Here is a 68,495-nt window from a genome sequence, read left to right as displayed (position 1 = left end):
ATATATTGCCTACTTCTCTATAATAAATGAGATTAATCGCCAGGTACAGAACTCTGACCTGGTATAAGTGCATGTAACTTTGCTTTCCACGCATTTACACCTGCTGAGAATTTGGATTTTAAAACACGTATGAGTTGCTGCAGTAGCTAGAATTTATGAGGGTTGAGTTTCCCTGTTACCAAATGGTGAAGTCCGGTCGTACCCCCTGGAAATCATTGACAGTAAAAGACCGTGATCGTCTCCTAAGGGTAGGACGGCTGAGATTTCTCCCCTTAACCAAATTTAAATAAGGATCAGATCTTAGGAAGCGTGGGTAACTGTCTTGCTCCATCAGCCTGTAGACTGTGTTTTGTGCTGCATCAAAGGTGGTGATGATGGGCTGTTCAATATTCTGACTTGTGACTTCTTTGGTTTGAAAGTCCAAATTCACCTGGAGAATGAGGAAAATTTTATTTCTTTAATGTACATTCATGCATTTCCTGTGTTATTATCCATAGCAATGATACTGTTCTTTGGCGGAAGTCTTTTCTGGTAAGAGGACTTTGAATCCCTGATACAACAGGATGTTAATACCACAGAATTAGTTAGTATCTTCATGTTCAGTAATTGTTGTCAGAAAGTCTTCACAGATGTGTCATTGGTACAATGGAAAACTGGTAAAATAGAAGATAAAGTTTGATGTTTGACTAAAATAACTTTCTAATAGTGATCTTCATACAGTTGCAGCTGTCAGGCTTTGCAACACCAGACTAATACAGAACTCCCTCCGTTCTCATTTAGGATTCATGTAGAACTTTGTCTCCTTAGACTATGTTAGTGAATATTTAAAATTTCTGGATTCTGTGCAGAGTTTTGGTAGTAGGAAGGTGAAGAAACTCTAATAATTAAAATATAAACATTATTTAAATAGGTTTCTGGAGGCTTTAGATGGGAAAAGCATATCAAAATGATCATTTATTCCATGTGCCATTGCATTAATCCTGGGAAGATTTAATGAGTATGAGAATTTTATTGAAGTGTCAGGCACTGATTTAAGAATGCTGTTTTGAAAAGTAAGACAGAAGATATTAAAAAAAAATTGATGATCCACTCAAAAAGTGACTTCTATAATAGGCTTGTTTTTCCCTCACTGAGATACACGTGTCATTTCCATAAAGCTAGTTAAAACAAATAGTTTAGATCTAAGAACTGAAAAGCAATTAATGATGATAAAATGGTCCACTCATCAAACCTAAGATTTTATGATTTTATCAAACTGTACACTCAGAAATTTGTGTGTAAAAGAGGTCTGCTGGACAAGAAGTTAGTCAGAGAGAAGATGCAAGTTCCAGAGCTGTGTGGTCTGAAATGAGATGCTGTTGGCTGGTCTCAGCTGAACCCAAGGAAAGAAGTCTCACCAAAGCGAACTGCTTAAGGTGAACAATGGCACCCACACTACGCGCACCAAATCAGAAGTGTAACAGATAAAGAAATCATTATGTTAAAGTATGACTTCCACTCCCTGTCCCCTCCCTAGCTTTCCTCCTGCTCATCTTTTCACTTACGTCAATCTCATAGCGTTGACAGTAGCAGCGCTTGATGCCCTACTATAACTGCTCATAGATTGATCAATTGGCAATGACAGGTTCTACCTCAAACAACTGAGGGAGTTTCTTTTTATGTAATGTCCACCCCAAAGACATGCATCAGGGAAAGAAATAAAAAGGGACATAAGTCTTTGAAAGTGGACATTTCCTAGGAAAAGCAGATCTGAATCTTAAATAATGGGAATTACAGGTGGAAATTGCACCATTTTGCAATCCTCCTCTTAAAATGAGAATTACACCTTTTTCACCCTTGTTACAGGGAAATAGCAGTTAGTGTTTAACTTTTGCTACTCCGACAAATAAAAAAAATAATACAGGGAGAAAGGATCATTGGCAGGTGACATATTTGATCTGCTCAAACTTCATAGAATTACAGGAAATTATAAGTCCAAAAACCTATTGAAGAGGCTGATTGTGGTTTCAGTGAGAGGTCATCATCTCACAATCTGTTCATCTCCTTCCTAGAGTAGGCAAAAGCATTCCTTTTGGTCATTTATGAATCCTTTTATAACATGCTTCAGTAACGTGAAGAAGTTGTAAATATGAAAACTTTTTGCACTATTATAGTAATATAAAAAGGCCTTAGTGTTGGTGAGGATTGACATATCAACATGTTTTTGTGTATGTGCTAACAGTAACATACCAAGAATGTGCAAGTAGAGATGGGGGGTGGGTGGGGGTGTGTGTGTCAATCAAGAAAAGTCCATGCTTAAAACATAATTATTATTTTAGAGGGTATGTTCAATTTAATAGTTTCTTCTAGTCTCTCTTAGTCTTTTGGCTTATTTAAAATAAATGCTTCCGAATCTCAGTTATGTAATAATTTAATAGATAATTACTGGTTTAAGAGAAAGGGAGAATAAATGTCTTATTCTGGAGGTAGCTTTAAATAAAGATAGGTAAGACTTTTTCACAAATGCTAGCTGATATGTCTTATTGCAGCTTTAACATTTAATATCACTATTTTTTCTTAAGTATACCCTGTATATGTAGATATATATCTTGGCTTTACAGACCACTAGGAATCTTTGATTCCTATGATATAATATTTAAACCCATGCTCTACACTTAGAAGAGTAACATGGAGGGGGTATTGAAAGGAGTATGGAGGAAAACGAGAATAATCTGTGCAGTTGCTTCCAGATTTCCTTCCAGAGCTCTGACATTTAAGATACAGCCTTCTTACGTCAGTGACTACATGATTAACTGTTGCCCTGCTTCTGGGCATGCACTTCTTAAAAGCAGATTTCATCAGATGCAGTTGTGTCAAACACTGTGTACAATGAAGAACATTTTTACTGTACCTCTTTTGGAGCATCTTTCTGTATGAATGTTTCATAAATGGTCTTAGCTTTTGGCAAAAGCTCACGTGCAGTTTTGCTTTTCTTGTAATCCTCACAAGCTATCCAGAACTCGATGTTCTCCTCACTGAACTCAGTTTTCAGAAACTTCGTAAAGGCATCCAATCCAGCTACAGAAGGGAATGTTGAATTGCATTAAAAAAACGTGTCCGTATCAGACAGTTACTCTTTTCACACAGTCTGTGCAAGGCAACAAAATAGGTTGTGCTCCCTTTGAATTACATCACATTATAGATAATTATTTTAAAATACATAAAGTTTTTAAAATAAGTGTGGTTTTTTTCATTATGATCCTGAGTGCTGTAACTCCCATTACAGAATTCTCAGCATCTGTAAAAATCCACTACCAAGATCTCGTGAATTTAGAAATTGAAGCAATCAAAACATGCAGATGTGTGTGGAAGTAACAGAATCTATTCCAGCTGAGTATCAATTTAGATTGACCAAAACACTATTTGAATCTTTGCTCATAAGTAGACTGTTGTCCAGTAACAATCTAAAATTAATGGCTTTTAGCATCTTTACAATTTGCTTTATCCTATTGTTATTATGCTGAAGATATTTTCTTTCCCAAGTATACTTAATCTGTGGAAGTAATGCAATCGTATTGATGTCAACTCTTCAAGTAACAGATTTGAAATGCACATAGTGTCCAGGACTGTAGCTGGATCATACGTGTGTCTCTCCAAAATGGAAGGAGGGACATATGTGCATTTGAGAATTATGTAAGCAACAGGCCCTTTCAAATGATGGCAAGCTTCGATCCTATCACTGTTTTAGAAACAAACGGTATCAGAAGTGACAAAGTCTTTTCTTGAGTGCATAGTACATGTTTTCATTTTTAAGGTTTGGTCTTGCAGTCAGGAATGTTTGGGCAATATTCAAATGAAATTCTACTGTTTATTGAAGGAACTCCTTGCTGTCTGTTATATTACTTTGTTCAATAAAATAGGAAGCTTAAGTTATTTTCAACTATTTTGAGTGGTTAACAGCATGCTATAGCCTAAGCATAGAAGAGCAGAAACACATGCTACTATAAATGACCTATCATATCTAGTTTAGGTAACTGCCAGGTCTATTTAAGTGCACAACTGGATTTTATAATCTTCCATCATTTTCCATCAATTTTCCATCCTACAGTCTGCACGGAGAGGAAAAAACTACTAACCTTTCTCAGAAAGCAGTCTGTCAAAAGATTCTCCCCATTTCGCTGCTTCTTCAGGAGACACACTGCTTACAGAACAGAAAGTGGTTTTGAAGAATTGTGCATATTGTGTATTTTTGAAGCTGTTGTAACATATGTTATCTGTTACCATTATTGCTCAGGACTGTTTCACAAAGCCTTTGATTAGATCACATTACTAAAGGAGTTCATTCTCTTAGGGACTTCAGAAACATTTCACTTAATTTTTTTCTGACATTTTTCCTGCAGAGTTGTACTTTTTTCCCCTGTTTAAAAAAACCATCAGAGCAGAGATTTTTCTCTTTGGTTTTTGTGTTGCACTACTAATCTTTAAGGGAACTGAGATGACGCAGTATGGTAAAACTCATAAGGGAATCAGGTCAGTCACCTATTTAAACTTAAAAAATACTCTTGCAGAGATGTGGTTTTCAATGCGCTCGATCTGAGGCTGGGTTACCACAGTCTATTTTTAATGAAATACGGGAAATTCTATAGCCTGAAGACAAAGCTGTAGCAATATGGTTTAGGTGATAGTCTTACAGGGTAATAGCACACGTAGCCTGGTTTGTTTACGAACAAACATATTTCAAATGTCATGTTGTTCTGAGCCACTGTGCTCCATTTATAAAACTCCACGTATTCTTCATCAAATATGTCAAGTTGCATATATTTTACTTTGATTTCAAATATTCTGCCCTAGAGAACAATGCAGAAAGGAAAAAAGAACACCCTACTTCATTCACACCAATACAATTTTGGAGAAACCCGTTTTTGGTTTTGCATAGATTAAACCTGAACGCACACCTGGACAGTACTTTGATTTTTAGTAGACCAGAGCTGGAGTAAGCCCGGAGATGAACTGTGTCATGCTAGGACTAGGACTTAATTCTAAGCCTGAAGGTGAAGTCAATTTATATTGGATGCTTTATGAATGTTAATATTTAGAACCATTTTCATTCAAGGGTAAGGCACAGAACACTGAAAGTATCAATAAGCAACTGGCCCAGGGTTAGTTGGTTAGAACAACTTATGGACTGAACACTTCTTAAAAGTGATTCCTCCTTCCTCGTGGAGGCTTGCCGTTCCGTTACCTGATTCACATAGTTTGGGTTCCATTAGCAAAATCCATAGGCACGTGAAGTTCAGATGAAGGGAAATTCCAATCATTTTGAGAAGGAGTTTAAGCCAGTAATGATCTTGGTTTTGCACAAAACTAAAAGGATGATTTTTTGATATTTTTTTTTTAATAGATGTCACATCTCTCCTAGCTGAAGTCATTGCTTATAGGAATTACATTTTTAACTAGGGAGAAACAAACAGTTCTCAAGAGGTACAAATGCTGGAGAACTGAAATTCAAGAAATGAACATAGGCCACTAAAGTAGGGGGATTCTGGAGTCAGGGAAAAGGAGCCCTCACTCCGTTACAGAGGTTTTTTAATTAGGAGAAGTACAAAAAGTGCAGTTCTCTGAACTGTGTGGACTTGTATGTCTGGGAACAGTGGGTTCCTATAGCTACAGAAACTAATTTGGTCATAGTGAAAGATGAGCCCTGATGGCTTCAGGCAACATACGCAGTCCACAACTGCACAGAACGCTGGAGAGGTTCTTCGCTGGGTTTGGAAACTCCTGGTGTGAATTTCTGATTTTCTTTCAGAAACTGCATCAACCCAATAGCCTCACAGATCCCCAAGAGCTGGGTGCAGCAATGAGTTGGTGCAGTAATTGACAGAAACCTAGATTTGTTCAGCTTTGCCGCTTTCTAAAGATGAGAAGAAACTGGTTAACAGGTTGTAGTCATTTCCACTATCACTATGCTGTCCACCTGCAGTGTTTCATTAAGTTCTCCTTCTACTTACGTTAGTTAGCATCTCTGTATGGGGAATGGAAATCATAAAAACTAAGTAAATCACTTAAATCTCAAACTACTATCTCACTTTATTATTTGAAAAAGGGTTAATTCTCCTTTTTCTTTTTTTTTTCATTTTTACCAAAAATAATCTACGTCTCTCTCTCTCTGATCTATATATAGAGAGAAATACCAGCAAAAATTTACCAGTTTCTCTTCTATATAAGAACAGCAGAATCCCTGTTAGCCAGGCACCTGGCTGAGAGTAATGTGGCAAAAGGCAGCTGACTGAGTGAGGAAGTGATAAGTCTTCGCTATCACTTAAGAGGACACATAAGGGGGAAATTCTTCAGAGAATTATTTACTGCTATTGTATCTGCATCTGAAAGTGCCTTTTCACAGATGATAAGAATGCACTGATGGCTCTGTACTTTGTATGAAATACCCAAGGGTAACCAGCCACCCAATGCTGTCTGCATACAGGTGGCATGGAGGCCGAGCTTTCTCTTTTTAGATGCAATCTTAGCATGGGTTTACATGTCTGGAACTGAGACACAGGAAAAGGGTGTTCTCAACTCTGTTTTACCTTTGTTCATCATTGCAATGTCTTGTATTTCTGAATGAACTGTAAAACCATTGAATAAGGCCTCTGCCAGCAGCAAAACAAGGAAGAAAGAGAGAGAAAAAAAAAGAAAGTGATGAACACCCACCGCCACCCCACCCCCCCCAAGAGTGGAGTGGAAAGTCTTCCAGATCATGAGTACGCCCCATCATTTGGATGGGAGTGATATTTGGACATGTGAGCCACAAACATTGCCTAATTATCCAGGTGCATAGGTGCAAGTGTTTAGATAGCCACTTCTTGGTCACTTCTTCATGGTTTCTAGAAACAGAGTTTGGGCCTTAATGCAGTTTCTACCATGTGTTCACAACTAGTAAGGGCTTGTAGAAGCAGTTCTAGTCAAAGCAGCATCTTGGCCCCAAAGATAGTAACTGCTTAAACGAGGTTCATCGAGCTTAACAAGACAAAAGAGTATGGGCAGCACTGAAGTGTTCTGAAGTGATCAGTGATGGAAAGGGGCGGTGGATTTTTTAGGCCATGGAGTTGCAGTACTTTGCACATTCCCTCTTTTCAGTCAAGACCTACAAATGCAATTCTTTGATATATCAGTGAGATCTTGGTACCCCGCTGAAGTCAGGAACTAAGCTCTTATTGAAGTCAACAAAACCAAGATTTCACCCTGCATCTTTATGAGAAATAGTATAACAGGGACAATATTACAACAGTGTTTAAACAGCAGTATCTGAATTTTGGAGACAAGAGCGTTCAAACAATTACCACAATTATTGAGGAACTATGCATTCAGTATTTGACATGTATCTGGCATTTGTACATGGCAGAATTCTTTGGAAAACCTGCTTTCCAAGGAGCTGTATGATTTCCCTGTAAGCAGTAATTTGTCCGCTACATTTCTGAGTTGACGCTTTGTCAATATAGTCAGTGGACTAATGAAAATGCTGTTGGCATGAGTAACAGTTTAAATGTGTCTGCAAGTGTATGGGGATCAGTCTACACTTACCGGTGTGAAAACGCAAGTGGTGAGTTACCTTGACGCATACCAGATAATTCTATAGTGTTTGTATGCTTCAGTTAGATTGCTAACTTTTAAATAGATCTTGAAAGCATTACTCTCTGCCAAGTCTGAATGCACAAGCACAAACGCAGGATATGTTCTCAGTTACAGAGGCACGTCCTGAAAGGAATCCCCATCGCCTCGGTCTTTTATAATGCTTACCTTGCTGCTTTTGTCAAGTTTCCAGGTTTACCAAGATGATCGCCTTCGTGGAATTCAGATTTCTGCAGGAGAAGGCTCAGCCTATTTCTCTTCTGCTTAGCTCTACAACAGAATTAGGGTAGCTTTTCAAGCAACCTTGTTGAAAGTTGGGGTTTTTTTCTCAAGTATTTGCTTTGACTAGTATCTCTGCTTCTGGATCATAGAGTCCCCTATGTTCACTTATAGTAACGTTGATGTTACTTCTACATGTATTATTCACGTTAATGATTTTTTTTCTTTATAGCTTAGCACAAATTTACGTATGAAGCACTGGCAAAGAAAAATGGAAATATTCTCATTTTCCATACCTTTTTCATTTATTTTGAAGATGAGGGTGTGAAATTTCACATTAGAGAACATAAACAGTTGGCTCAGCATCTTCTGCTTTTAAAGTTTCACAAAGAAAAAGGAAGTATTGCTTCCTGTCATTTGAAATTTTTAAAAAGAAACTTTCCCGGATCATATTCAGGCTTTAAAGAAGCATTTCTCAGACCTTCTTGAAACCTCCCTCTCCTGTCTTCCTAGTTTATTATTTGATTTGTTTCTTGTTCTTAAAAAATATTTCCACAGTGAATTAATATTTTATGTATACAATTCCCAAGATTGCAGTTCGTAAGTTTTCATATATGTAAGTCAAAAACAAAACAATCTGTGCCCTAAATTCATACCCACAAGCTATGTTAGAAGAATCCTCTATGTAAACAGAACACTCAGAGTGTGAGCCTGACCTGAACACTTACCCAGGCTTGCTTGCTTGATGTGACTCTTCTTTAATTGTTGATTTCATGACTTTGTAATAGGATTTATCCTTTGAAGCAGAAATGTTTAGCTGGGGGAATAAAAGAAGTGGGTTCTCCATCTTCCTCTAAAAAAGCTTCCCAGTTTCAGAAAATGATTCTCTTACTTCCTTACAGCAGTTGCATCTGGTGTAACTGATGTGCTCAGGAGGGCTCTCACATGCTGTATGGGGCTGGGTTGCCCCAGTTGGCTGTTCAGCAGTTTCCAGAGCAGGTAGTGGGAAGAAGGAGGTTCTCAGCCTTCACTGCCACTGCAGCTGCACGTACACGGGCCTTTAAGTAGACTTCTGGTTTTACAGGCGTCATTTAGGGAAGTGAGATTGCAACTTTGCAAAATGGCTGTTGATATCCAGACAAACACAGCTATCAGCAGAGAGCAACTCCTGGGTTTGTGCTTGTGGAACTTGATATTTTATTAGACTTAGGATGACGCCATCATTTTCCCCCAAACACCTGTGAGAAGTGTACATAGTTTCTCCAAAATGAACACTAATGAGAATAATATTGCATAAAATAATGTACAACATTGTCTTAAGCTCTTAGAAGAACTAACTGACCTTAAACTGCCCTCTACAGCCTCAGGTGCCGTATGCTGGACACAAAATCAGTTCTATCTACAGTATGCTGACTTGAAACTCGGGGTTTCCCAGAGTCTCCGGCAACAGCCAGATGAAGCTGTGGCTGATTCAGATATTTTGTAAGCAGAGATTTTAATTTTTGCACCATTTTTCAGAAAGGATGAGCACTTAGTTCTAATTTCAAGTTTGTCCACTTAAAGCTCCTCCTTTATCTTTTATATCTGTGGCTTTATTTTCATTTACAATCTCCCAACCAGGATAAAGAGTCTTTAGTTCAGCACAAAAACCTGTGATTTTTTTTTTTTATTATTTTGACAGTAAATAACGAAAAATTTCTCATTTCAGTTTGCATAACATAAAAGTGTATTAATTTTTTAGGCTGATCAGCACAAATTACCTCTTCATATACAAGCTTGATGTCAATTAACTTTCTTGTTCTTAAGTACAATTTGCATTGGAGATGTCATAGGAACCATACATCTACCAAAGAAACCTCTTTAGTGTTAGCTGAATGAGGGGCTGGAAAAGATAGTATTATGGTAAATTATGCAGTAGTTAATTGATTAAGAATTAAATAGTCCTCCTTTTTTTTAATGCAAATACCTCGTTTTGATAATTCAGGTAAGACACTGAGCCTTGGGGAGAAGACATGACCTCATCACCTTCCCAGAATTTTGTCTAGTTCTGCACAATTACTGCAACATGGGTAAGTTCTGGTGAGAGTCCCACCATGGCCTTTTCCTTGCGGCTTGCAGAGCTGAGGAGGACAGGAGGTACTAATATTCAAAAGAACTAAAAAAAAAACCCCTCTGCTGGGACTCCAAATTCCTGAAACAAAACAAAACAGTGTTATCTATTGTGATTTTTTTTAAGAGAGAAAACTCATGTATTACATGCGTGATACAAATTTTAAAATCAGACTGAATGGGAAATATTCAGTGCAAAACTGCCTTTTGTGACCCAAGAACCTTTAAGAAGCAGGGTTATGGTTTTAAACTGCATTTTCAGTTTCAGAGTAGGCTTATATATCACATCCTGCTTATTTTAAACTGGCTTTAACCGCAGCTGTCTTTAATAATATATTCTGCTTTTTACCAATAAGTAAATATAGAATGCATTATTTTATTTCACTTTTCTGCAACAGTGGTAGTCACATAAACTTTTTTTTTCTTCCACCTATTATGTGTATATAATACTGTCTGTGTTCATCTGTCATAATTTTATCACCCTGGTGATTTCAGTTCCTGAAAAATGTTACTGGTAGCCTCAATAGTTCATATAAGCTGATTTAAGAAAGATTTGTAGCACGAAATGTCACTCAAAAGTGAATTATGGTGGCCTTGCCACTATACCATGTAATTTACAGATGGAAATGACCTGTTACGTCATCTCTTTCAGCACCCACCAACGATGGGCTCTCCCCCGCATACATCTGAACGGCTTGTCCAATCCATTCTTAAATGACTCTAAAGCAATGGGTGTTATGTCTTAGATGCTTGAAATATTACTGTACTATACTGTGACAACAGTATCAGTTCCGAATGCAGCAATGTGTTGTGCATTGCCTGAGAATTCATTTGCAAATTTGGGGGGCGGGGGGGAGAGGAAGGGAATAATTACAAACAATCTCTTTTTTTTTTTCCTTTTTTTTTCTTTTTTTTTTTTCCCATTAATAGAAAGCTGCTATTAAATTCAGGCCCTGAAGTAGCCAAATTGCATCAAAGTCAGTCTGTGTTTTGTCAACAATGGTGCTGGTCCTAATAAATATTTCTGTTTTACACTGCAGGCTACAATAGTTACAGCAATGGTATTAATGACCCTGTAAATGCTTCTGGCCTGTTTTGTATACTGCAAGATGATGATATAGAAAAATTAGTAAATTATTTTAAGCCAGAAAAAGCAGACCCAGAATATTATGTTGATGACATGACTAGATAAGAACCAAATGTCCTGATTCCCAACCATTTCTCTAACCACTGAAATGTATTCACAAATCTTTTGGGAAGGAGACTAGTGATTTTTAAGCCCTCAAATCAAGATCACCTCTGCAAAGCGAGAGCAATATTGACTTAATCATTTATTACTTGTAGAAAAGAATAAATACATTTTTCAAGAGCTTTCATAGTTAGGTGAATAGAATATGTATTTTCAAAATAATCTTTATGTGACAAAAAAGCAAAACTGAATAGATCACGAAGTGCAGGAAGTTCCTTGAGGTGCTGTCCTGATCCCTTTGGGCCTGTTCCTCAGCTGAAAAGCATCTACACTGGCTTCTGTCAGTGTTTGATAAGGTCCTGTCACAGCTGATGGTAAAGTCATGCTTGACTTGTGCAGAATCAATAGCTGCCCTCTGTGAAAGAAATACTGACTGATTCCACTAGCAACAATGACATTGAATGCACTGAATATGCCATATTTCTTTTTTTTTTTTTAAAGGTAAGCACTGAAAGACTCAGACCTTCTATTCAGCTGAATAGAAGCAAAGCCCTGATTGAGTGGTTCAGCTCAGCACAAAGAACTAGAGCACAATGTGAAGTTCTCCTTTGTTAGTAACCCCTCCGCATCTTTCTTCAAGCTATTTTTGTTAGTTACTTGCCAGGTAAGTGTAAACTTTGCCTCCTTCATGTCCATGCTCATGTTCTAGCACTGCCCAGGCCTCTCCACAACGGAGCTCTGGCATTGTTCTTATTCAAATCCAATTTTACCATTATGGCTTTTGTGGGGTCATGTTTGTTTTAGTTTCTGCTGAAGGGAAGCAATATTCATCTTTGTAGGAAGAAAAAAAAAAAAAGTAACATGGTGTCTTTACTGTCTTGGGAAGAATAAGCATGGAAATAAACTTCAGTGAAGAGCATGGGCTGAAAAGATGTATTTCCGTATTTCTCTTTCTTTTTCCTGTAATGGGATTTGAGTTGAACGGGTTGAGAGTTGAAAATGTTTTGAATTAATTTGGCTTTAATAAATAATACTGCTGCTCTTCAGTAACTTAACAATTTATCACTCCTCAATATTTGTTATTTATTCCTTATTGAATACATAATTAGACGTACAGTTTAATAATTATATGATCCAATATATGGTTGTTTTGTTTATCTTCAGATTTAAAAAAAAACATTTTTGCTTCATGAAGCAATACCAAAAGGAAAATAGTTTTATTTAAATCTCAAGTAGAGGAGCTTGCAGTCTGCTAATTCAGTGAATTTCTTTTGTGGCGCGCTTAAAAGATTCATCCTAGTGAAGGAACTTGGCATGTGGGATACTTCAGAGTTAGTGGAAAAGGAGCATTGCAACACCTCCACACAGTTCACATTATAAACCCCCCACTTTGTTGCTGCTGTTTAAAAGGAAGGAAACATAATTGCATTGCTTCAGATATGGATCACTGACAACAGGAACATAACGTTCTGCATTCGGGGTCTGTAGGTCCTGCCAGTCAGGGATCTCAAAAGAATTTTGTAAGGCATCCACGATGAAAACTCAAGCTTGTTGCAGGCCTGGGAATCTTTATAGTTTCTGCAGAACTTCTGCTGTGGAAAATGTTTACATCTGTGCTAAACTAAATTTGCTTATTTAGTCTTTTGAAAGGTCAAAATAAGAAAGTGAGTCTGCACAGTTCTCAGCTGTATTCATTTCCTGCCTGTGCCATGGTTATATGGCCAGCATCTCTGATTAGTTCTATTTACATGTTACATACATCACTGTCACAATTAATCTACAGGAAGCTGGTTTCTCAGTTGAACCACTCAGTGTTTACAAGTAGCTCTTCACAAGTGTATAGCAATGACATCAGTGCTCATTAGACAATTGCGTTTTAATGACCACCCTCCGGAAGTGCTTACCTAGGACACTCACATGCATTTTACAATGTTTTGTTTAGTGTGCTATTCACAGGAAATGTTGAAGGCAGGAATGTACTCTAAATCCTGCCCAAAATATCCTACTGGAGTTACACGCTATTGGATATATTTCTGTCTTACAGAAACCCAGAGGGATTCCTCACATGACAACCTGCTTTTTTCCCCGAGAGAAATATTTTATCAATCCGTGCTTACAGTGCAAGCAACAGCAAGTATTGGGCTAAGCGTTTTCTGGTCCTTCTGTGAAAGGTGTGGTAGAACAGAATGGAGAGACTATCGCTTAGTCATGCAAGAGGGCTGTGACTCCTGGTCCACCGAGTATTAGCCATAAGATCAAATTCCCCGCAGCAGACAAGGGAATAAAACGTGTTTTACATCAGAACTGAGTCTGTTATCATTAAACTACTGTGTGGTTTAAGCAGACAACTTGTGTTGGATACCAGGCACGTCCTCACTCTGCTTTTCTAGTCAGATGATTAGGGAATATCTCGGGGATGCTGCAGCACAGGTTGAACTACCAGGGCAGGCATTGTCAAACCTCTGTGATGCAGAACTAGGGAAGGAGCATTCTGTATTAAAAAGGCAGCTCTGCAGGGAAGAGGGCTACCCCAGGACTGGGAGAGCACTCAAAACAGGCTTTGAGGTTCACATCTAGGTATTCAGGATGAAATCAGGCAGGCCCTAAGAGCTTAGGTTCTACTGTAAAGCCACCCTTGATGGCTGCAGTGTTGCATCATGTGCTCCCTCAGTATAATATGGCACTGATATGGATATACCTAATTCTGCCTATTTAAAGCACAGCCAAGATTTCTTCAGCTTATATGTTACTATGTTTTATTCATTGTTACTTCTTCCTGATAGTGCATTGTTCTGATGTCCTGATTTAGCCGATGTAAATAGTTCTAGGGTTTGCAAAACAGTATGGTGGATTGCTCATCAGAGCAGCAGAAAAATTGGTCTCTCAGTCCTCACTAAATATATAAACATGTATTTATATGAATATATAAATATATTAAATTATCTTCAAAGTCTGTCAAAACAAGACAGCATCTGAAGATTTTAAAGCTACCAGTTATTTTTCTCTTCAATAATTACCCAAAGAAGTTCACCACTAAAATAACTTAATAATAATGCCAGGTCAAATTTGAATGAGTATGAAATCTTCGGAATGACTGAAAAATTTTCCAGGAAGGTTCAACTATTTTTTGAGGATCGAGAAAAGCTATATTCTAAAATATAAGTTGGGGCAGTTTTATTTCCCATATGATGAAAGTTTTGCAGTAGTAGTTTCCTTTTCCTCCTCCCAATCTGTTACAAATCTTCTCTTATGAGGAGGCTCACGTGAAGGCAGGGACACTCATTGTCAATGCTCACCAACCAGACATAGTCTCTCCTCTTCTTAGCTAATACCGGAATTTCCAACAAAAGTCTCCAGTTATCAAGCATAAGCTTTCCCAAAACTGCCATCCAGTTTCTTCTTCAGATTTGCAAGAACCCTCAAGAAAAGTCTGCTGGTTACCTTGCCATTTGGGCACAGTCCATTTCTCGAATTTTTCTGGCTTTTAGCCTGAATCATGATGTGCTTCATTATTACGCTTTTGGTTTGACACAGCCCTCAACTTTTGCAAATGTTGACCTTGGCAACCTCTGGTTTTCACACCAGCATCTAAACCTGATTCTCATCAGGTCCAATCTGCAGCTCCTGTCTTTCTCATCTGACTTTCTCTGTCACAGCTAGAATAACTGGAATCACAAAAATAAGTTTTGCAAAGCTTGCCAAAAATACTTCCTCAAAACAGAGGAAATGTGATGCTTGCACTTTCAGTACGCGCACCAGGAAGCGAACTATTCTAGTCTCTCTGTTGAGTAAAAACAGGTGATCATTTATCAGGTTACACTGTCAATTTGATAAACATAAAACTTGGAATAATTTTGATATTGGTGTGGTCACCAAATCTAATACAAATGTTGAATTTCATCTGTTGCCAATCAGTCTAGATTGCCTGAGGATAGAAACTGTTAGTCTGCAACGTGTCCTTGTGGCATGTATGAAATAATTTCCATTCCAATTCGCAGTGAGCACAAGTCATTTTTTACAATTCCTAGGGCAGGTCTGCAGACTGCTTTGCTTGATCCACAAGCGCCTTTCAAATCCTAACTTTAGAGATTGTCACTGAGGCTAAGTAAGACTTTTTTTTTTTCCCCCAGAATGGTCTCCAAGTTTAAAATCTTTGCTTTCTGATGACTAAATTATGCCCCAATCCTGACAGTGTTAATATATCTTCTCCAGAGGATGGAAGGTGAGAATAGCTGTACGGGTATCCAGGTTTTCCAGCACCGAAATAAGGCACCTCAGGTGATAGGGTTGGCACTGCAACAGCCATGGCTGTCCCAGTGCTCCCTCTATTAGAAAAATTCTGACATGTCCTTTCTCCCTTGTGGCCAAGAAGGCCAGTGGCATCCTGGGGTGCATCAAGAAGAGTGTGGCTAGCAGGTCGAGGGAGGTTATCCTCCCCCTCTGCTCTGCCCTGGTGAGGCCGCATCGGGAGTACTGTGTCCAGTTCTGGGCTCCCTGGTTCAAGAAGGACAGGGAGCTGCTGGAGAGGGTACAGCAAAGGGCTACGAAGATGGTTAGGGGACCAGAAAACCTTTCTTATGAGGAAAGGCTGAGGGTCTTTTTAGTCTGGAGAAGACTGAGGGGAGATCTTATTAATGCTTCTAAATAGTTAAGGGGTGGGTGCCAGGAGGATGGGGCCAGTCTTTGTTCAGTGGTGCCCAGTGACAGGCCAAGAGGTAAGGGGCACAAACTTGGCCATAGGAAGTTCCATGTAAACATGAGGAGGAACTTTTTTACTTTGAGGGTGGCAGAGCACTGGAACAGGCTGCCCAGAGAGGTTGTGGAGTCTCCTTCTCTGGAGATACTCAAAACTCTCCTGGACACATTCCTGTGTAATCTGCTCTAGGTGAGCCTGCTCTGGCAGGAGGCTTGGACTGGATGATCTCCAGAGCTCCCTTCCAACCCCTACCATTCTGTGATTCTCCTTTCCTTCAAAAAAGGCAGCACAAACGGCCCTGCTTGGAAATCAACATCCCAGGTGTTTTCCAGTCAAATCCCAGAGAGCTGTGTGCGAGCGCGGCACACATCCCCTGCTGCTGGCACCCGCTTCCCCCTCTCCCTCCTTTCCTTCCTTCCAAACGCTGGGGTTTGTCTGACGCGGCCCAGCTGAAGGGCGCTTGCTTTCCTTTGGTTCAGTTTGGAGTAGCGATGTAGAGAGCAATACATTTTTAAGGACTAAAAAGTCAGTAAAATAGTCTGATCTTTTGTAAATATTTTGCCTAGGAGGTTCTCTGGTGAAAGGAGTTAGTTTTTTTCCCAGGAAAGACAGCACTTGGGCTCGCCAGGCCCGTTCCCAGCACGGGGCCCAGGCTTGAGGCATGGCAACGGCCTTGGCCCCCGCCGGGGCCCACCGAGGAGGGGCAGAGCCGCCGCCACAGCAGTGGGCCGCCGGGTGTCATTTAGGAGCACGCCACACGCCGTGGCTTGGGCTGCGGGGTCATGTTTTCTGAGGGGAACGGCGGTGACGGCTCCGCCGGGCGGGAGAGCGCGGCCAGCGAGGCGCCATCTCCCGGCAGGCTGCGGCCACGACATGGCGGCCCGGACGGCTCTGCCCCACGTGAGGGCCCCTGCACTACATCTCCCGGCATCGCTCCGGGCAGGGCCCGCCCCGGAAGTGCGGAAGCGCCCAGAGAGGCCGCGGCGGGCGGCGGTCGCCGGCGGTAGTTGCCGGGCGGCTCTTGCTGCAGCCGCGGCGGCTCGCGAAGCCGTCGGTCTGTGTGATTCAGCACACGGCAGTGCTCTGCCTCTGGGTTTACCCCGCTCTCATCTTCCGTCGTGGGCAGAGAGAGCAGCGGCGGGGCACGGGCTGAGGAGATGCCACCTCGGGGGGTGGCGAGGCCGTGGATCGCCTCAGAGTTACAAAACTAGCGTTCTGGCCGCTGGGTTTCCTGCAGCCAGCGGGTGACGGAGAGCTCTGCCGCAACAGCTGTTGCTGGTTGTAAACGGTTACACTGGGTCGGGCTAGCTGTGACCACGGGCGGGCAAACCGGGCTTCCTGGCTCTGCTTACCCTACTCCTTTTTCTTACCTCCTTTTCTATATCATGCTGTATTTGTTTTCTGGAGGTAATTCAGTCACATCCTGACCTGTTGAGGTTTCCCACAAGGTTTAGAGCTTGCTCTGAGCAGGGCCAGACCTGCAGCCAGCAGAAAGACTAGCTAACGAGAGTGGAATACAGCCAGGCCACCCTGGGGCCAAGGGGGATACCCCTGGTGTGTCCCTGGTACCCCCGGCAGACCCCTGCTGCGTCTCCTGGTGGGACAGCCAAGCGGCCAACATGAGTGCACAGGCCCTGTGTTGACTCTTGCCCTGGCTTCAAGTTTGAGCTTACAGCCCACGTTCCCTGATGAGCTATGGGAGAGCTCATACGTGCGCTAGGCCTCTCAGACACCTTCAGTTGTGCTATCTGGTTCACACCCACTCACCCCAGACACGTGCCAGTATGTGAACTTCCTTGTCAGCTGCCTGGGAGGGCAAAAGAGTTGGCCCCCTTGACTCCGCAAATTCAGACCATCAGCCCTCAGTTTAAAGATCATCCGTATCAGAGAAACCCTTTTGTCCCTGCTGAGAATGACCAGAATGGTCTTACCACCTGCTCAACCTATACATTGTCGCTCCTGATGGATCTCCAGTATCTCGAGCTGGGCGATCATGCACCGATTTCCTGGTCACCCTCTTCCAGTGACAACCCCATCAATAAGAAATCCCTGTTTGTGTTGAGGGCATACACCGTGTTTATTTTTGTTTCTGCTACTTTCATGGCAGGGCTGTGCCGACGTGGTAAAAGACACAACTGCTTTCTTGATGTTTGCACCTGGGGTCATTATCTAGTAACTGAGTGCGTGCAGGAACCTGCATAATGTCAGTTGAAAAAAACAGGTGGACTGTGAGCTGGGGTCCTTTTCTGGCTGCTGAAGAATCATTTGTCACTGCTTTGCCTCTGTGCTTGCCATGCTGTATTCATTTAGGCGAGTGACTGTGATGGTTATCTGAGCAGAGCTGAAAACAGGGAACCCCAGCAAGCCCTTGGGGCAGAGCCAGAGCAGACACTTCAAAGTAAAACCCCAGGCTTGAGCCTATGACACGTGAGGGAAAGCCTCTTGCGCTCCCGTGAGCATCTCTGAAGTCTCACTCAGGCTCCTGCAAAACGTGCTTCTTTTCAGGTGACTTCTTTATCTGCACTTTCTGCTTGTCAGCACTTGAGGGCAGTTAAGCTCATGTCAGGTCTTGCTCTAGCCAAGTGTGATGTGATCAAATTTTAGCATTTTAGCTGTAAAATGGTACAAAACCCAGTACAAGCAAGGAAAAACTCATGGCTTTGAGGCTGGTTGTGCCCAGACTGTGCCAGGGAAGCTGTAGTTTGCTAATCACCATCTTCCTGGGTGGGAGAGGATGCTTCCCCTTTGCTTGAATACCGCCTGCTTCGGCAGAGCAGCTGGTGCATCTTAAGATCCAGAGTGCTAGATGTGAGACTGTGCTGTTAGTTCTTGATGCAGTCTGGCCTATGCAGGACTCAAACTCTTGGACAGAAGTTGCTGGCAAATAATGCTAGTCACATGAAAATAATGGTTATCCAGTGACCAATGTTCAGCCCACAGTGTTTAATTGCAGCTGAATGCCACAGTGATAACAGGAGGCTGAGTAAGCCCAGGCAAAGTTAGTTTCTTGAAGAGGATGGAAATTTTTTATCACTCATCTCCACTAGGAGTGATTCAGTGGCTTCATATGGACACTGTGTTGGGCCTATGTGGACACACAAGAAATGAGTACCAGAGCTCCCAAGATGGAGGGACGCAGGGTCAAGGAAAGAAGGCCAAGGTGTGTGTAGAGCAGTGAGCCTTCAAATCACAAGTGTGTGGTTAAAACCAGCCTGAACAAAAGTGATGCTCAGTGGTGTCTATCTACCCCCCGACAGGCACTGAGCTGACTGTTGCCTCCTTGCTGTCCCTCTGGCACTGGTAGTAGTCCCTGTGCCATGCCTTCCCCTTCCTTAGGAGACATTGGAATTTTTCTCCTGAAATTTTTCTCTCCCTGCTTAAGCAGCTGCAAGCTGTGGGGATAGAGGTGTGGGTGATGGATGTACACAGCTCCTGTCCCTGGCCTTAGTGATCAACATTGTGAAACAGCGTAAGGTGAAGTGGTCCAGTGTCATCTGAACTGACACTGAAAGAACGAGCAATATTGCTGTGGCCTCGCAAAGCTCTGAGTAGGCTAATTAGCCAGGGTGATGGCATGGCTAATTGGACAAGGCTGGGTGTGGTGCTGGCACAGCTGTTTTGCTGGTATGTGCAGGGAGGAAGCCTTCTTGATCGAAATTAAACTACTTCTAGGTCCTCCCTAACATACCTGGTTGAGATTTCCTTTTGGTGGGATCAGATGCCACCTGATCCATAGAAAGGATGCAAGATGTTAAAGCTGTCCTTGCTTTGCATGAGTGTTGGACTGGATGGGTTCTGACTCCCTTCCAGCCTCAGTTACTCTGTGATTCTGAACTCACCAGAGGACTCAAGAGTCTCCCCAACACAAACAAGCCAGCAAATTGTCTCCAGTGAACCGTAAAGTTGTAGAGCAATGAACAGCACAAACCCCTTTGATCTTTGGCTCAAGGTAGCATAGCAGCTGAGGGAGCTGTGCCTTGGACTCCGCACCGGTTTGCTCTGGGACATGCATTACAGGGCCTGCAGGTCCCCGGTGCGAGGGGGAATGTACATGGCTCTGCCTGGACCAGGTTCTACAGCTGCTGCTACTGTGTCTGAGTAATTGGCAGAGACACGTGTTTCAGGGAGCAGCTGTTGATCAGAAATCATGGAGGGTCATTTAGCTGAAGTTAAAGCAGAATCAAATACAAAGTGTTCGCCAAAGCAGTTGTTTTGCTGCTGGCAGGGCTGTGCTGTGCACACCAGCAGTGGGCAGTCGATGTCCATTCTCGTGTCCAACCTGCGGGGAGGGTGGGAGGCTGGAGAGGTGTCCCCAGCCACCAGGGAAGGCAGAAGTTTTGCCTTGTGTTAGAAGCTAGATTTTCCCTTGGTCTTAGCACTGCCCTGGAAACTAGTACCTGAGTGGAGTCTGCAGGTCAGATAGGAGCTGGGAAGAAGGTTCAATGTAAGGAAGAAAGTAAAGGAGCTTTGATTTATTTTCTGAGGCAGATGAGATAATTTCTTCCCTCCATGTCACAGTCCTGGGCCCTTGTATTTTTCATGGTTCATTACAAGTGTTTGTAATTATATGAGTGGCTTCAGAGGCCAATTAAGCCTTCATTTGGAGGCTGCTCTGGATGCTGGAAGCCCTCCATTAGCCTGGGCTTCTGCCAGGGAAAAACACTGCATTGTCTTTAACAACTGCACCAGCTCCTATCTGCTTAATGTTGATTTTCCTATTAAGTTCAGCTAATACTTTTCTAATTGTGTGAGCTGGGCCTGAAGCCAGGCTGGGTGACTTTTGCCAGCTGTTTCCTAGGCTGAATCAGAGATGAGCAAAACCCTCACAAATACTTCACTGTGCACATGTTCAGTTGCAATTAAACGGCGGCTGTTCTCCCCAAAACTGACTCAAGCTTTTATTTGTGCCTCCTGTGTTGCTTCCCAAGGCAAGCCCCGCACAGTCAAGAGATGTGGGTGCTAGAGAGCATACTCACCGGAGCTCTCGGGGATGCCATTCATTTGCTGTGACTCTGTTACTCATGAGATGGTGGTATGACAAACCTCCTGTACCAGTCACTTCTCACTGTGGTTGAAGCAGAGGTGTGATGTGGACCACCTCTTCCCCCACTGTCTAACTGGAGAGGTACCACCTGGATGCAGGCTGGGCATCTCTGCCCAGGAGCTAGTTCTGGAAGCCTTAAGGAAAGATGGGATTTTTTCTTTTGGGAGCAAGTGTAGAGGCAAACAAAATGTGTGTTGTATCATACTGGCAGAAGAAAGGTTGGCTATTCTCTGAGAGTCTTGCTGAGAAATAGAAGCCATTATCAGCAGATGACTGACAGCCATCACTGGAGGAGACCAACAGTCTACACATTAAAAGTGTGTACTTCTCAGGCTCTGGTTCAAAAATACATACGATAACTTAAATGAAATTGAAGCAAATGTGTAGATTCGTTGCTGAGTAGGAATGAACCTAAGTACATGTGATTTTATTTAATAATTGGATTGCATATTCTTTAACTAAAAATGGCCAGGCAATTAAATAATTTAATAAAAAAGCTTATTTCATTTGAATTTGCTCTGAGTAACAGCTATACCTTCAAATTAAAATATCACTAGGACAGAAAGCACTAGTTTTGAATTTTTCATTTTAGAAACATTACTGCTTTTTAATTTTAAAACCCTTGCAGCTCTAATACAATTATTACATGCTAGTCAAGTTTTAATGTCTTATTACAACCTAACACTGAAAAATGCAAAAGAAATTCACCTCGTCTCTCAGCAGCTTATGTTTAGAGCTGATTTGCTTCTGAGTGCAACAGCCCCTTGTTTCAAGCTCCTCGCAAACGTGGCTCTGGGCATGGCTGCAGCCCGTCACCTCGCAGGGAACCTGGGCCACCACTGCGTGACAGCACCCACTGCTGGCCGGGGCCCTGGGGGACAGCAGGCCACCAGAACTCACTGATGGCCACACGACCACCTGTGGTCGCTGCACATGCTTGGACTGTGTAGATCACCAGGTCTCATCCCCCAGACCTTTTGGAGCATTTGTTTTTCAAGAGTTTATTCCTCTACTAAGACAAGATTAAGAAAATGAGAAAGATTGCTGAAAATTTAGGTGTTCAAGATAAGAAATAAGGTCTGGTAGCAAAAATCACTGTTATTTTCTTGAGCATAAAAAATAAAAATAAAATTTTAAAATGGCCATATGACAGGTTCAAAACCTAATTGGTCTTGGAATTTCTGGCAACAAATTGTGTTTCCTGCTTAAGGTGTCTGATACACAGACAGCAAAGTTTAGAGAGCTTATTTAGAGAGCTTGAAATTTGCTGCAACAGAGCACTAGACGTCCAAACCAGCCATTATTGTAGATGGTTTCCTGGTAGCGTAAAGAAGCAAGAGGGAGCCAGGGCTATTTCAGAGCAAAGTTGAAAACACCAATTGACTTTTACTCACTGGGAAAGAAGATGTAGCATGACAAATGGCTTTGTGGTTTGAATCATTAGAGACTGCGGAGAGAGTTGCTGGCTAATGGGACTCTACTGGGCAGAAATGGCTGTGTTAGGATTGCTGTGAGGGATTTGCGAGATGTGCTCGTAAAGCAGAGGAGGAGTGAGCACAACCCTGGCTGACACCGCGTGGCCAGGCAGAAAGCACGGTGGTAGAGGGATGAGGCTGGAAAGCATCAGAGCGGAACTGGGCAGCACTGGATGACTGCCTTCCTCTCTGGGATGAGCAGTGCTGCACAGCTCTTCTTCAGGAGGCCAAAGATGGCTCTGCCCATGTAAGGAGCAGGCTCAGAGGGCAGAGAGGGCACTAATAGGCCTTAGTTGCCCTGACCAGCCTCAGCTGGGCTCTATTTAAACACAGGCCTTGGGCCCCAGTCTTTTCCTGAGCTATGTTGTAGCTAGGTCTATCTCCAACACTATCTCCTACTGCTCCTGATAGGGCTCCCTAAACATCCCCTGCCCTGACCCACCCCAGGGCTGTGGGTGGACCATTAGTGTGTCCCTGTGCAGGCTGCCCTGCTCAGGTGCTGTGGGGTGGTGCCTCTCAGTGGGGGCACAGCCGATGCTGTGGTCAACCTCAGCTCCTGGCTTGTCCCCCTTCACAGAGCATCTCCACTCCTGCTGCTTCCTAACAGCATGTTTTGCAGTGGGTCCTCCTGAGAAGGTGACTGGAAGGCTGATGAGCTGCAGAGGGATCACCAGACAAGCTCTAGGAGGAGGGAGCTGCTCTTCTGTCTTGTGGCCTGTCTTCTGGAGGAGAGATGCCTTCTAGCTACAACAGTCAAAGATGTTTATTTGTTGAAATACTGAGGTATGAGTCCAATGCTCCTTATTTCACATCATACACATCGGGGTTTGTTCTAGCTGCTGGAAGAAGTGAGCTCAGAAATAATCCAATGGTCAGTTTTCTAACATTAGACTGGAATTGTCTTTATTTACTTTTACAAACTTGGCCAAAGCTCAAGGTACTCTAATGTTATGTATTCTTCAGTAAACACAATTAACTGGAAACTCAGAAACACCGATATCATCTTTTCTCTTGGGACTGGTCACTGCGAGCTGCTTTCTCCAGCCAGAAAAATCAACTTCCTTTTACCCAGGGTTGCAGAGTAGGTGGAAATTCATTTGGGTCAAAAAAAAAAAGTTAGTAAGTTTGATCGTGCAGCCTAGCTTGGGTAGCAAAGCTTGGTCAGAGTGGGAAGGTCTGGACTGCGAAGGGCAGCTGCACTTCCCGGGTTGAAGACAGGTTGTACAGAACCAGTGGGTCCCTGCTATTCAACAGCAGTTCTGTGTTTGTCTGTGAGGCAGCCAGGTGGGATCGTTAGGAGCAGGGCACACTGTGCACCCAACATTTAACCCAAAACCTTACATGTGGGTATCAAAGCTGAACTTTAGACTCCTGTTCTATCACCTCCTCAATAAGCCCTTGCTGAGGGAATGCAGAAAGGCCATCTAGAGCCTCACCAAGGCCCAAGGCAGAGGCAAATAAACCACATTTGTAGTAGGAGCTTTTCTAAGTAGTGCTATAAGCCCTTCCCCAGGTGATCCAGTCTAGTATTTCATGATCTTATAGCTGGAAAAATCTTGTCTGCTGTCTAATGTAATCCTTACTTGCTGTAATTCAGGACAAACCTTTCTTGTCTTTAACCAGCATGGACGTACTGAACAGCTTATCATCTTCCTCTCTGTAACTGCAACCTTTTATGGATGTGACATTTAGGTACTTCGTGTATTGTTACCCTGCATCCCTTTGGTCTGCTCTCATTCTTCCATCTTGCTTTTTAAGTCTGTGATCTGGACTCTCTCCAGCTGGTCTACAGCCTTCTTGAAGAGCAATACCCATCTTCCAGCCTCTTACTGAACATCTGAATGAGGCAGAGCATGTTGATTATCCCACATAAACACATGTAAAAGATTTGTAGCAGAAATATTAAGGTTGAAGTGAAGTCTGAATTGAAATGTGCTTGTAAACAATGGGGGAAAACCGACAGAATTAGGATTAAAAGAATGACCTGTGCTGATACTGTAGAGCACTGCTCCCAGAACTGGGTTCCTAGGATGCCATTCCTGGTTGTAAAACTGAAGAATGTGTTTATGGCATGACCAAAAGGTGTGCATTCTGATAAGGTCACAGCACAGACAAGTCACAGCAGAAGACTCTGCATCCTGCCCAGAAAATGGCATTGAGGTTGCAGCAATTCACATACCACTGCTTTTCCTGACAGACCACCAGGAAAACAAATGTGTCCAGACTAGGAGAAGCAGATAATTCTCAAATCTGAAAAGTTTAGCCCATGCAGTTGGTAGCAAGAGCACTGTCTACAGCTTCAAGCTAGCATACCTGGCTTTCTGCACCTCCTACATCTTGCCCTGCCCTCAGCAGCCTTTCCCTTCCATTCCTCCAGCAACACCGGGCTACCCCAGCCTTTGCTGTTCTCCTGTCTATACTTCCAGGTCTTTTGTTCTTTGGTCTCTATTGCTCCTCCCCTGCAGTTTGTCATCTTCCTTGTTGGTCTTGCAAACCTTTCATTCTGCTGCTGCATCCCAGCTGCCTCTGTTTTTCTCCCCAGCTGTCACAAGTTCACAGCTACCTGCTGTCCTGTGCTCTTGGCTGCATAGTCCTAGTCCTGCTTCTCGGTGCATACTGGTCCCAGGCTGGTGGTCTTTTACCTCCTGGGAGAAACTTTATCTGCTTAGCCATGTAGTTGATTGAAAGCATCCGTATCTGATCCATTCATCCTGCGCTGACCTTCAGCAGACTGTCTGTGTGGATAGCACAATTTGCTCTCCCTCCCTTCATTCCCTGTGCAGGATTGCTCACGTTATAATTCTCCATGCTTCTTCTCATTACCAAGTCTGTGTTTACACTGCTTCTGAGCCCTCTACGTGCTAGATTCAGCACTTCTCTTCCATGGCTGAATACTTGGAGATTCTGGACTGATTAGGAAGGGGGAGGGTGTCTCCACTGAAGCCCCTTGGAGGTCTGATCTGATGTACTTGCAGCTAAACAAAGTATTTGCTTCACTGAATTGTAAATTCTGGGTAATTGGGCCAGTTAGTTCACCAGTGGAGGTTGTTTGAGGTAGTCATGTTTCTGCACGGGTACTGAAACAGGTTTCCTGAAAATATATTAGCAGCTGCAGAACACAGAGTAGGGCTGGATAAAAATTGTATGGAGTCTTGGCTGGGAATAATGTCCATGTCCCTATATAATAACACCTGAGTGTGTACTGTGGGTCAGCTTGGGGTTCAGGATCTGTTACTGTTTTGTTGTGATATCAAGCAGATAACTGTTAGACTGAAGGATTTGCAGTAAGGCCCTGTTCGTCTCAGGCTGGGGTAGCGTATCTTCCCCCCCGCTCTCTCATTGACAACTCCAGACAATATATGAAAGGGAAACTGAAGAGAAAAAAAAAATACAATAATCCTTCTGCTCTTAGGGCTGTCCCCATTCCCCTTCCAGCCTCTGCTGCACATTACCTTGTATGACTCACACAGAACAAAGACAAGCAGGATTTTAGAGCTAATTTCTTTAAAATTTGAGCCTACTTTGGTCTCTGCTGCTGAACTGACGGGTTTTGGACCAAGTGCGCATATATTAGAGAATTTAAAATGCAGTAAAACAGCACAGCGGGATTCAGCCTCTATTATCCGGGAGCCATGAGTAAAGGCAATCCACAACTGGATGCAAGAAAATGGAGAAAAACAGAAGCAAAAACCTCTCCTGTCAACACCAGATTTCATGCAGTGGAGTAACTCTGTTAAGCTCAGCACTACCATGTTGATGTACCTTGGCTATGAAAGTACATGACGCGGGTGTCATCTGTCCGCAGTGCCTGTTCCCTCCTAGTACGAGCATCATGGTGTGAAGCCCTTTTGACAAACCAGCGCTGGGGATGTGCCACCAGGCTGAAGATGCTAAACTGGAATATGTTGGCCCTAGGGCAGTGAGTTCTTGAGCAGGAGCAGTCTGAGCTTTCACGATAAATACCTTGAGCCATGCTTTCAGGGGTTATGGCATTGCTTGAGCAGGTGGTGCTCTTGGTTCCACTCCTTTCTTCATGATTTTTTTAACTTTTTGTGACTGGGATGCAGCTGGCAAGACAGCTGGCCTCAGTGCCTCCTGGCTTACTTCCTTCACATCTCATTGATCAGAGGCTGCTTCAAGAGTTGCTCATTAACCCTTGAAGAGAAAAATCCTGTTGGAACACAATTTTTGCTCGATACAGAAAGTGCCACAGTCCTCACTGGGAAGCTGCAACAGAGCAGCTCTGCAGATGAGTGGAAGCATGCCCAGAATGGTGCCTTTAGATTAGTGTAGCACAGTCCCTCAGCATAACAAGGGTATGAGCACCAGTGATTAGCAGAGAAACCAGGCTTGAGGGCTTGTTTTGATTTCTGCTTCAGCCTTCCAATCTAACACACTTAATGCGCATCAGGGAGCAGGACAAGGAGACACTTTGTTCTCATATCTTGCAAAGTCAATCAGTTGCATAGTATGAATCACAGAGGCAGCAGGAACATGATCAAGTGCAGAGAAGGGACACATCAAACGCTTTATTGTGGCTGTGGGGAGGAGGGGTGAGCCAGGCCACTCTCTACCTCACTTATCTTTCCCAAACTGCCTTTAAACCTGTTTTGTATCAGTTGCCTGCCACTCTAAATACAGCTCAGACTGCAAGGTAGCTTCCCTGGAGCCCCTGTCTATAAGAATAGGAGAGGTAAGCACCCCTAAAAGCCTCCAGAACGATTTGGAGTTTAAATTAACCGCTTCCTTTGCATTAGCCTCATAGCGGGGCAGGGATTGCTCAGGGTCTGTGCAGCACTGCATGTTGAGCAGAGCGTGGTTAGTGCCAGCATGCGTACAAGACAGGTTAGAGACAGCACCAGGGTAGGGTGTCACCCTGGCCCTTTGATTCAAAGGGCTGAACTCTAAGGGGGAAATGGCCTTTTTTCTTAAGATAAGGCTTAAACTCAGAGCTCCTGCAGCTTGGGAGAGGTGTCTAGGCAGCTGATATGGTGTGGTGCAAGTAGGTTTCTTTCTATGTTCCCCCCCGCATCCTTCTGAAGCTGGGCCCCTTATGCAACCAGGAGTACCCATCACACCATCCTCACACCTGGTGTGTGCACCAGGGATCCAGGTATGATGGTAGCCTGAGCTCTTGACTGTTTCCCCTCCTGAGGCTTCTGCTTTTCTTTCATCCACATGTGCTTAAAAATCCTACAAATCCGTAGTGCTTGTTCAAAGCTCGAGCTGCAGATGTACTAGCCTACATCAGAAGGGACAGACCCTCCACACAGGGCAGAAATTGCAACACCCTAACTGAGGGTTAGCCTGAAAAAGCCACACGTGTTTTTGGCAGCGTCTGTCTCTGACAAGGAACAAATGCCTCATTGAAGCTTGGTGCTGACTTAGAAAATGGCAGATGACCAGTCTGTTCTCTCCCAGCACAAAGTTTGACGCGATGCCTTACCAGACGCTCTGTGCACACCTGCTGGCAGCTAAGCCCCACATATTTTGGTTGAAGGAAGCAGGGTTACAAGCTGAATAGCAGTGAGGTATGTTGAACGGAGAGGGGGCAAAAAGAAATCACTCCAATATGAAGCTTCCCAGGTATCTGCCACTGTCTTAGGCAATTTCCTTCTTTGCCTAACAAACAGCAAGAGCATTTGCTGTTGAAAGCATGTCTGAAAGCTGTGGGAGTGTATAATGACTGTGAGGGGCTTCTGGGCTTTCTTGCTCCACTTTGTAAATTCTTCTCTCATCTTTGTTATATTAGCGCTATTTTAAACTGCTCTTACTCAGAACATAAGTGATTCTCCATTATGAATCTCAAGCACAAGATAACAATAAAGACAGTTAGGGATGTTGCCCAGCAGAAGGGTCATGCTGGAGGCCTGTGCCTGGCACAGCTCCCCTAAAGATCCTACCGCACTGTCCCAAAGCATTGGGGCACTTGTTTCAGCTCCCAGTGACCTCCCTTGCAGGGCAGCAAGGCCACTCAGTGCATGCACGTGCTCCCTCCAGAGACAGCCAAGTCTCCCTGGAGACCCTTGGCTGCTGGACTGTGTTCCCAAGGATCGCCTTGTCCAGATGCCATGGGACGTGTCCTCCTCCTTCCCACGGCTCATCTCTGGGGCTTCTCCTCACATAGTTTCCTGCCCCCTCTGTACATCACTGACCGCTTCTTCCCCTCCTGCTCTCCTCCTTTCCAGCTCTCATGACCCCAGCCTTTCCCATTTCTGGCTGGCGTGGCTCCATCCTATTCCTCAGCCTGGCCTTCCTTCCACAGGCATCCCAAGACACTGGTGTTCATGGGGCAAGGGAGGAATATATCTGGGGTCTGCTGGTGGCAAAGAGGCACATCTCGTGGAGCGGAGGTGAATGCAGAGTGGCGTGAGGCTATCTCAGTGGCAGAGGAAGAGGACAAGCAATGCCCAGGGAGGATTTGCTGGCTGACGGGATATTGGGCATGTTTTTATGGGCATCTAGTGCTCTCTGTAACAAAGCAGGGTACGTGCCTGGCAATCCTTTCGAGGTGGGACAAGACCATGAAATTAGGCTGAGTGGCAATCTCATGTGAGGGTTTTGTGGGTGAAGTTTAGCTGGACTGACTGGGACTGCAGCTTTATTTCACAGAAACACAATTTGTCAGTACTACCCTCGCCAGAGGCTTGCAGTTTCCTACTATGCACAAATAAGATAAACACTCCATAGTTATGGAACATCAAGCTCTTTGTACGTGACGGCAGTCAATTTATACTATAATAATGCTGAACAGTACAACTCCTTTCAGAGCCATGCTTGTCTTTAGAGCTAGCTTGTCTCTCCAGTGATCAGAAAGAGTACCCTGGATCTGAACATACATGGTCTGAGAAAGTCCAGGTCCATAACCTATCTTTGTGGCTGAATCTCTGAGATTATCCAAGGCAGCATCTCTGATTTTTGCATTATATCCTTGGGACCACAAGTCCGCTGTGGATGACAGTTTAAGGATTGCTGCGATAGGTCTTGGTCAGATTCCTGTGTGATCTAAGTGATCCTGTGTTAGATGAGCCAGTTATGGCTTGATTCAAAACAGGTGTAGAAGCTCATATTTTTTCCTTTTGCACTGAAACTTATTTCTAGCTGAAACACCGAAGCACAAATGTGCTTTGGGATAGCAGCTTGCAGGAGTCTCACCTGCTGAGCCAGTAATCGCAGTCTTTAGCATCCAGCCTGCATCCAGCATACCAGAAAGACAGGCAAACGCAGTTTCAGAAGAGACAGTAAGATCTCAGCCACATGCATCCTGCTGAGAAGTTCAGAAGGATGAAATGTAACAACATGGAGCATTTATTTCTTTTTTGGAAAAAGCAGAAATTTCTAGATGATGAAGCATTAAATGTTATCACTCTCAGCATGATACTGTGAGCATCAGCTGCAGGGCACAGCCATGTACCATGTGCCATAGATATTATTCACAGCTCTTTCTGTGCCTTTTTTTTTTTTTTCTCTGTGGCACAGTGAAGCTCAGGTCTGCTTGGATTTTCGGCACTGCTGCAACATAAATTTTAAATAGCAAGAGGTCTTGACAAAACAGAGCTCATGGAGCAGTGACTGTTTTCCAGTAGTCTTTGCATGTCTATTATATACTGTATGCATTCCTATGCAATCAGCCTCTGCAGCAAGTGACTTTCGCCTAGTGTAGCAATTCCACATTTTTGCTACATTGGATGTTTGCCACTTGCAGTTTCATTCTGTCCAGTTCACCTCCAAGACACAAATCAAGGAACTTCAGGCTAGGATCAACTGTTTTCAGTGCAGTTTCATTTTGCGGCCCTCTTTTTGTGATTTCTAAACTAGCTGCACATCAGGGCTGACTGATCCATTGAATACCTGGCACCTTTAGAATTGCCCTTCAGGCTGGAGCCACATCAAGTGCGTCTACTTCTACCCCAAGTCAACTCAGCTATTGTATGCAGCAGCCTGGCATCAGGCAGTGCTTTTGAATGGATGCTGTTTCTCTGCTGCAGGTGCTTGTCCTTGCTTTTGTGTTTCTTTAGCCTGCAATCATGATGCTCTGCAACCCCCTCCACAGACTTGTCAGACATCACCTTTTAAATAACTGGCGTACCCTTGAGACAGGTATTGATAGATACTTGCTGCTTCCAAGCTGCCTTTTGTAAACAGGCTTAGAGAATTAAACAACTAAACCAGAGCAGTAAGCAACATGCTTTGGATGCTGAGCCATGACCCCACTGACAAAATGTCCCCTGGGATTTGCACTTCTGAATAAAGCTGTAGCCTTTGCTCCCTGGCATGGGCCCTTGTGTATGGCAGCTCTAATCCTGCTCAGCTGCCACTGGAAAGATAAGAGGGAAGGAAGGTCCATCTAAGGTTAAGACAGTAGATCTCACTAGATGCTGCAGCGATGAAAGATTTAGCCTTGCAGCCTGTAACTTCACATCCTCTAGAAATTGTCTAGGCAGAAGATAGCTCAATCACATTAAAAAGTTGGGCTTTTTAAAGCTGTAGAAAGGAAGTCACTGCACAGCTGGGTTGCTAAGGTGCAGAAGGCATGAGGAGTGGTTTTGTTGCACACTGTACATAACGGCGTCTTAATTTCTGACGCATCAACCCTCTTCCTGCGTCCCTCTATGCCTCCTCCTCCCCTGTACCTTAGGGCACATTCGGGTGAAACAATCGGCCCACGAGTGAGAGGTCCCCAGGCGAGGTGTGCGCAAGCCACTGACGGTAAGCTAACGCGGTGATGGGCCCACAGGGGTCAATCTGAGCTGTCCTACCATCGCCCATCACAGCTCCTGTCTCAATAGGGGATTTCCCAGTAAGCTTCAAATAGTAACTGCAAGCAGCTTGCGAAGAAGAACATGAAGGAACGTAGAATTGTGTGTTTAAATCAACAGCAGCTAAATCCATGTTCCACTGTATCAGATCAAAATACAGAGTGAAAATACTTAGACCTGGTTGCTGTCCAGGGTGAAGTTGTTCACTGTCAGCAGTCCATGGTGCACGCCTCACTAGAGCCGCCTTTGCTCAGCGGGAGCAGCACCCAGCTCGCGGGTGCTGTGCTTCAGCCAGGGTGTGTGGGCTGAGGAGGGGCTGGCAGCACAGAGACAGGACAAAACCAGCTCCTTCACACCCCCAGGCACATTTCAGGCACAGAAGAAACAATGGCAGCGTTGGCGACTTCCAGAGGAGCTGCAGGCAGAGCTGGGACACAGTGCAAGCTCTGCTCGGTGTCCCTTGGAGAAGACCAGTGACTGTGTACCTGCCTGGGGGTTATGCAGCCCTGGGGGTGAGCTACATTGTTTTATATCAACCAAGTGCAACTGGCTTGCACTAAGATTCTTGGAGGAACAGGCTAAAGAGCTCTCAGGACAAAGAGTTGTCCTTTTTCATACATTTTAGAATAAAAGGAGAGTGGAAGAAAGCCATGCTCTAAGAGGGGGTGAGCTATATAACCACAGAGCTATTAACAGACTCACAGAATCACTGAGGTTGGAAAAGACCTTTAAGATCATCAAGTCCAACCATTGCTATTAGTGTGGACGATAGCAGGCTCATTTGAAAAGGTGGTGATATAATTGTTACCAGCTGATGTGATTTAATGGAAAAATAGACCTTTTCTAATGAGCTTAATAGTCCTTTTATGAGGGAGTTGTGGTGCTGAAATAGATTTATAAATGAATATGACTTGCTATCAATATTTGGCTTAAAATGTCATAAAATCCATATAAAATGGACTAAAAGTGGCTAAATGAGACATTTCAAAGTGTTTTTAGTGTGGAGAAAGTGTAAGTGAACAGGCATATGGTGGTTTGGTTTGTGGTCCAGTGTTATTCAAAACTTTATCAGTGATTAAGAGGAAGTGTTTCAGGGGCTCTTAAATCAAGATGGATGATGAGACAGAGATTTGGGAAATTGGAAGGCAAATTACTCAACTTATAGCTTTTTCTGTTGTTTGATGTCTACAATAGCCAGACAAAAAAGCCCCACTTATTTCATTAGCAAACCCAGACCAGGTGGAAAAAAAAGGCCATTTGGGCTGAACAAAATTCTTCCTTTGACACAAAATGAAATATTTTCTTCTGGGTAGTAACAGGAGAAGCAGGCAGCCCAAAAACTGAGGGTTGAAGCAAAGAAAAACCCAACCAAATCTCCCAAAATTATTAGGAACTTCCAAGCACTTAGAAATGACAAAAATCCGCTGATGTTGTAGGTGCATGTATAAGTAGAAAACACATGACAGCATAGGAAAATTGTATGAGTTGTATGTTTGGTTGTATGAATTGTATGAAGTTAGAGTTAAAGAACATGCTGAATGAATGTGCTAACGTTTACAGAGCATCACTTCAGAGAGGAGCAGGCTCAGCAAGAAACTACAACAACAAACTAAAGCTGCTTTGCCTTTAGAAGTTCATCTTTGCCTCGTCCAAGAGAAGCAGAAAGGTGACTGGGTCAGCCTGGAGGTGCATCCACTTGAGAAGGTTTCTGTGTGAGCAGCGAACTAACTAACCGTGTGCCAGAATGGTGAGTCATCCCTCTCGTCAGGGATAATTTGGGAAGAGATGCTCTGGGGGCTGGTTGCAAGGGCCGTGGCTGTGGTCACGCATGAAGTCAGGCGTGCATTGCAGAGACACGGGAAAGAACGATTTCCTCTGATTATGCCGTGGGACAGCATTTCTGAGAATCCCAGTGCTGGCTGGGGGACCCTATGGGGACAAGTGTGGCTTCTCCCTGTGTCTTTTAGAGAGGTCAGGCCACAGTCAGTGCCCTGGGACAGGAAACGTGGCTGCATGCAGTGTCAGGCACAGGCACGTGCTGAGCTGATTCATCCAAACTCAGACCCAAACGGTCCTTCCAGGGCTCTCTGCTCCCAGCTCATTAGCTGTAATTCAATCAAAGCACGCATGTACACAGAGAAGATGCAGCCCTCATTACTGGAAGGAAATCTTATCCACTAACGGGTGTACTGGAGAAGAAATCGGGGGGGTGTTGGTGTTGCACTGGAAGGGATTTTGTGCAAAGAGTGCTTGGGGCTGGGGTATGGGAGAAGCAAATCAGGGAGCTCAGCACATCTCCAGGCCCCCTCCCCGCAGCAGGGCTCAGCACCAGGGAAGGGGCCACTCACACGGGCAGGAGCGTCGCTAGGGCAGCTGCTCACGTAGGGCTTCTGCAACAGGGGGCCTTGGGGACCAGTGCCACCCTGGTTAGTGCTTCTCAGGGGTGTGGGGGCTGCTCCGGTTCCTCACATCGGGGGCCAGACATGTATTGGGATGGAGATGCCCATGAGAATGATTGGCAATGCTCTGCCCAGTGTCCCCCTGTGCACCAGGTGATTTGCTAGCCCAGTCCCAAGGTGCTTGGCTGGCTTTGTGAGACATAAAGAGGAGGAAGAGTCAGCCACCGTTAGCCTCCGCAAGGTGGACTGGGGAAGGCAGCAGTGACAAGAGAGACTCTGGCCCAGCAGCACATCCTTACGACTCCCATGTCATGCCCTTCTCCGTTTCCAGTGACACAAAGCAGCCGTCTTCCTTGCGCGCTCGTGTGTCCAACAGCACGCTGCTCTGAGATGGGAAGGGACTGAGGCGGGAGAGCCCCGCACTGTCAGGAGGGCAACAGCCTGTAGTAGCTGGGCTCTGGGCAATGACCAGTGAAGCAGCATTCCCTGTGCTCCCTTGCTCCCTGCCTCCTCCCACAGCCTGCCGCGTGGCTGCAGCTGAGCCAGGGGACACATCCCACACGCACTTGTGTATGGGGGTGAGCATGCACATGTGACGTTTTTCTCTAGCAGTGATGGTGGGAGGGAAAGCTCCGTTTCATAGCCTTGTCTTCAGCTGCTTGGGGAGGCAGGGCACGGGATGCAGCAGGGACGAGTGGGTGGGGGACAAGGGATGCCACAGTGGGAACTGCAGATGTTTACTATCGTGCCATCTTTTGTGAGCCTCTGGGTGCCTCCGAAGCACCACACAGCCAAGAGATGTATTGGTCGAGGAGCCCCCACCCCCAGCCTTGTACCCCCCAGCCCATTCTCACTGCTGATTTCTCCATGCTGCGGGTGAAGTGAGCCAGAGGTGATGTGACAGGCGTAAAAAGTGGCGTGAGCTGCTGCTTCTCTATCTGGCAGGGAGGAGGAGATTCTGGTGTTGAGCACAGCACAGTCTGTGCCCTGGGAGAAGAGGCCTGACTATGAAGGATAAGAGATGGAAGGGGGTGCTTTTGCTTGGGGACCAGCTGGAGCGGCGAAGAGGATATTAAACCGTAACAGCTGGGAAACACAGCTTAGAGGAGAAACAGTACGCAAACCCAAACTCCTTGAATGGGGGCCAGACTGAACCAGTCTGTGTTAATGAACTGGAAAAAGGGAAATTTCAGCTGTTCTAGGAGTCTGCATACCCAGTCCAGGGAGGTTGGTCTTAATTGTAAATCCCTTTGGGCTGGCTGTTTTGATGTCAGCGTTAGAAATTTCTTATTACAGCCTGTTCACACAGAAGTCGAGGAGTGCAAAAGGTGACTTGATGTTGACAACACCAGCATTCGAGTGTCATTAGAGCCATGCAATGAACGTGCTTACAATCCACAGAGAAGTGTGATGTTCCTAAATCTGATTACACACCAATTTGCAGAGAAACTGCAGAATTTCTGTGTTATGCACAGAGGTTCCCTGCCCTAGCAAACAGCCTTTTGGAGCTTCCTGAGCCAGGAAGTCAGGCTCTGGCTGCCAGGGTTAGGGTCAGGGATAGAGCTTGCAGACACCTTGACCACATCGGCCAGCTGAGCTCTTGAATTGCTTGAATGAATATACTGCAGTTGCACAGGAACAGCAGTAACATTGCCAAGTTTGAGATTAAAATTAAATTAATTAAATATTTAGCAATTAATTAATTAGTTACTTTTTTTCCTGTTGGCTATATTCTGCCCTTTGGCTTCTCTCCTCCCCAAACAGAAGACATCAGAGAGCTTTGGCACCAACTTTGCCAGTGCTCAGTCGCTTTCTACAGATCCACCCAAGTGCTGTCAACTCACCAACACAAAAAACACAAGGGGATTCACTCAGTTAAAGTTTTACACTGCCCTGCACTGAAGCTGATTTTTAGTCCAAAGTGCAGGACGTGGAGGCATGTTGCCTCAGGTTTGACAACAGGATAGTCACATTCATACAAAAGCATTTTAAAGTTAATTAGAGCATTGCCTTTCAGCACAGTTAGTGACCTGAGAGGATGCAGTATGCCAAGGCAGTCTGCAAGCATGCAAGTATGCAAGGCTAGTCTGGGATTTGGGTCTTCTGTGCTACTGGCTATAGTCTCTAGAGACACAGGAGGGAAAAGCTCACCCTGCAACTTTTGCAGATCATGCACAAAGTATTTAAAGGTTTCTGGGGAGAGGGAGTGCAGCAGCAGGTAGCGTGGGCAGCCAGCCTGCTGCTGAACTGAAGCTTCTTTATTTCACAGCAGGAGCAAGACTTGAAGTGCAGCAGACCATATGCATGTCTGTCTGCCCAAAGCTTTCCCCTCTTTTATAATGATGGTACAGGCTGTGCTGAGCCGTGACTCAATAAATATCATCCAATTCTCTCCCTCCAGAGGGGCAACTGCCTTCTACACCCTCCGAGGGCTGAGGACAAGTGTCATTCTGCTCTCCAGCAGAGACTACAGCAGAGCCAGGCAGTGCAGTCACCGCCAAACATCCCCATAGTCAGGTGTTTCATGGGTTCATCCTTTAGCACAGAGTAGCCTCAACACTGCCACAAAGTCCTCTCTGGGCAGGCACAGTTATGCCTATTGTTTTAATTAATCATCTTCCCTTGGGGACTCGAGGACTCGCGAGTCCCAAGGTCTGGCTTTTGATTAGGGGCAAATGCAAATGGAGAAGTAAGGTATTGCACTGATACCCGTATATCTAAGGCAGCTGTATTGTCAACCTCCTGTCTTTCTTTTTCCTACACACGTACATGAGCTATCCCCAAATATGTGTGTGCCAGGACACAGACATTTTTATATTCTAATAGTGATATGCCCCTCAGAGCTTTTTTTCCATCCTGACCGGGGTATATATCCACATGTCTCTAGAATAAAACAGGACAGTCTCATCTGCCCTGGTAGTTCCCTGGTGAATTTATGTTCTTTTCTTAGAGCTCTGGTTACTGCATTTGTTGGGATTATGGGAACTTTTTGTGCTTAAAATTCTTGTCCCTTGTTTTCCCCAGGTTGCTTTAAATAGAAGGGAAAAATGAACAGAGGAACCAGCAAAGATCATCTCACTTCTCAGAATTGATTCTCTGACCCTTTTTACTGTCTGTGCCCCTCTGAAAATCTCCTCCAGCTTTTATCGGCACCATTCCACCTTTTGCAATAGAGGAAAGCCCTGAAGCTTTTTCCGCCCTTTTAGAAGAATCCACTTGTGCAGCCAGACACCAAGCTTCATTTCTGGTAAGGTTTTCAATCCCACTCACTCCTTTGTCTTGGCTTATACGTCACCCTCTTCCTCTTGGGTGGGCAAAAAGGGGACGGGTGCTGCCGCTATGCTGAGTCCTGACTGGGTCACCGAGTGCTGCTGGGCTGTCTGGGCTAGGCTATAAAACAGAGCCAAGGCAGCGCAGCTGGCTGGGAGACGAGACTGAATTCTGCAGACAGCAAAGGACCCGCTGCTGCCTCCTGCGTTGTTGTTTTTCCTGGAATACAGAACTGATCTCTGGAGCAAGATGTGCAAGGGACTCGCTGCACTGCCAGCCACTTGCTTAAAAAGGTACTGTTTATTTCTGAGCATCTGTTAATGGTCTTGTTAGTCTGGAGATACGCTGATGTATTGCACTTTGTGTCTGAAGCAGAAGTGGCAGATTCGGCTCTGATTCTTTTGTACGATTAGATAGAAATGATTGCTTACAGGCTTTCTCTTTTTTCTGTTAGTCAGAAGCAGTATTGCATAAAGGTTTTGTGTGGAGCTGTGGGAACTCTAAACCCATCCTTCCCATCAGCAAAACAAGCAGCTTTTAGCATTGCTTTATTTTGATATTCCTATCACCTGCTTCTGCCGCAAGCTTTGCACCCCTTTTCTCCTTTGAATCTTCTTCCTCTGCTGAATTTTCTTTTCTTGATTTTTTGAGGGGGAAGCAAGGCAGACGGGATATCAAAAAAACTGAGGGTCATTCCCCAAAATGCATCCCAAACGCAGAAACCCAGCCTGGCAGGACCTGAGACCTAGCCACCAGCGGGCAGGGCGGGGATTCGGGCCAGCCCAGGGCACCCGCGGATCTGGATGCGGCACCAGCCGGTGTGGGGTCAGCCTGTGTCCCCGGGTGTGTGCTGATGGTGAGGGGCCGGGTCAGGCTGTACCCCCGGTGCACAGCGCTATGGGGCCAGTGTGGGGCTGGCCATACCCCCATTGTGCAGTGCCGATTGGGATGGGCTGAGCTGTCCCCCTGCTGTGGGTGCAGGACCCGGCTGCATCCTGGTGTGCGGTACCAGCCAGGCATCCCCGTGCTGCCAGAGCGGAGCCTGTGCACCCCTAAGCATGCCCTCGGTGGCATGGCCTGCCCCACAGCGGGGGGGTCTCTATGCCTGCAAGGTGGCCACGAGCCCTCCTGGAGGGGTGTTAGTCCCTTTCAGGTGCTATGGGGCCTGGAGACCCCCAGCAGGGTGGCCCAGGTCCCAAGAATGGCACCAGCCCCACAAAACCCCCTGCTCATCCAGCCCGTGCAAACTTGCATGGGTCTCTGATGGCGCAGAGCCACCTTTCTGGCCGCTCATGCCTTCAGGAGCGCTCCTGAGGCTGTTTCCCAGTGGCTGTGCAATGGGAGAGGGTCAGGAAAATACAAACTGAGACTCAGCCTGCTCCCATCTGGGAGGAAAAGCTCCCCACTCATGGTGGATTTGAAAACAAATGCTGAAAATGTGAGGAAAAAAATATTGATGCCCTCCCCCGCAATTTGCAGGAACATTTGACATGGGAAGAAAAAAAAGAACATTTGAAAAAATTCAGAGAAAAAAAAAGTTAAGATCTTTTAACTACCTCTGTCCAGGATTCCCAAGAAAATCCCCTTCTCCCAGAACGCTGTGGGACTTGCTGCAAGCAGCAGTCTTGTTTTCTCGTGCTGCTGCCTTCCTGCAGACCTGAGTGGTCTCCTCCTTCTGGGGGCAGGTGGCATGACAGAGCAAGGCAGCCCCAGTCTGGCAGCGCAGAGTACCTGATGTCTGCCTGGGCAGGGCCTGGACGTTGGCCCTGGTCACACACACCGGGCTCTAAAGAAGCTATGAGTTTCCTTCACTCTCGCCCTGGTGCTGGAGTTGTTAAGGAAACATTTATGAGCACAAGCAAGCAGTGAGATAAGATATGGCCGGGATTGCTGGCAGGGTGCTGTGGCTGGAGCAAAGAGCAGTGCTGGGAGGCTGCCGGAGCTCAGCCCTGCGGCACGTCTTGCTCTTTTCCAGGCTCTGATCTGAGGAGCAGGAGAAAAATTTCCTGCTTGTGCTATCATTGCACCCTGCAGCAGGCTAGGGCTTGCACCCCTGAGCAAGCAGGACTGATTTACCTGCCCCATCATTCTTAAACTGGAAGGAAATCCAGAGAGATGTTGAGGCCAATACCAGCTGCATATCTATATCCTGCCGTCAGGCAATGGTTGTCCTGAGCACGCTGGAAAGCAGAACAAAATTAAGCATGCATCCTCGTAGCTCACCATGGAGCAAAGGAGTAGCTTGCGGTCAGTGTGGGCTGGTTGTGGTGAAGCTCCTGGCTCATCCTCTGATCTCAGCCCATCGTCCTGCTCCTAGCCCTTTTCTTCCTCCCTTCCCTCTGTGTCACAGGCAGCTGCGTGGTGGGGTGGCCTGGCACGGCCCCGCTGTTCCTGTAGCTGGGTGATGAGGTGGGGGATGGCAAGGGCTGCAGGAAAGGATTAGTAAGCGTGTAAGAACTGGACGCTGGTAGCTGGGCAAATCAGTTTAGGGAGCAGTGATGCATTTACAGCACGGTGATGCCTTTCTATCACAATATTTTAACTGTAAACAAACAGAAGGAAAACAGCAGCTTAGCCCCCTTTGCCAGCCCTGCCTCCAGGCTGATGACCTTCTCAGCAAGGAAATGGTGCTGTTCAGCGTGAAAAACTATTTCTTTGACTTTGTTGTATTTGTCTAGCAACAGAAATGTGCATTATGTGAGGATTGGAAAGTCGGCGCTGGAGTGACCTGCATTTGTGTCACTGAGTAATGCTGAAGGAGCTTATTGCGGGTGAGGAGGCTGCAGAGGGAGTTGTAACACATTATCTTCATCTCGTTCTTGATTTGTTGCTTTCAGTGCCAAAGACATGAAGCATCGTCTGGGCTTCTTGCTGCAGAAGTCAGACTCCTGTGACTACAGCTCTTCCCAGGGCAAGAAGGAGAAAATATCTTCAAGCCAGAGGTAAGAGCAGATGCTGACATGTAATTAAGCCCAGGCTGGCTGCAACATGTTGTTTACTCCTTCACTGAGCTGAACTTCATTAGCATTTCTGCTGCTGCTTCCCAGTACCTCCCAAACACCTCTGTGTTTGAATCTAGTGTGGCAATAGTCCTCAGGTATTGATAGTCCCTTTCCATGAACAAGGTTGAACTAGAGGTCCCTTTCTGCCAACACTTCTGTGGTTCAATATGCACGTGCACATGGAAAGACTTGTGCAGTCTCCTGCGCAGGGGAATAACGCCATCACAAGACCCAGTGCGACTTGACACATTGCAAAATCAGCAACACTGCCTCTTTGAGTTGGATTTGCGCAATGGTCCGCACAGCTGCACAGAGGTATTGGCACAAAAAACTGAGAGAGCAGCCTGTCAGGGTATCACTGCTCTCACTGAGGTGCATGTAGATGGTGTCCTTTCCAAGGAGGACTCCAAAGGCCAATGTATGCTCTGGTGTGGTAGGGGGAATGAATGTAGGATGTGTTTCAACGTTCCCCGTGTGTTTCTAGTTCCCACATTCCTCTCTCACCCACATAGCTACTGTTCCCCTGACAGATTAAAGAAATCAGCCCTTTGGAGTTCACTGATACGACCTATAAGAGTGATCCCAATTCCGTGCCCCATCAAGAGATGCAGCCAGTCACAAAATAAACACAAAGTCCCCAACAATTTTTCCAGGAAAATTCTTTTCCAGCCCATGGCTGGTGATGGGGATTGCAAAACGGATTTTCCATAGATTAGATCTGGAATTCCCAGGGATCTCTGTAAAGCAAGCAGACATTTCCTTCTTGGTCTCTCGCTCGTACAACAATCAGGGAAAGAGATTTTCTAATGATGCTGAGGAAAAAACCAAATTTGTCCTTTCTGTACTCCCCTTAAATCGTCCCTATGTTTCTCCCTTTGTCTCCTTTTAGGGTTAGCCAAGAGGAAGTCAGAAAGTGGGCAGACTCTTTGGAAAACTTGATCCATCATGACAGTAAGTAAAGAGGGCTGGAGATGTTAAGGGTGCTGCCTGCAAAGTGTGTGTGCTGAGCAGTCCCTGGAGGGGGCATGGGATGTTATCTTATGTCTCTTAGCAGCACACAGTAGCGCCTTTGGCCACACAGGCCTTTGGGAGGGGTGGTGAAGGGTGCTCTTGGTCAGATCCAAGGGACAATCCCAATGTATCATGAGTGGGGCTTTGACCTACTGCTGAGCTTGCCCTTCTGTGAAGGCAAGTGGTTTAGTCCTGTGCAAGGGGAGGGCAAGACTGCAGCACACAGTTAACAGTGGGTTAAACAAGAACCAAAACGTGGAGAAACTGCTTGCAGCTGAGCCCATGGGAGACTTTCTCTTCCCGTCAGTTCCAGGCTATGCTGATGTCCTTGATGTTTCCTTCATATTGTTCCCATGGCCTAAGACTCTGCGGCGTGTGTTGGCTGTCTCCTCGGGGCCTCCTGGGAACATGCGAGTTGCTTGTGTTCTCCTGCCTGAGCCACTGAAGGTCACAGTGGGAGAGCAGGCAGCTGAGGACCCACGTGTGACATCCCCGTGGGGCCTGTCTGAATTCCAGCCTCCCTCAGCATGCACGAGCAACTGCTGTAGAGGCAGGCAGCCATCCCCAGGGGAGCTGCTCATTCAGCTCTGGGAAGGAGAATGCAGAATTGCTGTTTTCTAGTGTTCATGGGTATGACTATCCAGGAACTGTCACTCTTACCTGATCTGATTTTCCTCTAAACAATCTGTAGGAGGACTGGCTGCTTTCCGTGCTTTTCTCAAATCTGAGTACAGTGAGGAAAACATCGAGTTCTGGGTCAGTTGTGAGGACTACAAGAAAACCAAGTCACCAGCCAAGCTCAGCCCTAAGGCCAGAAAGATCTACGATGAGTTCATCTCAGTGCAGGCAACAAAAGAGGTATGTGCACAGAACATTTCTTGAGCAAAGGTATCACCCTAAATCCTGAACCAGGCCAGTGTCACAGGGAAGTAGAGATCTGGTAGTTTCACAAGAGCTGAAGGATGCCGCTTCTCTGTTAGTTAGCAAGCAAATGGTGTCATTTTTATCGCTTTCATATTAAACTCGGATAGAGAGAAAGAGGGTTTAGTTACAACCATATGGCCATCCCATGTGCACACTCCAATGGGAGAAGCCCAAGAGGACTATGATTCCCAGTGTTCCAGCTGCTCCCATGCAGTTGTTCGAGTTTCCTGCCTGGCTGCGTCCCAGAGGGATATGTGTCAGTCTCCCCTGACAGTTCACCTGGCAGCAGAGATGCGTTGGTATCCAGCTGCACAGGTTCTGCCAAGGCTACAGGGTGTCCAACGGCCATTTCAGACCGCTGCCCATCAAAGACAGCTTAAACACTCTTGGTAAAGAGACGCTTGGATTTTCCTTTACGTATGCTAGCCACTTCTGGGACAGATTCTACTTACGCTGTCCCTTTGGCCCACAGGTGAACCTGGATTCATGCACACGGGAGAAGACAAGCCACAATGTGCTGGAGCCTACACTGTCCTGCTTTGATGAGGCTCAGAGAAAAATATTCACCCTCATGGAAAAGGATTCTTACCGCCGTTTCCTCAAGTCCCCCTACTACCTGGACTTGGTCAGCCCACCTGGTGCTGGCTGCAGGCCCGAAAACTGCAAAAGAAGCCATATTCACACTTTAGACTGCAACTCCAACATCATCTCTCAGTGCGCCTGAACCTGCAGCAAGGCAGGAGCAGGCTGGGCTCTTGCAAGAATATATGGCAGCAAAAGCATTCATTGGCATGAAGCAACAGAGCTGTCTCCAATAGCTGTCTCATGTCCCAGTTGTATCCCATGTCATGCAACAGCCAGCATTTGTAACCCAAGCCAGGCTCAGTTTGTGTAGCAAACCCTCCTCTGACTCCATCGGTGTAGGAGCCCTGGAGTCTGTGTCTGACATGAAAGCTGGGTGCAATCACTGCGTGTCCACTGTGTTTCTGGCAAGCCCTGCAAGCCCCGGAGGGCAGTGGGGGAGCACATGCTCATCAGACCCAGCACTACCCACCAAGGGACCAGGCTTGCAATGTTGCAGTGTGACACCCAGCAAGGAGCGGGGGAAAGGGGAAACCCAAGGGAAGTGTTGGGGACTGTGATCTCCCCTTTCTAATCAGCAAAAGCTTGGATGAAAAGGACTTGCTCTGGTCCTTAGCTGTTTATACAGCTCCCAAATGTCTACGCTTTCAGTAGTATTTGCTCAGAACTCAGGCTGGGCCGCATTACAGTAATCAGACATAGGAAGAGTTCCTACTCTTTCTTGAAGGGAGACCAAAATTCAGAGAAACAGCCTCCCTCGATCACCACAGCCAAGAATCGCAGGGAAGCTCTCCTCTCTGGCCGCTTCTCCCTCTGTAGCATCCAGTTTATGCTGGCTGAGGATCTTTCCTAGGGAGGTTCATTATTTCATATATTATTAATTGTATCCTTCATGCTCCCAGGTTAAACACTGTAGCTGAGCAGCACAGAAACATGTTCCTTCTCTCCCAGACTGGCAGGTGTATATTACTAACTGTGGGAGTGCCATCTGAATTCAGGTTTGCCTGCCCTGGCTTGTATGGAGTGGTTTGTGATGGAATAGGACCACTACCACAACAGCTGGGGAGGAAAGACCCTGCCTGGGAGTACTTGAAAATGCTTTTTTTTTTTTTTGTAATGTTATTTATGTGAGCTTATAATTCAGTAGTAGCATGACTCATTTTTTTCCTGAAGATGGTAGGAGGAATGTGTCAGTCTCATGACTGCTCCTGGGCTTTGCCAGAAGGCAGCTTACTTTTTAATCGCTGTGGTTAGATGCGGCCTTCACTGGGGGCTTTGGGACTGACTCTGACCTGCAGTTGGAGGCACAAGGTTTGCTGTCTTGGGCTGCAGTACCAGGTATCACCAGCCAGCAGCTGGGACCACTTGCTCTGAGCAGTCCAGTGGCAGTTGGTGACACTTTCCCCCAACCCTTGGTCTCTCCTTAGCTGGATATTGCTGCTCTGACAACTGCGTATTCCTCGCTCTGCATCCCAGTCCAGACAACAGTTCTCACACCGTGGTTTTGACATGGCAGGAGGAGGCCGTGGTTCTCCAGTCAGCACATCCAGGCCCACAGAGAAACATCTCTTTTGACATTTGCTTTCTTTTGTATTTATTAGATTGTACTGACACATACCACCCCTGCATGTTCAGCTAAGAGATGGAGAGGCTTGCTAAAGCTCTGAACATAGCCGAGCATGTGGCTATGTTTTATTTTCCCCTGATACTGGGAACTCTTGATAACTATTGCAAAAACTGTATTGTTATTTAAATAATGGTGAATACATTCTAAATAAAAATGTTTACATTAATCCCTTCTAAAATGCCATTGTGTGAACCAAAGAAAATGCATGGAGATGCAATTCATTGGCCAAGGTTACTCTAAAAAGTCTTTTTATGAATGGCTTTCACTCAGAGGTTGTTTTACATTATGGAAAGACAAAACAGCCATTAAATGTTTCAGATACCCTTGGCACCGTGAGCCTGGGGGATGCTGGGCTTTTTGGCGTCCATGCTGTGCCTGACAGCGAGCTCAGTACAGGGACCACCCATCCTTAGCGAGAGGCTGGGGCAAACATGAGGCCCCCTTGACAGCCTTGGATAGGAGGAATGTAAAGTAGCACCTCCTTGCTGCAAATGTTTTCCCACCCAGAGCTCCAGAGGGGAACACATTTTAGCTCAGAGCTCAACCTGTCCCCGGGTCCAAACCCTGCGAGCGCAGAGCTGCCGGCCGAAGGTGGTGTGGCGGGGGGTGAGCAGGGCTGGCTCTTGCTCAGGCCCTGCCCCTGCACGCACTGCGGCTGCTACTGGAGCGTGAGCCGACTCTGCGAGCCAAAGCCCGAGGCAGCACGTGGGCAGTGGGGCTGGGGGTGCCCGTGCCACGCTGGCGCTGGGGAGTTTCCTCTGGACCAGCCTCCTGGGATGGTATTTTTATTCCCTTTTCAGTTTCCTGAGAAACCACCACATCTGTTGCAGCATAAGCTCTCAGAGGCCTTTGGTCTTGTCAGGGCTTTTGGGCACAAGTTTTGGGAGTACTTTGTAGAGGGTAAGGAAATGCCACACCTTCAGTGCAAAGAGACGGAATGAATAGTCCATCGAGATAGTAGCAGAAATACATGTTTATGTGTGGATTACGGAGCGGTACAAGAATATGGATTAACGCAACCAGTTCCTCAGCACACACCAGTGTCCCGCGTGAAGATCTCTAGTGGAAATCACGCAGAGAACGTCAGACTGAAAACCTGCTGCTTGCGGGTATGAGGAGTCGATCCCCAATCCCGACCTCGCCCCAGCCCTTGGCCACAGCACTCGGCACCCTTCAGGGAGTGACCAAGGACTGGGGGAAGCTTGGCCGAGCCCTGGGACAACCGCAGCACCCTGTGGGCAGCTCCCGACGCTGCCTCGCAGGCTTCGGCAGGGCTGGAACGGGGCAGCACTGGCAGAGCCCTGCCTCAGCATGCAGGGGGAGAGCTGGGTGATTCACACCGTGGCTGGGGAGGTGCGAGGGTCCAGGTCACCGAATTAACCAGAAAACACACAGCAAACAATCTCCCAGCATTAATCTGAGGGATGCAGCTGCAGGGAGCCCTCGTCCGCATGGCCCCGTGGTGGGAAGCGGGCCCCGGGGAGGCACGGAGGCAGCGCCTGGTGCCTGGGGACCCTGGCTGCTGCGTGGGGTTGCCTTGCCCCACGGCAGGGGATGGGGGTCCCTCGGAGAGCATGAGACCTGCCCCCTGCGCCGGCTTGGGTGCCAGGACGCACCAGGGCTGCAGGCACCCAGCAGCCACGGGCACAGGGTGATATCGGAGGGTGTTTTGGAAGATGCACCTTCATGTTCACTTGGCCAAGGTTTCCCTCAACAGGGTCGGGGACTGCAATAAACCCACACATGCTCATCTCTGTGGCAGACCCCAAGCACAATATCAAGAAACTCTGCTCTTTGGCTCTCTGACTGACTGGGGATCCGGATGCCCGTGTTAGGAGTATGAGTATGTGTGTGTGTGTGTATACTTGTATATGTCTATAGGGATATAGATGTACAATGTTGTGTGTATAGTGCTCATACATATGCCAAATTTCATGAGAGCAAGAGTGATAAATATACATGAAGTATTTCCTACCAGAAATATAATGGTTGGTATCAGCCCGACAGTAAACACCTCTGGGCCTGCGGAAAGCTCGGCCGTAGGGTGGTACAGGCATTGCCGCCTTTCTGGGACGAACCTGCCTAAGTAATTAGCCAAATGACCCTTCTACACAAACACAACTTCCCAAGAGCTCCAAAACGCTTCAGGGGCCACATTTTATGGCCACCCAGTAGCTCGCTGGCACCCGTTCAATCACCCCCGAAAGCAGGCCTCCAAAATTTCAGCAGAAATCAAGCTGGGGAGGGATTTCCAACGGAGCTGTTTCACCTCTCCTGTATCCAGCCTCCACCGTTCTTTTCAGCACGTACATACCCGGACACTCTCTCCCTGCCCCACACATCGCTGTTGCAGCTAGTGACATCTCAGGTTTTGATGGTGTGCGGCAAGCCAGCCTCCAGCAGCATCCCAGCGTTGGCATTTAACTGTGAAACGAGGGTATCCGGAAACAGCTGCCAAAGGATGAAGTAAAAATGAAAGATCTGGGTCTTTCTGCAGGGAAGCCTGTTTGATTTCGCATTTCTGAGTTGCGCTGTCAACAGGGAGCTTGAACATGCTGAACCCGCTTGTCTTCACGCCAGTCCGTGGAGGCGTTAGGAGGTGCAGGGAGCGCGCCGGGGCAGAGGCGGCGGGAGCGCCCTGCAGCAGGAGGGCTGGCGCGGCCCCTCCTCCCGTGCCCAGCCCTGCCCCTGCCGCCCCCTTGTTGCCCACCAGCTCTGGGCAGCGGGTGCTGCTGGGGGGACCCTGCGCCCTTTCAAAGGGACCCTCCTGCCGCCCATGGGCTCCCTTGGGCTCTTTGGGGTCGCCCAAGCAGCCCCCCACGCTCATCCCAGGGGAATGCCCCACGAGCATCATCCCTGCTGCTCCAGCACCGACGTTCCCAGGCCGCTTGCTCCAGAGGAAAAGAAGAAGTCACGCTTGTGGTGGCCTCCATCTTTCCCCTGCCTCCCCTTCCCTGCCTGGAAAACACAGCCCACTTCCTGCAGCTCGGGATGTAGTTTTCTTTGTCACCATAGTGACAACGTGTAAATATTTGGGGCTGGTGGGGTTTTGATCAGATTTTGAACGTCTTGAAGAGGTTGGCAAACCCGTTGTTTATGTTATTGCATTTCGGATGGAGTCTCATGACTTGCAGTTGAGGTCGAGCAGCCGGGGGCAGCGGGTCCGAGCTGCTTGCTGGGAGCACGGTCGCCTGTTACTTTGCCGGCATCGGCGGGTTGCCAGCTGGGCAGCTCGATCCCTGCAGCGTCCTCGTTGCAAGCCACGGCCCTGCGGATGCTGCGCCAGGAATCCATCGCCGGGATGAAACATCCAGGCCCCATGGAGCGGGGGTTGATCGCAGTCACCTCGAGGCTGAAATGAGACCCCAGCCGCCTTTCGCATAAGCCCTTGCCCCGTCCTCAGATGTGATTTCTTCTGGTAGCGAAGAGTGGGCTGGCTTTGAATCATTTGAAAAGGGCTGGTCATTTTAAGAGACAGCCTTATGGAAACACGTGTCCTGGGCAGACGGGAGGAGGCAGGAGGGAGAGATGCAGGCTACACAAACTCAGCAGAGTTTGCCATCTGTTCAAGAAGACAGGTGTTTATTTTTCATATTTCCAGTAATGGTTTTGTCTTTGGGTTTGGGTTTTGGTTTTCGGTTGTTTTTTTTTTTTTTTCTTTTTTAATTAGGTCTGAACAGTTGCAATTAGCAGCTTTTTTTTCCCCAGCATGATTTTCCTCCCTCCTCTAATCAATGTCCCTCGATTGAGCTTGTGCAGAAGTATCGCTTTGGCATGCCTACTGCAGAGAGAAGCAACTGGAGCAAGAAACCACTGCAGCAACACCCGAAGCTGCAATCCAAGCACACCACCAGCCACCAGCACTGCTGAGGGCTGCGCGTAGGCACTGGGGACACGGGCACAGGCTGCAGACGGTGAGCGCAGCACGTCATGCAAGTGGTTGGAGTGAGCGGGAGGTCTGGGTTGCTAAACAGTCCCGGTGTTTTGAACAAACAGATCTCATTTTATCCTCTTTACTGTCGTTAGTGTGAAGCAAACAGGCTGTCTCACAGCTGACTCCAAGTGGAGTCACTGGGGAAGCGGTGCTGCAGGCTCGCTCTGCCCACCCCTCGTGCCAGCCAGGTGCACCCTGCGGCGCACGGCCGTGCCGCTCCCGGATCTGCTGTGCCACCGTCCCTGCCCTACAGCCACCCCTGCCGTGCAGCCGTCACAGTGCCTGCTGAACGGCTGCTTTCTGAAGACAAGGTGATGCCGATCCCATGGTGGATGTGCCCCACTGTGCACCCCAAGGCTGCAGGCATGCTGGACTTGGCCAGGGAGGGCAGCACCCATGGAATCCGGGAGGAGGGAGAGAGCCTGGGGCAAACCAGCGATACGGGCAAAATTGGGAGAAATACTGTAATGTCCTCAGAAGTCCTAAGAAGGCAGAGCTGGTGCCTCAGAGCCTCTGAGTAAAGCCGAGCCCCATGGTGCCAGCAATGTGCCGGCTGCCCGAGTGGCTCCCTGTTGCTGCGGGGCTGGGGCTGCTCCACCGCCCTTCTGGGTCCCAAACCCAGAGAGGGTGACCAGGGGTTTCTGCTAATTGGTCTTTTGTGGGAGAGGAGAGAGACTGTAAGAGAGGAGACATCGGGCCGTCTGACAGTCCAAAGCACGGGGGGAGACGTTTAGCAACGCCCCTGGGTGCTCTTTTAGGGTGGCATCAAGAAAGCAAAGCGGCTGCAGGAGAAGGGGCAGGTGTTTAGACAGAAGCAGTGGGACCGCCCGTGGGGAATGCCTCGCACAGCCCTGCCACATTGCTACTTGATTAACTCCTGATAAAACTCCGACCGCACAAATCTGGGCAGGGAGTCTTTCTCCATCAGGGCAAAGATCCTCTTCTGGGCCATGTCAAAGCTGGTTGGTGACGGCTCCACCAGGTTCTTCATGGTCACAGCCTTGGTGAAGTGGTCGATGTTCACCTGTGATGGGAGTGTAAGAGGGATGGGGACCCTGCCTTTGCGAGGGGTGGGTGATGGCATCGCCCCTCGCCTGCTCTGTCCCACCAAAAACCACGCAGAGGTTATGGGGAGGGACTGAAGCAGATTCACTTATCTGGGGCAATTATTGGTGGCAAATCTGTAATGAAGGATGAGGTCTATCCTGCAGCAAAGGTAACTCTGGGGCGAGGCCTACCACAGATTGTCATCCCTTATGATTAACATCATCCCTCTCTGGGGAGAGGGGGACAGGCGTGTGCTGGAGGTGCCTGTGGCAGGAGGCAGCCCAGCAGAGGCTGAGCGTGTGAACAGGGGCACCGGGGCTGCAAAGGGCGGGAGTGCAGCCCGTGGGGATGGGGCCACAGCCCTCTGAGCCCCTCGGCCATGGTACGGGGTGCCCTGCAGCCATCGCTCTCCTTTGGGATGGAGGCCACCTGGGCAGCAGCATCATCCCTCCTGGCACCGTCTCCTGCCCTTCAGCACTGACCTCTTTGGGTGCCTCGGTCTGGATGAACTCCTCATAGATCTTCTTGGCTTTCTCTGCCATCTTCACAGGGGACTTGGTCTTCTTGTAGTCCTCGCAGGCCACCCAGAACTCGGCATTCTCCTCACTGAACTCAGAGCGCAGGAAGCTGCGGAAGCTGGCAAGCCCGTCTGTGGGGGGAATGGGCCCTCGCTCAGCGCTGGGTGTCCCGGGGGGGCCAAGCTCTTACTGAGCACCGGGGGGGAACATGAGATGGGGGATGTGACCGCAGGGGGCTGTGAACTTACAGGGGTTTTGCAGGAGCTTCTCCAGGGAATCGCGCCACTGCAGAGCCTCCTCCGGTGATGGCCTGAAGGGAGCAAAGAAAGCCCGGGTAGTCCATGCTCACCCCACCACCCCAGTCTGGACTCCAGGGTTTTAAATAACTCCTTTAAAAATGGGGAGGAATGGAGTAACGAGCTGTGGAGACTCTTGCAGAGCGGGTGTGATGGTTGAGCAATGGACATGCCACTGCTTCGCAGCACGAGTACCCTCCTCCCGGGGAGAGCCGAGTGCCAGGGGAGGTGAGGACAAGCTAATTCCCCGGTGTTTTGAGCAGAGACGAGGCTGAACTGCAAAGGGAGTCCCCTCTGCAGCTGTGGGTCCCCTCCTTGCCCCAGCGCCCGTGCACAGGAGAGCTGAGTGGAGGCTCTGCAGGCAGCTGGGAAGCATCCCTATATTTTTCTGCTGGGGTGGGGAAGGATGCTTCCTGCTGGGGAGGGGCGGAGGGGGCCAGATCCTGACAGCCCTGCGCTGCCGGGGCTGGGGTCAGCACCCCTCCACTCCCACAGCCCGTCCGCCCCATTCCCACGCCCGTGGCGGGGCAGGACGCCAGCCTCGGCTCCCTCCCTCCCCACTGAAAACCTTCGTGGTTTTCCTGTGCGTGGCTTTTCCTCTCTTTTTTTTTTTTTTTTTTTTTAAGAATGCAGTGCTTGTAATGCGACTAAGGAGGGTTGTGGGTTGGCTGGTTGTGGCTTTGGGGTTTTTTTTAAGCCCCAAAGGATTTGACAGAGCTGCCCTGGGGCACAGGGCTCCTGCCCACCCTGCTGCGCACCACGGCTGGAGGGGAACAGAAGCCCCCCAATGCCACCGAGCGCTGGGCTCGCTGCAGAGCACGCCGCTCCCCCGGGCAGGGCTGCAGCTCAGGCTCGTTTTGCTGCCACAGGGACACGTGTCAGGGCTGAAACCCCCTGGGTGAGCCGAGCACCCCTGGGTATGGGGAGGGAGCAGCGGGCAGGGCAACCTCCTGGTCTTGGGGGCCGTGGTGCTTCAGCGGTGTGCCTGGGGAAAGTGCAGGTGCTCCTACCCAGCCGCCCTGCCCAGGTGGCTCCGGGGGGAGAGGAGAACGGCAGAAACGCAAGGCTTGCTCCGGTTGGGTATCCAGCCCCCTCTTGTCATCAAACCGCCAGCACCCAGCAGTAAAGACCATGATGGGGGCTCTGATTTGCTTTCTGGACCTTGAATCGCATTTGCACTTGCTATCAAGGATCAAAAGCTTTCCCTGCCCCCGTGTTCCTCCCAGGTGTCTCCCCACCCCCAGTGAGGGAGAGCATCGCTGCAGCAACCCATCACAGTCCAGATTTCCTGGAAACTACCAAATTCACTTTTCCATTAGCTCAATGTCCAAGGGATGATATTAACTGCGAGCGAGATGCTGGCGGGTGAGCGATACCAAGGCTGCGCAACGGTGCTGTGCAGGAGAAAACAACTCCTCCAGCTAGCAGGGAGTGAAGATGTTCTCTGGCTTTCAGCGGGGACAGCTAATGGGGACAAATGTACCTCCTTTGCAGAGGCATCCGGGGCACGGCAGCGACTGAGTGCGAAACGTGCCATCCGTCGGGGCTCTGCCTGCCCTGCCTGGCCCGGGCAGCTCTCGCGGGGCAGTGCTGCGGTGGGCAGGCACCGCGCTGGCAAGCGTCCCCGCACGCTGCAGCCAGAAAACTGACCGCAGCTCTCTGCGGGCTCACGTCAGGGTGAACGGGGCATTTGTCTTCATGTTGGGGTGTTTTTTTGGGGTTCTTTGGGTTTGTTTGGAGTTTTTAGCAAGCCCTTGTTCCCGGTGCCATGAGCAAGGCTGGCTGGGCCAGCCAGCCTCGCCTACCTCCAGCAGGTTAGATAGTCCGGGTGCTGGCAGACCTGGGTCCTTCAGCACTGTCTGTGTCTGGGTGCAGCTCAAGGACAGGGAGCAGCTCCTTGGGGCAGGGTCAGGTGTCTCCGGGAGACTCACCCGCATCCGATGGCAGCAGGGCTGAGGGCAGCGGCTCAGGTACTTGGCTCAGCTGCCCAAAGCTGGGCTGGAGGTACCCCGGGTGAGGCCATCACCCTATGTCCAGGAAGCCATCCTGCTTTTAGATTTAAGCTAACATTTCTTTTAAAGGTTTATTTTGCCTCCTTTGAACTGTTACTCCTGTGGCACAACCCATCAGCTTCTCCAGCTTCTCTGCCTTGCTTTGCATTAAACCAGCTCGGTGCCGGAGAGCAGAGGCTCAGGACAAAGGCAGTAAGGCGAGACAGTTCCATCATCGCGGGGCAGCCCAGAGCCAGGCATCACGCCGTGGGGCCATGCACCCAGGTCAGGGACATGCTGCCACCCCAGAGCCACCGGGCCGTGCAAGGCTGGCACCTCTGGGCTGAGGCGGGTGACTCAGAGAAGTCCAAGTGCCGAATGCCTCTGGCAAAACCTTTATTGAATGAATGTGAAATCTCATCAAAAGTAAATTGAGTTTCCAAGAGAAATCTGGTTTCCATAAAGCTGTATTGCCTGACACATCTTATGCTGCCCTGACGTAACTCTCGGAGCCCGCACCTAGCTGGTGGGTCACATGGAGTGTGCCACAAGCTGCCTGCCACATAAAGCCTGCTGTGCCCCCCCCGAACCCCGCAGCATGGGCTTCAGCTCCTCTGCATCCCAAAAGGGCTCGCATCCACCCCTCCGTCCGGGCACGGGTGCCAGCACATCCTGCCCCAGCGCAGTACTCACTTCTGGGCCTTGGGCGGCTTCTCTGGCTTCTCTGGGTAGGGGATGATGAAGTCAATGGTTGAGTCGGGCTTCTGGAGCAGTGTGCCCAGCTTGGTCTTGATCTCCTTGGCCCTGTGGGAGGGGACGAGCAGAGGCAGGTCAGGTGGAGGGATGGGGCAGCGGGGATGGTCCCTGCGCCTGCACGGACCCCGGCACAGCTGCTGGTGAGGTACAAAGCTGTGTAATTAATTACACACGGACAAATGGACCCTAATGGCTGTAAAGGTGCCTGGCTGAGGCATTTCAAGCCGGGCACTCAGAATTAGCAGCAGCTCTTGATCTCGATCTCTTTGCTTTGTCCCCATCTGCGGCCAGGATAATTGCATCAGCAGAGCTGGTGGGCTGCTCCGAGGATGAATTAGGGGATGTGTGTGCAGCACTCAGTTTCTATAGTGATGTGCCCCGAGGAAGCGCTGGCGAGGCGATGAAGGAGCTCCCTTCAGAGAGGAGGCAGTGCAGGGTGCTGTGTTGGGCTGTTGGGCTGCGCGGCGGTGCCTGCCCCACACTGAGCCCCATCCCGCCATGCACCCACCAGTCCTGCAACACTGATGGCCTCCGGAGCTGGGTGCCTTCCCCAGGTCCTGGTCTGCAGACAGAGGGAGCAGGAAACTCTCCTCGTCACGTCCCCTGAGCTTCCTGAGGTCGCTGCCTCTGCCTCCAGCGATGCACGGTGCAGCCCCCGAGCCCAGCACCCTGCTGCCAAGCACCCCCACACCGCACAGCCAAAATCTTCCCTGTCCCAGGGGATGCTATTGCTAACACATAGGTTAGCCCTCACCTCTATACTTGCCAAAATCAGGGTGAAACGCTCCTTGGTGTGCTCTGTGCCCACCCCTGACCCCCCCCAAGCACTCACAGCTGGGGGCTTCCTCCTTTCTAGGCTCTTTTATCAGGATTATATTTTTCTGTTGCTCTCTTGGGCACCGCCAGCAATGCATGCTGCCAGCAACCCACCACGCTTCCTGCTAGTGCTTGTGGTTTCTCTGCTCACTCCTAAGTAATATATAAGCCTTACGCCTGCAACGGGAAGGATCATGCAAACAGGTAACTCCTAGGTGCTGCTTTCCCTGGGCAGAGGGGGGAGAAGGGTTTCAAGAGGTGAAGTAGTCTGACTAGCAAAGGAGTTTCATTCTCCATCTTTCATCCTGCATCCATTTGCAGGATACATAGACAAGAGGGGTCCTGGGGCTTGACAGCAGGTCCGGCTGTCTCCCAAAATGTGCCCTTTTGTGCAATACGACTTGCAACGAACGTGGTCCTGAGCATCCAAAGCCACTGAGGAGGCTCCCCTCTGCTGCAGCTCAGTGCTGGTAGCAAAAGCAAGCTGAGGTTTTGCAGAGAAAATTCAGGTGTGCTGTGCAAGACTGAACAAATAAAGGGGTGAAAATGGACCCCCCCCAACCCCATCTTTGCAGGGCAGGACTCTTCCTGGCACAGCCACATTTGGTGACTTCCAGGCTCACTGGCAGAGGGGGTGGATGAGAGCAAGGGGCCACACTGCTTCCCCAGGGGCCGGCTGGGCTCCGCGCCTTCGCCACGGCGCAGCTGTCGAAGCCGGGCTGCAGCTCCCCGGCTTCAGGGCTCATTGCGCTTCTCCCTGCTGTTTATTTTCACAAGCCCTCTGTGGACGATCGCTCCCTTGCTATGTCTGCTATTTCATTTCCATTCCTTCAATTTTTTCCCCTCCCTGTAAAACTCCCTCTGTGTTTTGGTTTTCCACCCGCCAGCCCCCGCGGGTGACTTTTTGAGACCCAGCACGGGCTCTGCTCCCCCGCCGGCTGCCCCCCGCTTCTGCTGCAGAAACCTGCCTCCGACAGCCACCCTTGCACGGGAGCGGGCAGGCGTCAGCAATGCCAGCGCCGGTCGGCACAGGAGCGGGCAGCGGGGCCAGCCCGAGGGAGCAGCCCAGCCTGGGTCTGCACAGACCACCCAAGGCGGGTGTACAGCACGGGGCAGAGCAGACCCAGAAATCCAACTGTTTTCATGGAAAATGTCAGCAGCTACAGGGACAGCTTCCGTTGCTCATGCTTCCGAGAAAACTTGAACCTTGCCTGGAAAGAGCAGGACCTTAGGTGAAGGGTGATGAGGCCCCCACGCTCCCTGCACCGAGGTGTCTCTGGGACAGGGATGCTGCCCTGCACAGTTTGTCCCACTCCCTCTAATAAATAAATAAAATGTGGATAAACGCTCCGAGCTGGAGCTGGCTCCTGATGCCCAGAGCCTGGGGCTGGCTCTCCTGCGAGCCTCAGGTGTCCCTTGGCACCCCGCAGGCTGGCACTGCCGCGCCGGGACCCCCACGGCACAGCCCCACATGGATGGCACAGCTGCAGTGAGGAGGAGCGGGCAAAGGCAGCAGGAGCTGCAGCCCCATTAGTGCCGAAGCAACGGGTGGGTGCAGAGGGTGCCCCAGGAAAGCTGATGGGGCATGACAGCCTCCCCCCCAGCTCTGCTTTTCCCAGACGTCTATGCTTGTGGCCACTGCTCCCCGCAGGGAAGGGGACATGTGGGCTCGGGGAACATCTCTCAAAAAGGGGCTGAGCAGAATTGCCAGCTGCCACCTGGTTTCTCTCCCTGCCACCACCCCATGCTCAGGAGGGCAGAGCTGGGGATGCCGCTGTGGCCGACCCACAGCCGGTGCCGGGTGCTGTGCACCAGGGAGGGTCCCCTCCAGGCAACCGGACCATGGGGGTTTCATCTGGCAGGAGCAGGGGTGAAGAGCAAGGGGGAAGGGGCTCGACCACCTTTGAAGCGAGGACAGTGGATGCCAGGGGTCCCAAACAGCTGGGGGGAAACACGGGCTGTGCTGGAAGCAGGGGCACCGAGAGCCAAATCTAACACACGACGGCCTGAGAAGGTGGGAAGATAGGACCAGGACTCTGTCGCTGTCTGAGCAGGACCTGGGGACCTCACTACCCTGGTGCAGGGGAAGCCAACACACGCACAAGATTTGGATGCAATCGATCACGGCTTCACACAGCAGCAAGCACTGTCCTGGATAACACTCGGACCTGGTTCAAAATCTTGCTCTCCAATTCCCACCCCCTGACAGTGACTTAGAGCCAACATCTGTCAGGCTCAAAGGGCACTAATGGGCCTTAATGGCCCTGAGCAGCCCCAGCTGAGCCCCACAACCTGCACACCGCTGAGGGCTCCATTTAAGCTCAGCCCTGGGGCCACTCTCCCTTTGGCTGTGCTGTAGGTGGGCTTCTCCCCAGCCTGGTCTCCTGGCTCGATGTCGGACCTGTATTGCAGCCCCACCACCTGCTGCTCCCGATGGGGCGCCCTGGATGGCTCCATCCCTCCTCCATCCCATGTTGATGGACCATCAGCAGCTGCCCGCCCTGCTGAAGCCCTGCAGGTCCCAGTGTGGGGACAGCAGCAAGAACCTCCCTGTGCCGAGCAAGTCCTCGGCTGTGGGGCCTTCGTGAAATATGGGGAGACCGCAGAGATGAGGAAGCTTTTTGAAAGGAAGCGAGAAAGGACAGCCAGAAGGCTGAGCGCTGGCGGTAGGGAAGGACTATTTAAAGACATCATCCTGGCATCCTCCAGCAGATGTATTACAAGCTTTCAAGCAAGACTTCAGCAAAGGCTAAACAGCAGGATAAAAAAGGCAGTTATAAACAAAAAGGCACCCTTCGAACCGCCCCCCCAGCTATGTCCGAGTGAGAAAAAGCAAAAGGACCATAAACTGTGGAAGGTTAAGCGTGAGAACATACGGGAGCAAGCCAAGAAAAAGTCTGAGAAACAGCTTCCAAGAAGCATTAAAGGAAAATATGGGCTCTGTCAAACACATCAAGAGCAAGAAGGCTGCTGGGGAGGGCCAGGAGAGACTCCAGCTTTAAAAACAAAACAAAAAAAGAAGCTCGAAGAAGTTAAAGCTATAGCTGAAAGTTAAAGCTCCCACTGTGCCCAAGGGCAAGGAGGTGCCGGAGGGAATGCCCCTTGAGGGGAGAAAAGGCTCCAGGGGCATTCGAGGAGCTGTAAGGCTGCAAGTGTGATGCTGTACGGGCATGTCAGCAGCAGCTGTGTCAGACAGCCGTGGTGGACACATGGACAAATATGGTCTATTGGAGAGGAGTCAGGGCAGCTCTGGCAGTAGGAAGAGATTCCTTCAAACCTATCGGCCCTCTCTGAAGAGGCCAGCAAGCACGTGCCTTGGGGAGAGTCAGGGGGTACCAGCCCCTTGGGTCTTCAGAAGACCTTGGATGGACTCTCCAGACCCCAGGCAGCCGCAGGGGAGAAGGTCATCTCATGGATGACAGTGCGGGGAACAGCGTGGGAAAGGTAGCACACAACGTGTAGGGACGTGGTGTGTTATTCTCTGTGGGGACGGTCCTAGGGGAACGCAGGCTGGGACCGTGCTGTTAAACATATCATGTGCATGGGGAGAAGGGCTGAGCAGCAGACACTGCGCTAGCCGGGTACAGCTCTTGGGGACCAGTGGTGAGGAACTGCAGGAGGGTCTCTGCAATGAAGCTGCTGTTGAAATTCCTCATAGGGCAATGCAAAACAATGCACATGGGACAAACGCAGACCTAACTCCATGTATAAAATGGTGGGCTGTAAGTGAAGCGACCTTTCAAGAGTGAGGATTTGGAGGTATAACAGAGGTCAGTGAAAGTATCAGCATAGCAGCAGTGAAAAAAAAAAATGCAGTATGAAAAAGTAGCAGAAGAGTGACAACAAAGATGATAGAGCAGAAATGTGTGGTTCACCCACATCTGGAAGAGTGCTGCCCACGGCGCAGGAGGCTGCAGGAGACCAGGCAAGGTGAGCATGGGGCTACGAGGATAGCCGACAGGCACATTTCAAGCAAAGAAACTGTCACAGGCCCACACAGGAACAAAGTGTTTGTTCATGCCTGTGATGGGAATTTGCCTTGCTTTTGGGCAAGCAGCATCAGCTTGAGCTGATGAAGGGGGACTTCTCCCAAGCTCCCCCCAGGACAGTGAACGCCAGCCACCCTTGCTCTCCTCCAAAAACCAGTACTAAGGTATTTGCAGCTGTGAGGAAATCCTCACTGGGTAATGCACGTGTAAAGTCTTTTACCAAGTTTCCTCCTTAGGTGAGGGATGGAGCACCCTGCAGGGACACCCCAGCCTCATGCCGTGGCCCCCCTTGCACCTCTGCTTCTCGCTGGACCCCCTCCGGCAAGCCTCCCTTCCCTCCCAGTTCAGAGCTGGGTGATCCCGGTCCCCGTAAGAGATGCCCATCATGGGGATGTGCTGGGAGAAGAGCATCTCTGCCCCCAGCCACCCCCGGCAAAGCCCTGTGGGGTGGCAGGCCCCCCAGCATCCCCGCACGGGATGGCCGCTCTCACCTTTCCAGGCAGGTGTGGGGCAGCGCTGCTAATCCTTTGCACATCTTGGCAGGCTGTAGTTTCCTCAGCCACGAGAAGAGTGTGAGCAATGGCTAAAGCAGTCAGCAGCAGCTCTGTCTGCAGCCCAGCTCCCCCCTCTCCCTCCTATATAGCGACGAGAGCTGGACCCCCGCCAGCCCCGTAACCAATGCCGTCTGTCCCGCCACAGCTGGCCCTCGCCCCAGCAGCTTCTGGATTTTGTTTTCTCCTCTCTAAGCTCACACGGGGGGGAAAAATGTGGATTTTTTCCTGGGGTGAGATCAGGTAATCAAATTGGAAGGGCCAAGCTGCTGTTGGGGGGGGGCTTCAGGAAGCCCACAGGGTTTCCTCTTAATGATGTATCAGGCTCCAGGTCAGTATTTAGAAGAGCCAGGTAGAAATGCTTCATTCAAGTGAGGTTTTTTCAATGAAAAATGTCACTTCCATAAAAATAAAAGTGCTTAGGAGAAGTCTTGCTGTTGGTTTAAAGGCTGTGGCTAACGTCAAAATATCCATAGCTTCAACAGTGGCTGTCGGCTCGTGGGTGACAGTGACTTTTGTTCCAGAACAAATTCATTTTAATGTAAGCTAAAAAAAAAATAAATCTTTTAATCATAGCAAATGTTCCGGTTTTATCTGACAGTGACACTTTGAGGCCAAAAAGCTTTCTCACCCAGAATTTTGTTAAGTGGAAAATTTGGACCCTTTTTCTATCCCCTTTCAGAGCAGTAAAACACATGTCAGAGCCTGGAGCTGCCCATGATGTGGGATGAGGGGCATGGGCATGGACTGGTACCCGCCTTCCCCTGCATGGCTCTGCCCCACCGGGACGCAGCCCCTCGCTCACCTAAAGCTTGGGTGTCGCACAGCACCATGGTGTTTCTGTTTGCTCAGGTAAGATCTCTTTGGTTGTTCCACTAAAACTCATAATCACAGAGCCAGTGCCTCCCTATGGTCGTGACATCTGTGGCATGAGTTCCTCCCGGCCTCAGCCAGGCACCCAGGTACAGTGTAGGTGCAACCCCAGAGAGAGGCTGCCTGCTGAGAGGCAAATCACAGCAAAGATGGGGACCAGCCTGGCTCCAAGGGGCCCTGTAGCCAAAGCCCTGACTCGGTGGCTTCCCACAGCTGCTCAGGGGGAGGATGAGCTGCAGCCAGCAGCTGCAATGCAGTCATTCCTAACACTGCTTAGCGGGGCTTGGAGTGGAGAAGGTAACTACAGCCACCCTGGATGATTCCCTCCTGTCTTCCAGCCAGGATGTGACAGCCCATCCTCAGCAGGGTCACCGGAGGCACAGTTCATCGCCCAGGTCTGCACAGCCAGACTAGAGCCAGCACAACTAGAAAGCCCTCAAATGCATGCAGGGTGGCTATGGGGCCTCAGCGCCAACTCATTTGCAATTTGTGTAGCAGGACTTACACCAAGACGTGTCTCTGCCACCCCACACCACTGCCTGTGCAATTACACCCACTCCGGCACAGAGAGCGTGCGGCTCCGCTCTGCCTCCACCTCCCGCTCCACCCCAGCCAGGGCATCCCCTGGGCATCCTGCTCGGGGTGTGGGCTCAGGGTTCACCCTGAAGATCTGCCACGTGCTTGTCCCTGACCTCAGCTGCCTGGGTAACTTTGAAAATGTTCATCCAAGTGCTTTGTTTAACACCCACGGCTCGGAGCTGGGAATAGGACACCTTGCTCCCAACCTGGCTGTCCAGACTCCAAGGGCACTAATGGCCGTAATTGCCCTGACCAGCCCCACCTGCCCCCTCAGCCCGGGGCTACATTTAAGCTCAGCCCTGGGCCCCCTCTCTGTCTCTGGGCAGTGTCATGGGTGTGCTGGCTCCTGGATGGACTTTGGACCTGCATTGCAATCCCGTCTCCTGCTCTTCTGGGATTACACAGCAAATGACATCTGACTTTCAGGATGTGAGTGCAGTAACTGAAAGCTAGAAGTCTGCCAGAAACCGTGCCTCCCTGGAGAGCTGGGCTTAGCTTTTTACTGGTTTGTATGGAAATTGAATGAAAAAAGTACAGCCTAAAATTTCAGAGGATGAGATGCTCAAATGACTGTTCCCTGGATTTGTGCTGTTTAGAGACCCCCAGATGCACCCAAGCAGGGGTGCCAGACCTGCCGGACTGGGGGGCATTGACGTGCCAACCAGCCCCCCTTGTGCCTCGCAGAGGGGGGATGGAAACAACGGCAGCTGCGGAGGACGGAGGTACTTCACTCCTTCACAGGCTGCTATCGTTTTGCCCTTTTCACAGAGGACTCAGGGGGGAGGCTCTGTTATTAGCATGGAGGTGCCTTGCCCCAGTTTGGGGATAGCCCAGACCCCAGTTGCCCCATCTCCCAGCAGCTGGGGTGCAGCCCCCCACCGCTCTCCGAGTGACTGCAGCCTTGCAAGCCCGACAGATCTGTTGGGCTGTGCCAGTTGCCCTCGGGGCCAGTGTGAGGGCCATTCCTTTGCTAGCAGGGATGTCACCAGGGTGTCCCGAGTGCCGGGTCAGTGCCTGCCAGCTCGGTGGCTGCTTTGAAAGCCTCCTTTGAAGTCAAGGTGCCGTTTGCAGGGTGCTTTGCTGGCTGGCTGGGCACCTCCAGGCACGGAGGGGAGCGGGTGGCAGCGAGGGGTGGGCAAGAAGTGCTGGCGGTTCTCACCGCTCTGGGGCTGGGGAAGGGCGGTGGGCCCATGGGACCACATGGGAAACCCCCGCAGCCTCACGCTTGGCTGCCGAGCCATTGGGAATGCACTTATTTTTTTCTCATTAATCTTCAGTAATAAAGTCAGTGTCAGAAATCCCGGGGGAGCTCAGATCTGTGGGATCAGGCGGTCTGTGTGAATGCTGTCCAGCAGACACCAAGCAGCCTTAATGTGCTCTCTTTCCAGCTGCAGCCGGGGCCGCGTGCCCCTGGAAAGCAGACAGCCTCTCCGGGCACACCGGGAGCAGCTCTGCAGACCTCCTGTTGCTTGGAGGAGCCTGGAGCTTTGTCCCGTGAGACCCCACCGAGGAAACAGGTCTGTCACCTAAAGACTTTTACCTACTGCACCTCTTCCAGTGCTGGGTGAGCAAATCCCCTGGTCCTGTGGCTCTGCTGTAGTTCAGTGACCGACGCTCTGTAATTTCTTCCACGGCCCCGGGGTGGAGGTTTAATGAATGCACAGAGCAAGCTGGCGAAATTGAGGTCCAAAATGAGTGATGAAGGGTCATGAGGAAGCTATACCATGCGCTGTGATTGTAGTTGTGCATTTTAGCAGAGACTTAGCTGAAACACTGAAAAAGAAACCCTGTACCATTGAGCAGAAACAAGGGTTGCACAGAAATAGCTTGTATTTTCCACAGACCTTTGTCCAGTAAGAAATGTTTGGTTTGTGCATTTCAAAGCTTTAGAGTGCTAAGAAAATATTTCCAATAAGAAACTACCCAGATCTTCCTTTTCTTCCCACGACAGCTTAATTTCTTTAAGAGCCCTTCTGGGAGAGCTTTTTGGAGATCCAAGTGCACTCTGAGGACCGGATTGTGTTGTGTACACAATGGCTGGTTTCCTCCAAGAGTGCTCTAGGTTTGTGCCTTGCAACTGCCCCCTCAAAAGCCATATGGAATCTCCCATTACACCAGATTTATCCTGGATTCTGTTATTTCAAGACTTTATTATCCTTTCTAACAACTTGCCTTTTATAGAAGGCAGCCTCGCTGCTTTGCAGTTTCCTGGTTCCCACTGGAACTTTGTAAAAATTAGCATCATATTTAACAACACTGGCTTTTTGGTAGAGGGATCACTGTAATTCTCACCCAGGCGAGTATTTGGCAGTTCATCTGAGCACTCCTTCTGGCAGATATTTAACCATGTGTTCTAAAAATGGGGTTAAAAATATCCTTCTTTTTTTTTTGCCCCAGTGCCTTGGGACAGTCATGCAAATGTGTGTCCCCTAAGGAATGAACCTAGTGTGAGCTCCTTCGCAGCAAAGGCCAATGCAAGTAAGTCACCAAGCTTTTCCGTGATGGCTCTTTCCTTCTCATAGAGCCTGATCACGTCCTGTCCCTGGGGCTCTCTGGAGAGCTTTCTGCTTCTCACATAGTCTTGATTAATTTCTATTCCTTTAGGATGCTTTCCTCAAATCTTCCGTGGCCTGCCTTTCACCTCTAACTTTCCAGAGCTTGTATTCTTTTTTTTACTCTCTCATCTCTATGCAATTTTCATTTCTTTTAAGGTCTTGCTACTTCAGGTGTTCATTTCTACTCCCCTGTATAAGCACGTCACCTGTTTTAAGGCCAGCCTGCCTCTCATTTCCCTTTTGACATTAAATATTAAGGTTACTGCTTTTGCTCTTACCAGGACAGCCTGATCAGTAATTACAGCTCCGTGGCCCCTCATTTGTTACCTTTGAACCAAGCCCTGTGCATGGTTCAGGTGTCACTTGGGTAGTACAGTGTGGGGTTACACCATCCCACTGCCTCCACCAAGCTTCTGAGGTCCAGCCCAATGACTAAAACACTTGTGTAGAAGGAAGGAGATGGGACACCAGCTCCCTCCGCTTACTGCATCCAAGTCACTGACACAGGAGCCACGGGTGAGGTCAAAGAGGAGAAAACCCTGGAAAGCAGCGTTACCCAGAGCACTGGGACTCTGGCCAGCTGGGAATTCAGGAGTCACGTAAGTCCTTTGTCCCATCTGCAGAGCCGCCAAGTTCCCCGACCCCGAGCACAAGGCCCGAGAACGGCCGGGGCCGCAGCTGGGACACAGCACTGCTCCTTGCGCCTGCTCTGTGCCTGCAGCTGGGACCTGCTCCCCTTCCAGCACCCGGGCAGCGTGGGGCAGGGGCAAGCCACCACAAGATGTGCACGGGGCTGGCCTCACCTCTTGCACACACATGGCATCCTTGGGAACATGGCTGAGCTCAGGTTCATGTGTGTCCATAAGGAAAGCCCAGAGAAGCCAGCGGTGACAGGCGTTTTCAATTCAATGCAAGTATTTGCATGGCGTTTATGCTACTATAGGTACTAAAGTGACAGCCTGGATCTGAACAGCAGCATCCCTGTAGCGGCCCCTCTGCACTCAGAGCAGATCGGAGAGGACAAGACACATGCTGTGTGTTTGCAGAGACCTACTGTGGGCAAAGCCAGCGCCCCAGGCACATCAGCAACTGCTGCTGAGCTTCCAGGAGCTCCGCTATCCAAGCGGCACTGGTGCCATCGTGTGCTCTGTGGGGTGCAGCCTCAGCACAGGCAGCTACACACTGTCTCTGCTTTCCTGTACCCATCTACAGCATGGCCACTTGACTGTGTGCATTCCCTGAAGTGTCACCAAAAGACACAATCTGTGAACAGATGCGGTTGGGTTGGCAATGTGCAGGAGACAAACACAATTTCAACACAAAGTTGTCACAAAGAGACCACTCATAGGATTTTATTGAAGGCCACAATTCAAGAAATTGCTTGGATTACACCATTTTTACCCAGATTTGCAAACTGGATCCAGGCAGCAGAGCACATTGTTTCTCCTCACCCATCAGCCAGCACCTGCATTTTTGATCACTTGACAGAATCGGCTACTGTGCAAAGAAGCGCATCCCTAGCTCCACATTAGCCATGCAAGCACCCCACTCCTTTCCCACATGTGCATTCATCCTCAGCCCAGAAGAGCATCTGAATCAAGCTCCTTCCTGCCCATCCCTCTTGCTCTACGTGCCCTCCTGTGGCACTGCCTTTCCCAGCTCGTGGATGGCCCCATTCTCCAGCACCTCCACCTTCCCCTCACCTGGCTGCAGCACGCTGGCCACCATAGCCCTGGCCACCGTTTCCACAGGCACCGAGTAAGCGGTGGGGAAGACCCAAGCCACAGCACCCAGAAACTGCTGGGCCATCCACTCCGCGGGGCGGGACTCCTGGCGCTTGCACAGCAGCACCCTGCAGAGCGAGGAGGCAAGGTGGGTCAGGCTGAAACCATCTCCTGGGGAAAAACTAGAGACTGGGTTCTCCAGCTGCGCCGGGGGCCCAGCCCAGCTTGCTAGACCCACATGGGGGCCATGGGGCTTTGGCAGGGTCCCAAAACGTGACTGAGGTGAGCCCCGAGACACAAAACTCCTTTCCCCGCAGTGCCGCCAAAAGCAGGGTGGCACTTATCTCAGGCAGCAAGAGCACAGTAGAGCTGAAAGGATACAGGTGAGTATCCCCTCTGCATAAGGTCAAGGTCTGTGCGGAGGTAAGCTTTGACTTATGTCCCCCAACCTCTGCTCTCAACCCCAGCCTCTTCTCCTTGTACGGCATGTGACACTAGCATTGGGACGGGCCATGGGAAACTGCTGTGCTTGCTCCCTGCAACACTGGGAAGCAGCGTGCTCGTCCAGGAGCTGCATTTGCGGCTGGTGGCTTTCTCCACCTCCCTCCCCTTATGCATCCTTTCTTTCTTTCTCCATCTCCCAGCCCACTGCTCTGGCAACCCTCCACCTGAGTCCTGTGCCCTCCCTACTCCACCGCTACTCACGCTGGCCGGAGAATGGTACAGCGATCAAAACCAACAGCCTGGACCAGGTTCTCCACTTCTCCCTGTCAGAGCAGTCAGGCAGGATGAAAGGAGACAAGGAGGACTGCAAGCGCCATCCCTTTCCCCCCATGAATTGGCAGGAGATAGTTGCTGAGCTGTGGGCAGGACGGCACTAATGCCAATGGAAAGCTGGTACAGGCCAGGCACTGCCTGGGCAGCGAGCAGCTCGGGTCCACAGGGGACACACTGAGCGTTAGCCAGCAGCGCACCCTTGCAACCGTCATGTTAACTGCAGCTGGATGCTCCTGCGACAGCATCTGGACAGTGTCTAGCCTGGGGATCCTGGCACAGGACACTGGCAGACAGCAGTGAGTCCAGCAGATGTTGGGGGCTGCAGCACAAAACGTATGGGGATAATAACTTCCACGATGGGTATGTTCCCACCTGGGGAGCCTGTGGGCTCTCCACCCTTGGATAGCTCACGTCTCACCTGGGCACAGCCCTGAGCCTCCCCGCCTAGCTGTGAAGCTATCTCAGCCTGGGGCTGGGGAGCCAGGGCTGGGCTGGAGACCCCAGCGGGTCTCTCTGATGGTCTGACCAGGGAGATGGATGCTCCACGTGGGTGCTGCGCTGCTTTGGACAAAGCCACGCGTGGCTGTCCCGCCAGTCCCCTTCCCTCACCCCCTTGTCCCCCAGCACCAGGAGGACCCTGGGAGTCATCTGCATCTCTTGACGCCTCAGCTCCCGCTTCCTTCCCCAGCATCCCAGGAGGAGCCCACCCCAGCTGCCCCCTCACCTTCACGCGGAGGTAGAGGAAGCGGCTGTGCTGGTTTGCCCCCTGAGAGGACTGCAGCACAAAGTGTTTGCAGCCCCCTGCCCGCGCCAGCTCTGCTGCCTGCGCTACGTAGTCCCGGTCCACGCGGACAAAGCCAGCCTGCAGGTAAAGGGGAGAGGAGGGTGAGGGCGGCGGGGGAGAGGGCAGGCAGGACCCCTGCCCCCCGGGGGTCCCACTCACCGCGCCGGCCTTGGCCCTGGTGGTGCCCAGGCAGCAGAAGCCGACGTCGTGTCCCTGGAAGGCGGCAGCATGCTCGCTCAGCCGCTCGAAGTCCACCACCGCCTGCTCCTGCAGGGAGGCCGAGGGTCAGCGCGCCCGCCCTGGCCGCCCCCCGCCCCCCCGCCGTCCCCGGGACCCCCGGCCCCGCGCACCACGGCCGCCCCCGTCTCCTCGCCCAGGCTCAGCCGGCGCCGCCCGACCAGCGTCACCCTGGCGAAGAGCCGCCGGGCCAGCAGCTCCCGCAGCAGCGCCCGGCCCGTCTCCCCGGAGGCGCCCAGCACGAAGCAGGCCCTGCCGCCGCCGCTGCCGCCGCCGCCGCCCGCCGCCGCCATGCCGAGGGAGCAGCGGCCCGGCCGGAGGCGGTGCGATGGTGGGGCGGGCCCGGGCGGGAGGCGGCTGCGCGGCCGCCGGCCTGTCTTCCGCCCGCCCGGCGTTTACCGGCAGGAGAGCCGGACTCTTCCCGGCGGTGCTGGCGGCAGCGCCGAGGCGCCGGGCAGAAGCTGTCGCGCAGCACAGTGCGGCTAAACATAAGACAAGGCCTTTTTCAGGGGCTGGGGAAGGTTGCCCGGGGAGGCCGCAGGGTCTGTGTCCCGCCGAGCAGGGGGCTGCCCCGGGGGACTCCCCTCAGCCTCGCTGCCGCTCGCAGCGCGCAGGGAAGGCCGTCTGCTGGTGTGCCCCCCCGTCCCTGCGCCTGGCGTCCTTGCGGTGGCAGAGCCCACGGCAGAAAGCGTCCCCAGGAGGCTCTCCGAGCCCCCCCTCCTCAGGCGGAGCGGAGCGTCCCGCGAGGGATGCTCAGAGGGGTCTGTGACCTGCCGGGCGGCTCCTCCCCAAAAGCCCCTGGGCTCAGTGTGCGCTGCCGACCAGGGTGCCCTGCAGCCGTGTCCCCCAGGCAGGAGGTGAGTCGCCCCCCCGGGCACCAGCTCCGGACCTGGCCACAGCAGCGGGGCGCACACCCCGCGGTGGCGGCAGCCCTGCCTGCCGGGAGCAGCCTCGCCGTGACTGGCGTGAAGCAGCCACCGGTGCCTGAGGAGCGAGGGGACGGAGCCCGCTTTCCGGGGACCCTCGCCGGGCAGGGCCTGGGGCGTGCTGGCAAGCGCAGTTCCCCTGCTCCAGATTCCTGCCTGGATGTGGTCCCCCTGACAGGGACGATGGCAATCATGACCGGGGGGGGCCAGGTCCCAGCAGGAGCCAGCCCGGGGCATGGCTCTGGGGCGGGCGCATGGGCACCCAGGGGCTCTGCGCAGCCGCTCCCACAGGCAGCGTCAGGGGGCCCCGCGGCACCCCGATCCCGTTTGTCCTGATTCCTGGGGAGGGAGGTGCAGAGGCCTGCATGGCTGCTTTCGGGATCAGCCAGGCGATTTTCCAACCCAGTGTGTCTGCCGAGCGCTCCCCTTGGCCGAGGGCTGAGGATGAATCCCTGGTGCACGTGCCATGTACGAGGCAGGACGCGCGTCATGACTGTCACCGGGTTAATGGCTGGCATCCCGCTCCACCTGCCAGTGTGCTGCCGGCACCCACGGCCGTGTGCCCCATCCGGCAGGCTGCACCCCACAGCCGCAGGCAAACCCAGGTGGGTGCAGGAGGGGGAGGCTGGGATGCGCTGGGGCTTGGGGGTAGTGGGACGAGTGCTTGAGAGTGGGAGGGGAACCCTACAGTGCGACAGTGTGGAGTACCGGCAGCAACGTGTATGGGGCACGTGATATGCTATAGGGTTTCATGGGATGGTGGGGATACCTCTGGGGAGGGGTGGGATCAGGCTGCATGGGGGCCATGCAGTGCTCCCACTGCTCGTGGTCTGCTTCTCCTCCAGGGCAGGGCTCGGTGGGGCCGGTCAGGCGCCGGGGCACCCACTCTCCTGGCGGCATGGAGGCGCAGTGCCGGTGCAGCGCGGCGTTTGATTGCACGTCCCAGCCAGCAGCCTACTGCCCTGACTGGATGGCAGGGCTCCCCGATGCCCTGCCCCTCTCCTGCCTCTCCATCCCTGGCACCCATGACTCCCTCAGCCTGTTTGGCGGCCGGCGCCTGCGGTGCCAGAGCTGGGGCCTGGAGGCCCAGCTGGCAGCCGGTGTCCGCTTCCTGGATGTGCGCTGCAAGCTGGCACGGGGCGAGCTCCACGTCTACCACCTCTGCACCTTTCAGCGGGCCAGCCTGCGGGGGGTCCTGCGCCGCACCCTGCGCTTCCTCCGCGCCCACCCCGGCGAGGCCGTGCTCATGCGCATCAAGGAGGAGCTGCCCATCTTCCCCCGGCCCGGCTTTGCCTCCCGGCTGCACCGCTGCTTGCTGGAGGAGGGACAGGGCTGCGTGTGGTGCCGGGAGGAGGTGCCAACACTGGGCCAGGCACGGGGGAAGATCGTGGTGCTTGAGGCGCTGCCACAGGAGGTGCTGGGCATCCCCTACGAGCAGCTGAGCATCAGTGACGCCTGGAATGTGCTCTCGCTGGAGCGCAAGTGGGCCCGGGCACGGCGGCACCTGGAGAGGGCAGCTGCTGGGGACCCCGCCACCATGCACCTCACATTCTGCTCCGGCAACGGGCTCTTCACCTGCCCGGAGGAGGTGGCCCGCTTCGTGAACCCCCGCTGCTACCAGCACCTGCGGCGCCGAGGGGGGCAGACCATGCGTTGGGGGGTGGTCATCATGGACTTCCCCGGGGCAGGGCTCCTCCGGCTCATCGTGGAAAGTAACGTCTCGCGGGCCAGCGGATACATCACGGCGGTCCCCAGCACCCCCACGGCATCCCTGTGGCGCCCCCGTGGCAGAAGGGATGGGCGCCGCAGCCGGCACAGCTCCGCTCACTGCCCACGCCGGTGTCCATCGGGACGGACGCTGCTCCCGGCCCCACGCCTCTGCCGAAGGACATCAGCGCCCGTAGAGCAAAAGCAGGTTTCTAGCTCTTGCTGGGCACCAGGAAGCCTTTGTGTGATGATGGTGTGACAGCGCTGGAGGTGGCAGAGGGAGGGTTGGCAGCTGTGGTTGGAGCCGGGCAGCCCGGGTAGCTGCCCCTTGCACGCTGCTCTCCCCCGAGGAGCCAGGTACAGTCCCGGCATGGGGCTGGGCCAGCCAAGTCCCCAACGGAGCAGCAGGGATGGGGTGGAGGGAGAAGGTCCTGTCTCACCTCCTCCCAGGCCAGTGAGTCCACCTGAAATGCCTCTCTGCAAAAGAGTCCTTTTCCTTTCAAGGGTAAATAAAAATAAAAAGA

General features: G+C 49.9%; 5 protein-coding genes across 8 annotated transcripts in view; 2 read left to right on the top strand and 3 right to left on the bottom strand.

Annotated features, from left to right (window-relative positions):
- RGS18 (regulator of G protein signaling 18) overlaps positions 1 to 8,753 on the bottom strand; it is a 9,146-nt gene extending 393 nt beyond the window's left edge. The window contains exons 1-5 of one of the 2 annotated variants that reach the window (XM_009819064.2): positions 8,553 to 8,753; positions 7,774 to 7,875; positions 4,116 to 4,180; positions 2,891 to 3,057; positions 1 to 430 (exon numbers count right to left, since the gene is read on the bottom strand). The exon at positions 1 to 430 is cut by the window's left edge and continues 393 nt beyond it. In XM_009819064.2, the coding sequence (XP_009817366.2) occupies positions 176 to 430; positions 2,891 to 3,057; positions 4,116 to 4,180; positions 7,774 to 7,875; positions 8,553 to 8,671 (708 nt within the window). In that variant the 5' untranslated portion in view covers positions 8,672 to 8,753 and the 3' untranslated portion in view covers positions 1 to 175. The remainder of the gene's footprint in view (positions 431 to 2,890; positions 3,058 to 4,115; positions 4,181 to 7,773; positions 7,876 to 8,552) is intronic. The other variant, XM_009819072.2, reaches the window with a different exon arrangement.
- Positions 8,754 to 36,950: 28,197 nt separating this feature from the next.
- Positions 36,951 to 42,730, top strand: RGS4 (regulator of G protein signaling 4). Of its 2 annotated transcripts, XM_009818490.2 has the most exons (5): positions 36,951 to 37,058; positions 39,603 to 39,707; positions 40,657 to 40,718; positions 41,470 to 41,636; positions 42,175 to 42,730. In XM_009818490.2, exons 1-5 carry the CDS (start codon positions 37,015 to 37,017, stop codon positions 42,424 to 42,426), a joined length of 630 nt encoding a protein of 209 aa, XP_009816792.1. In that variant the 5' UTR covers positions 36,951 to 37,014; the 3' UTR covers positions 42,427 to 42,730. The 2 variants fall into 2 exon arrangements, with proteins under 2 accessions (XP_009816792.1, XP_059677575.1); XM_059821592.1 differs by lacking the exon at positions 41,470 to 41,636 and having other exon boundaries at positions 36,973 to 37,058; positions 42,175 to 42,280.
- Positions 42,731 to 44,866: 2,136 nt separating this feature from the next.
- RGS5 (regulator of G protein signaling 5) lies at positions 44,867 to 57,841 on the bottom strand. 2 transcript variants are annotated; one of them, XM_059821683.1, is made up of 5 exons: positions 57,750 to 57,841; positions 52,391 to 52,501; positions 49,659 to 49,720; positions 49,351 to 49,541; positions 44,867 to 48,869 (listed from the first exon to the last, which is right to left on the bottom strand). In XM_059821683.1, exons 1-5 carry the CDS (start codon positions 57,791 to 57,793, stop codon positions 48,708 to 48,710), a joined length of 570 nt encoding a protein of 189 aa, XP_059677666.1. In that variant the 5' UTR covers positions 57,794 to 57,841; the 3' UTR covers positions 44,867 to 48,707. The 2 variants fall into 2 exon arrangements, with proteins under 2 accessions (XP_059677666.1, XP_059677667.1); XM_059821684.1 differs by having other exon boundaries at positions 49,375 to 49,541.
- A 5,309-nt stretch (positions 57,842 to 63,150) lies between these two features.
- Positions 63,151 to 65,631, bottom strand: HTATIP2 (HIV-1 Tat interactive protein 2). Its single transcript, XM_059822202.1, has 5 exons — positions 65,452 to 65,631; positions 65,261 to 65,368; positions 65,042 to 65,179; positions 64,246 to 64,307; positions 63,151 to 63,668 (listed from the first exon to the last, which is right to left on the bottom strand). The coding sequence occupies exons 1-5, from the start codon at positions 65,629 to 65,631 to the stop codon at positions 63,443 to 63,445; spliced, it is 714 nt and encodes a 237-aa protein (XP_059678185.1). The 3' UTR covers positions 63,151 to 63,442.
- Positions 65,632 to 67,162: 1,531 nt separating this feature from the next.
- On the top strand, positions 67,163 to 68,187 carry LOC132317582 (1-phosphatidylinositol phosphodiesterase-like). Its single transcript, XM_059821575.1, is given in 2 exon segments — positions 67,163 to 68,027; positions 68,030 to 68,187. Coding segments are annotated over 2 exon segments (1,023 nt in total).
- Positions 68,188 to 68,495: the final 308 nt, after the last annotated feature.

This window comes from Gavia stellata, chromosome 10, assembly GCF_030936135.1.
Source record: "Gavia stellata isolate bGavSte3 chromosome 10, bGavSte3.hap2, whole genome shotgun sequence".
In the NCBI taxonomy this organism is placed as follows: Eukaryota; Metazoa; Chordata; class Aves; order Gaviiformes; family Gaviidae; genus Gavia; species Gavia stellata.
This window is presented reverse-complemented; position numbering and strand designations above follow the sequence as displayed.

Excerpts from the sequence above, each read along its gene's own strand:
- RGS5 (XM_059821683.1), bottom strand. The coding sequence starts at position 57,793 with ATGTGCAAAGGATTAGCAGCGCTGCCCCACACCTGCCTGGAAAG. Across the intron at positions 49,542-49,658 it reads GAAGCTCCTGCAAAACCCCT|ACGGGCTTGCCAGCTTCCGC; the intron begins GTAAGTTCACAG and ends TTCCCCCCACAG. Across the intron at positions 48,870-49,350 it reads GTGCTGAAGGGCAGGAGACG|GTGAACATCGACCACTTCAC; the intron begins GTGCCAGGAGGG and ends CTCCCATCACAG.
- HTATIP2 (XM_059822202.1), bottom strand. The coding sequence starts at position 65,631 with ATGGCGGCGGCGGGCGGCGGCGGCGGCAGCGGCGGCGGCAGGGCCTGC. Across the intron at positions 65,369-65,451 it reads AGGAGACGGGGGCGGCCGTG|GAGCAGGCGGTGGTGGACTT; the intron begins GTGCGCGGGGCC and ends GCCTCCCTGCAG. Across the intron at positions 63,669-64,245 it reads TGTACCATTCTCCGGCCAGC|GGTGCTGCTGTGCAAGCGCC; the intron begins GTGAGTAGCGGT and ends CTCGCTCTGCAG.
- RGS4 (XM_009818490.2), top strand. The coding sequence starts at position 37,015 with ATGTGCAAGGGACTCGCTGCACTGCCAGCCACTTGCTTAAAAAG. Across the intron at positions 37,059-39,602 it reads CCAGCCACTTGCTTAAAAAG|TGCCAAAGACATGAAGCATC; the intron begins GTACTGTTTATT and ends TGTTGCTTTCAG. Across the intron at positions 40,719-41,469 it reads AAACTTGATCCATCATGACA|GAGGACTGGCTGCTTTCCGT; the intron begins GTAAGTAAAGAG and ends AACAATCTGTAG.